The sequence below is a fragment of the Mesoplodon bidens genome, assembly GCF_964165515.1.
Source record: "Mesoplodon bidens genome assembly, contig: HAP1_SCAFFOLD_270, whole genome shotgun sequence".
NCBI lineage: Eukaryota > Metazoa > Chordata > Mammalia > Artiodactyla > Ziphiidae > Mesoplodon > Mesoplodon bidens.
In genome coordinates this window covers 478,411-550,041 of record NW_027672389.1, presented here as the reverse complement: position 1 = coordinate 550,041, position 71,631 = coordinate 478,411, and the positions used below count along the sequence as shown (strand labels likewise).

The 71,631-nt window shown below is 43.4% G+C and overlaps 3 protein-coding genes across 7 annotated transcripts; all 3 read right to left on the bottom strand.

Annotated features, from left to right (window-relative positions):
* Window positions 1-33,319: 33,319 nt before the first annotated feature.
* On the bottom strand, window positions 33,320-36,981 carry LOC308610260 (uncharacterized protein; the record flags this gene model as incomplete). The annotated part of the gene is made up of 6 exons (XM_081259459.1): window positions 33,320-33,428; window positions 33,859-33,982; window positions 35,408-35,563; window positions 35,731-35,805; window positions 36,241-36,529; window positions 36,865-36,981. 6 exons carry the CDS (start codon window positions 36,979-36,981, stop codon window positions 33,320-33,322), a joined length of 870 nt encoding a protein of 289 aa, XP_081115585.1.
* Window positions 36,982-37,546: 565 nt separating this feature from the next.
* On the bottom strand, window positions 37,547-52,524 carry LOC308610262 (BCL-6 corepressor-like). Of its 4 annotated transcripts, XR_014014491.1 has the most exons (7): window positions 51,801-52,524; window positions 51,090-51,143; window positions 50,437-50,623; window positions 44,592-44,819; window positions 43,166-43,347; window positions 42,582-42,836; window positions 37,547-37,703 (listed from the first exon to the last, which is right to left on the bottom strand). XR_014014491.1 is itself a non-coding variant. In XM_081259460.1 (6 exons), the coding sequence occupies exons 1-6, from the start codon at window positions 52,272-52,274 to the stop codon at window positions 42,816-42,818; spliced, it is 1,146 nt and encodes a 381-aa protein (XP_081115586.1). In that variant the 5' UTR covers window positions 52,275-52,524; the 3' UTR covers window positions 42,551-42,815. The 4 variants fall into 4 exon arrangements, 1 of the variants encoding a protein (XP_081115586.1); XR_014014492.1 differs by lacking the exon at window positions 51,090-51,143; XM_081259460.1 differs by lacking the exon at window positions 37,547-37,703 and having other exon boundaries at window positions 42,551-42,836.
* Window positions 52,525-54,825: 2,301 nt separating this feature from the next.
* On the bottom strand, window positions 54,826-62,277 carry LOC308610263 (U3 small nucleolar RNA-associated protein 25 homolog). Of its 2 annotated transcripts, XM_081259461.1 has the most exons (4): window positions 62,053-62,277; window positions 60,891-60,930; window positions 59,953-60,091; window positions 54,826-55,060 (listed from the first exon to the last, which is right to left on the bottom strand). In XM_081259461.1, exons 1-4 carry the CDS (start codon window positions 62,181-62,183, stop codon window positions 54,948-54,950), a joined length of 423 nt encoding a protein of 140 aa, XP_081115587.1. In that variant the 5' UTR covers window positions 62,184-62,277; the 3' UTR covers window positions 54,826-54,947. The 2 variants fall into 2 exon arrangements, 1 of the variants encoding a protein (XP_081115587.1); XR_014014494.1 differs by lacking the exon at window positions 54,826-55,060 and having other exon boundaries at window positions 60,014-60,186; window positions 60,891-62,191.
* Between the last annotated feature and the right edge of the window lie 9,354 nt (window positions 62,278-71,631).

The window sequence follows — 71,631 nt, the reverse complement described above, 5'->3', positions numbered from 1 at the left end:
TCAGCTTGTTTTATTAGTAAGCAAGTTCTGATGAGTAATACTAATTTAATAAGCCTGCATGTGAGGTTAAAGTGTCAACTATTCCTGCCGAAGGTGATGAGATATGACTGTGATGTGGTGATAGGGCACTCGCCTTCCTGAACGAACCCTGCGAGCACAGTTCTTGGGAGAAACCAGTACTGCATATAGTAGCAAATCTGATATCATTTTGCATGTCTCCTGTAGCAGTGGAATGCACACACATACAAACATGATCATGGGTGAAAAAACACACATGCGCACCTTAGAGACTTACATTAATTTCTGAATATAGTTCTCCGGAAAGAAAAAGCTTTACTGATGATTTGTATTTTTATAGTTTATTGTTTTATCCATACTAAAACACTTCATGAAATCACTTCCTGTTTTGTTGTCCATGGAATCCTTTCAATTTTGAGATGCTAAATATAAATTGAAATAATGATTATAGTCCTTGGCCATGAAAGACTAAGTTACAGAGAACCCGGTGACTGGAGGTCAGAGCTGCCACGGAATTATTCTCTGCTCCAGAGACCATCAGAATATCACTGTGTACCCACTTAAGGATAGAATGCTGCTATTGAGAAACGAGCTCTCTTTTATTTCTACTAAAAGGAGAGAACAGTAGGGGACCTTGGCTGTGCGAGTGTATGAGACTTTCTCTGTTTTGTACAATAAGCCAAAAACAATACATGAAATAGCCTCACGCCTTTTGTCTTTTGTACCCAGCTCCTTCCTGTATTGCTCCTGATCAATTACACTTAAATCAACAAGAGTTGCTTGAACATTTTGACAGTTATGTTCCCCATACCCTGAAGCATTTTTAAAGGGTTACTGAGATAAAGCTATTTCAAAAATACTCCCTCCAAATTTTTTCAGGGTGGCATCAATGAAAGTAACTTAGAGGAAAAAAACTTGAGTTCCTGGCCTACCACTCTAAGGCCAGGCAAGCATAAACCTTCATAGCAAAACCTAAGTTTGCTCCCAGTTGAGAATTTGGTTGCCACGGTCTTGTATAAAAAGTATATGGAGACTTTAATTCCCTATAAGCCCTTTCCAAAGAGTGAATACAGTTCATCATTCGTAAGAGATGATGAAAGTTACAATTTTGTTGAATAGGTGGAATATATATTACATATAATATACATATGTATTTTTAATATATATATATATAATATATATAAAGTTACTAGTCAGAGTCCTAAAACGTGGATTTTTCTTACTTACCAAGAATGAACAGTAACTTGATCTCTAAACAATAAAGCACCTGGTCATAACAGAATCATAACAAATATTTGATATCAGAATGAATTCACTGTTCAGGTGTAAAGAGGGAATAGCTTCAGTTTTCCTCTTTCATTTACCCCATTATTGCATCCTGGACAGAGGGGATTTTCTTGATTTTAATCTAAAGGAGAAAATGGTCACTTTTGTTGAGATGGAAATTGACAACCTCAGTAGGCAGAGGCACTGTTTTTATTTGGCCGAATTCATGTTTCTAGTGATAATTCAAGGTGTAATAGGGTTTTCTCAGCCACTCCAAAATCTGAAAATGATAAGCATCTCTCCAGAGTTTCAGGATGGCCCATTACCTATTCTGTGGAAAGGATATTCAAAATACCATGCTTCATCAATGTCTTCTTTGACTTATTAATGAATGGACAACTACTGAGTTAAGACAGTGTCTTATCCTTGCTTCAAAAAAATAAAAACAAAAAACCCCCACCAACACAAAAAAACTGTTAACAATGAAAACTCATTATGCCAGGCCTTAGTATGGCCTGACTTGGAAATTTAGTTTCAGAGACTTTTGTGAACATACCAAGGAAAGAGGACCTAGGTGTATCTTATTCCTACAGGCCGCCAATAAATATTTGCTTAACGGACAAAAAATTAATATACAGTATAGGAGAGAACCTGACAGATGCTTAACATTATTGAGTGATAGCAATGCCCAAACTCATCTGTGATCAAACACTATGAAAGTATCCTCCTAAGGATAAACTTATTACAAATAAGAAGTGAAAATTCAATTATGCAGATACTTTCGGTGTCAGCTCTGATATGCAAAAAGCATGGAAGTTGTCACTGTATCTTGTCCTTACAAGATAATGCTGTACAAAATGAAAATCAGTGACTTTTCTCAGACGTGATTAATAAAACATGTAACTATGAAAGAATTTTCAAACGGTAATTATGTGTCTATATGTGTCTCTGAAAAATCTGTGTCAAAGAAAACTGAGGCTATCGGTATAAACTTATTTAACTTCTATTTCTTCTTACCTTTATTTCCTCCCAAACTTACCAGTATCCATCCAGCTCGAAGGATACAAGTGATTTTTATATACTGTGCAAGTTTTTTTTTTCTTATTCATATGTCCATGTTTCCCCAATTCTCTAAATTATTGTCTACATCTTCAGGATCTCCGTTATTGGTTCCTTCATTTCAACATATAAAATAGAAGTCCTTCTCATTCTAAACAATTCTTTTTTGCTAATTATTTTCTCTTTTCATGCAAACTCCTTGAGAGCAGCCTATTCCCACTGTCCTCACTAGCCCCGCCTGGCCCCGACAGGCAGCCCTACACCCTGTTTATTGCCCTCTGGCTTTTTGTCCACTTCCCTGCAGGGCTCGAAGGTCACTGGGGACCTAACTGCCCAAATCCAATGGACACTCACTCTCTCGGAAGGACGACGCTGGCATCTCCTTCCTCCTGCTTGTAACTCTATCACCTATGTCCTTCCCAGAGTTCTCTCTCTGCTTATCACTTAAACGTTGTCAGGACTCACAATCCTCCGAAGTCTCATCCATTTTCGTGATTTCAGTGACTGCTGATATGTGCTGAGGACATTCAAATTTTTATCTTTCCATGTCTTCACGTGCATGTCCAGTTATCTACCAGTTTGTCTTCTGAATTCTACAGGTGCTTTAAAATTCTACATGTGCAGAACTAAAGTCTTTTCCCCACTTCAGTTCTTTATCCCCTATTTCCAAACTCAGTGATACCACCACCCAACCTTAGTCACACAGATGGGGGTTCAGCCTCCGCCTCCTACTTCTTCCTTGCTTCCCAAGGTCAAGTCTTGCTGGTAATTTCCTAAATACAATTAGAACTTATTTCCTCCCTTCATCTATACCTTATTTCAGACCCCTTTCTTCTTGCGATTACCTGGTCTAGAAGTTACGAAATTGCTGTTTGGTGGAACCAGTTGTTACACATTCCATTAAAAAAGGACTCTAGGGTCAAATAGCTTTGAGGATGGCTGTGACGATCCAGAATGAACATTAGCCTACAGCAGCCCCGAGAATCTGTACAGTAAAGAAACCTGGTTAACTTTACTTAAGCCAGGTTCTCCCTTCTGCCGGCCTATAAACCTTTCAGTAGGGACAGCAGAGGAGGTGGCAGCGTGAAAATCCCACTTGAAAATATAAAGCACTGCTCCTCAGAAGAGTGGGGCATAATTATCTCCAGGCTTCTTCAGATTCCTCATCCATACTGACGTCAGTGGTCTAAAATGCCACCTGAACTTGTCCTTTCCATTCTTAGCTATTTTCTGAGGAAACCAGCTCCACGCACATGGATGGTTAAGACCTGCTCTCCTCCTCCTCGCTGCCTCCTTTAGGGGCACTTGCCGCCGCCTGGGGACACTGCACTGATCCTCCAGAGCCTGTGCCTGTGGCTCTGTAACACACCCCTCGCACACTCACGGCTCTGGACTTCCGCTGTCCTCTCTGCCTTGAGTATCCTTGCCTTTCACCGGCTGACTCACCAGTTTCTCACGAGCCCTTTAAGACTTAGCTTAGGGACTGCCTCTTCCGATGACTTTTCTTTGCCTCACGGCTCCCCCTCTTCTTCCACAAACACTGACTAAACGCCCTGAATATGCCCGTCACAGCAGGTCACGTGCAGGATGAGACATCTGCTGTGCGTCTTCCCCTCTCACTCCACTGCTAAAGGGCCAACACTACATCTTGCTCATTGTTTCACTCCTCTAACACTCAACCCATGACTAATGAACTAACTAGTACTATAGTAGCCCTCTTAGTAACAATCAGGCAGGACCTTCTACAAGAAATCTGACACTCCGGCTTTCCTCTGATCTCACCTTTCACTCTGATTGAACTAAAGACTTATCTGTACATGTTTTACCAGGGAGACATAATTTAATCCAGAGATGTGTCATCACATACTCTTACATACTCTGCCATTTAAAAATTCTGCTCACGATGGGGGAAGGAGACAGGTGTGCTTTCTGACAGCCCCACTGTTTTTGCACTTCTAGTGCTCACTGGCTTCTCTCTCAGTGCCTGCCTTAAACCCTTCTTAACAAGGAAACAGGATAACAAAGTAATTAAGAGCCTGGTTACAGCCTATGTGTGAACAGAAACATAACCAAGGACATAGAGAATAGACTGGCGGTTGCCAAGGAGGAGGGGGTGGGAGAGGGTTGGATTGGGAGTTTGGGATTAGCAGATGCAAACTGGTGTATATACAGGATGGATAAACAAAAAGGTCCTACATGGGACTTCCCTGGTGGCGCAGTGGTTAAGAATATGCCTGCCAATGCAGGGGACATGGGTTCAAGCCCTGGTCCGGGAAGATCCCACATGCCAGAGAGCAATTAAGCCGGATGTCACAACTACTGAAGTCCAGGCACCTAGAGCCCGTGCTCTGCAACAAGGGAAGCCACCACAATGAGAAGCATGTGCACCTCAACTAGAGGAAGCCCGCGTGCGGCAACAAAGGCCAAACACAGCCAAAAATACATACATACATACATACATACATTTATTTTTAAAAAGTGCATGTATTTAAAAAAACCCCAAAAAGGTCCTACTGTAGAGCACAGGGAACTATATTCTATATCCTGTGATAAACCGTAATGGAAAAGAATATGAAAAAGAATGTACATAAATGTGTAACTGAGTCACTTTCCTGTACAGCAGTAATTAACACAACATTGTAATTCAAGTGTATGTCAATAAAAAATAAAATTTAAAAAATTGCCAGAAAAATAGTCACATAAGGGGAACTTCCCTGGTGGTCCAGTGGTTAAGACTTCGCCTTCCAATGGAGGGGGTGAGGGTTCAACCCCTGGTTGGGGAGCTAAGATCCCACATGCCTTGAGGCCAAAAAACCATAATATAAAACAGAAGCAATACTGTAACAAATGCAATAAACACTTTAAAAATGGTTGACATCAGAAAAAATCTTTAAAGAAAAAATTCACATAAATCAGAAACAAATGAAAGATAATAAAGTCCATACATTAAAAAAAAAAAAAAAGAGCATGGGTTCGGGTCACATTGCAACTTCCCACTTACTTATAGCTGTGTAATTCTGGGCAACTCACATAATGTCTCCTCAGACTGTTCATCTATAAAATGGGGATGGTAACAGTTCCCTACCTCAGAGCGTTGCTGTAATCCATAAACACGGTTAAGTGCCTTGGTAAGTGTTTGAGGCTCTCTGGTTATTATGAATTAAAATATGTCAATGGCTTCTGGCTGTGTGATTTATAATAGTTTGATGTTTAACCAAATGGTAAAACTATTCCATTTATTGTTCCGATCTCTTTTTAACCCTTAGCCTGCTTTGTTGTTTATGTTTTCTCCCACCACAGAGTGCTAGTTCCAGGAGAGTAAAGGCTTTATTTTGTTCACTGCTGAAAGCAACAGCACCCAGAAAAGTACTGTACATATGAAGCCCTCAGTAAACACTAGCTGAATGAATGGTGCAAAGTGTTACAAGGAAAAGTACACCACAACTTTCATTATAATAAAAAAGTATAGATAAAAAATCTTTCTCTAATGGCTTCCAGTCAAGTAACTGAAAACACCATATGCTATAATAAAAACATAAGTAATTTATTAAAAGTTGAAGGCAAAAACATAATTTTAAAAGATTTAGACCTATGTTAGGCGTGATAGAGTATGGAGGCTTTCTTGAAATTCACAATCAGATCCAAGAGTATCACTTTCAGACTGTTCTAGTAGACTGAGTTTACTTTTAGTTGTCTCTGATGAAACAGTCACTATTCTACTCTCTTTCTTAACAGAAATGTGTTTTTTCGAAGACTCACTTTTAATTGGTTTATTAACCAAAGAATTATTTTGCCCAATTCCCTTTCTTTTCTGCTTTACAGGTGAGTCAGAGCAGGAATGCAGGTCCTTCCCAGGTTGTTTCTTAGCAGAGTATTTTTTGGTATATTCACCTGCTTTGCTCATTTTCTCTGAAGAAGACCTGCTATTTCTAGATAATTCCTTTTCTTTTCTTTGACTTCCAGTTCCAGGAATGACGTCTGCTGAAGGAGAACATGTTCTAGCAATGAAATCTTCAAAAGACTCCTGCCGCTGCTCTGTGACTGGGACCCCCAGGTTGTCTTTGGAAGTTTCTAAGGCCTCCTGAGCAGACGCTGGGACACGGAAGGAGTCGAGAGGCAAAGGAATCCTAGCATCACCTGTAATTTTCTGAAAGTGGAGGGGAAGACAAAAGACAAGACAAAAATTCAGTGATGAACAAAGCCAACCATTAAAAAGTAGAGCTCAAAACTTCAATGTTACTCTGTAATCTTATCATTAACACAGTCAATTGATGAATCAGAAGATTTCAGAGCCAGTTTTTTTTGTAATTATATCTTGCCAAGTGATTCTCAGCTTAACCTATAGCTATATCCAAGGCTATGTCCGCTACGTCTTCGGACTTTGGTGGCGGGGGTGGTTATTACCCATTTCCTTTCCGTCACTAAAAATGACACCCTGTTCCGTAAGATCCCTCATTCCTCTTCTACCCTCCAGGCACACGCAAACCGTAACAGTTTGTGACCAGGCTGTGTTCTCAGGCTGTCAGGTCCCAAGACCGCCCTGAGACTGGCTGATGGGGGCTCCAAGTGAGGCCAGAGGAAAAGCTGACGGGCTCCCCCCCCATTCCCATAACCAGGTGATTCACTCTAATATGTTACCTATTAGCTACCTCTGGATTACTTATTTTAAAAATTATATCAGTATGTGTACCTTCATCAGTGTTCCTTCATTGTAAGCCGACTGCATACAAATAGAAACCTAGATAAAATATAAACAGAATAGACGTTTATACAATTTAAAATCTGCAATATTTTCTCTAATGTCTTCTTTCTTCATTAAGGATAGTTTGCTTTAACTCATAAATTTTCTAAAGAACTTCCAGTCTCCTTATTTACAAAAGTACAATATCATGAAATGGGCACACATTTACTAATCTCAGATTTGGAAAGGATTCCAGAGTCTTCTAGCTCCCGAGCATGTGAACTATTAGAGACTGATCATTATTGTTTTCTCCCTGACTCGGTCATTTCCTTTTTGCTAATCACTCTTAGAATCATTAAGTGCTGTTCTGTCCATTTACTTAGATATTTTGCATTTGTTATGGGGCACCCTGTTTTGATTCTGATTTTCCTTCTTCAAGTGCCTTCTTTTCTTCTTTAGGTGGACTACTAACAGTAGAATTCATCTGGGGACGACCTAGTAAATGAAAATCTGACTGATCTATACCAGCCATTGTGGCCAACTGCCCAAGCCTAGACGAGAGGAGGAAAGGAGAAAAGACAAAGGTTATTATAATCACAGAACAGCAGTTTAGATTTCCCCAGACCTACAATCATGAAATACTTCTAAAATCTTTTTTTTTCTTTCTTTTTTTTTTTTTCTGCGGTACACGGGCCTCTCACTCCTGTGGCCTCTCCCGTTGCGGAGCACAGGCTCCGGACGCGCAGGCTCAGCGGCCATGGCTCTCGGGCCCAGCCGCTCCGCGCCATGCGGGATCCTCCCAGACCGGGGCACGAACCCGTGTCCCCTGCATCGGCAGGCGGACTCTCAACCACTCCGCCACCAGGGAAGCCCTACTTCTAAAATCTTAAAAGCCAACATCCTACTCCAGACTACAAGCCTCTCTCTCCCCCAAATCCTCAGCCCTTTCCAGATTCATCCTCTAGGAGACATCCCACTGTCTCACTAGCAGCTTCAATATGTACCATGCACCCTGTCCACTGCCTGTCACACCTCCATTCCCACACTTCTTTACCACCTTTCCTCCAGTTTCCAAGAATGTGTTTGTTCCTTCCTTCCCAACACCAACACCAATTCATTCGCTGACAAAACACCACTCCATCAACTATCAATCTCCACTTCCCTCTTTCAGCAAAATTGCTCCCGGTTGAGAACCACTGACCTATATCTCCCCTGCAGATTAATAATCATTTTTATGTCTAAGGCAAAGATAACTTTAATTCAAACTTATCAAACAAGCAAAATAAGTGAAAGATAGGAAAATTCTTATGCATTCCCGAATATTTTCAATGAAAACTGCCTTTAATTTAGTCTTTACAAAACAACTATACCTACTAATTACTCTGTCTACAGGTTACTCTTTTATAATGGGCTCCACACTCTACCAAAGCAGGCTTCCCTATTTGCATTTCTTAAAAAATTTAATTCCTCATTTTAAAACGTCAACTATATTACCTATAATTACACTAAATTTGGCTAAATATAGCCACATAAGTGATGAAAATTGCTCCAGTTCCTCAGCAAACTACCATTATAGTCGCAAAGAATGCCATGAAGAGAAATGAACTAACCCAGCATCTTTAAGGAGAACCAGGAAAGCATGGAACTTCTGAAAAGAATTCTCAGTGCTGCCCAAAACACCTTCATCATCCAGGATCATGCTTGTCAATGAGTGGGCATGAAGGGCTTCAGACAAAGAGAAAGTTGTGTTTCTTAACTGGGCATTTTCATGTTCCAGCTATACAAGAAGACTGAAAACGTCTGACATGATTTTTTCTCATTGTCATCAAAAGTAGTCTTGCCTTGGGCTTCCCTGGTGGCACAGTGGTTGCGAGTCTGCCTGCCGATGCAGGGGACACGGGTTCGTGCCCCAGTCCAGGAAGATCCCACATGCTGCGTAGCGGCTGGGCCCGTGAGCCATGGCCGCTGAGCCTGTGCGTCCGGAGCCTGTGCTCCGCAACGGGAGAGGCCACAACAGTGAGAGGCTCACATACTGCAAAAAAAAACCCAAAAAACAAAAAACAAACAAACAAAAAGTAGTCTTGCCTAGTTTCAAGGAACAAAACTAAAACACTCAAAATGTAATTAATTTATAATTAATGTAACCCTCCGCCAGTAAAGACACAGAGACCATATCACATAATAACCAAAACCCACAGGCACCCAACAAAGTTTCCTATATAACACTTAGGTGGTATATAAATAAACCAAAGTTACCGTTTTATTAATGATCTTTCACAAAAGATCACATTTCTAACTGGTTCAATTCATAATGGAGCCTCATTCCACATTAGAAAATTACCTGCTTTAAGTTTTCCTTAAATTAGAAAGTGAATTATAGAATCTGATTTGAACAAAACATATTACAACTCTGCTGAATGTTAAGAATTAACTTTAGTGAGCAAAATATCTCATGCTTACGTTTAAAAGTCCTAAATCCTACCCAACCCGATTTATTAAATGTCCAATCACCACTGTTTTCTTTGGCTTCTTGAAAATATTCACCCCGTGCACTCCTCCCCTTCCGCTCATCATCTATGCACTTAAAACCGCCGTAAGCTCAGCTCTCGTATTTCTCAGAAAGGCCGTTAATGTTCATGATGCCCCTTTCGCCTTACATGAGCAGGTGCTCAACATTTATTGAGTGAGTGTCTGCCAATCCAATGGATGCACTTTCAAAAATTCCTCCCTACACTCACCCTGTGATAAATTATATTTAGATAGAACTTTTTAGATTATGCCCTGCTTTCATGCACATTACCTAATGTAATTCTCATAGTATATATTTTTATCTTTCATTGCATTCTTAGAACTTTTCCAATATCTTACATTTATTTAAATGATTCTCTTTCCTAATTCATTGCCAGGAGAGTCTCATCATGTCTTTTATGTTACTGTATATACAATATATGTACAGAAAGTGCCTTCTTGAATCAAAGAATCATGAACAGGAAATAAGCTAATGTCATATAAAAGCACACACACACACACACACACATACACAAAACCAGATTTTCACATCTTTAAAAACATGCTTTCTGGAATATAGATCATATGATCACTAAATACCAGTAAATGCAAAAGTCCATATGATACAACCAATTTGCAACATATTACAGTTTTAAAGCTTACAAAATATGTGTATATGGCTTAAAATCAAACCAAAATAAAACCAAAACACTCTCAAAAGCAGATGAAACGTGTTTACCTCACTGACTCGTCTATCAGCCTTCAGTCTTATTACTCTTTCCTCCTTTAACTGCTTTAGGCACTCCTCCAGGGTTTCCTAAGCAAACAGAGTCAATATTATAAGTAATTCATAGTATAATATCCAAAAGCCTTTCCAGCTATTGGTCTCATCAGGGTTTAGGGGCAGAGCCAGAAGCGAACTCAGGTTTTAGTCTGCTACTGGTAATACCACACCATGCCAGTGAAATGAATGATCAAAATCTATCAAATTGGCAAAGATTTATTTAAATTCCACTCTTTCCAACATAAATTTGTGGCAGCCCACCATAAAAGGCATATGCATATAACATAGTAAGTCAGAAATAAGAAGTTATGACCAAGAAAGAAAAATTCTATTTTTATTTGTGGGTCTCTTTATAGCAGGAAGTCCTATTAACGAACCTGCTTAGCATACCTGTATTGCATAATTGCAGATTCAAAAGCATGTTTTAAAAAAGTAATCACTTTTAAAGCAATTTACAGTCAAGCACTGTTCCTGGAGTTCCCTGGGTATTAAATAATCGAATCATCAAAACCCTAAGAGGGGGTTTCCCTACTGGCACAGTGGTTAAGAATCCGCCTGCCAGTGCAAGGGACACGGGTTCGAGCCCTAGTCCAGGAAGAACCCACATGCCGCAGAGCAACTAAGCCTGTGCGTCACGACTACTGAGCCTACGCTCTAGAACCCACGTGCCACAACTACTGAAGCCTGCGCGCCTAGAGCCTGTGCTCCGCAATAAGAGAAGCCACCGCACCGCAACGAAGAGTAGCCCCCCGCTCGACGCAACTGGAGAAAGCTGGCGAGCAGCAATGAAGACCCAATGCAGCCAAAAATAAATTTATAAAACAAAAAACCCTACGAGGAAAGAACGATCACTAACTCCATGTTATTTTACAGATGAGGGACACAGAGGCAGAGAAGTCGAGTAAGCAGAGCAGCACAGCCAAGGTCACACCACTAAACAGCAGAGCCACACTGTGGACTCAGGAAGCTGGCTGCCATTCCTGCTCACGGAGGTGGTAGTCTTCCCTTCACCAAGGTCACTGAAATAAAATGAACACTGATAAACTCTCTTAGGAGTTTTAGGAACTAGGACACTTCGGTCCTTGAAGTGGGGACACTGCTTGCAATAGGCAGAATTCTGACAAGAGCCCCCAAGATTACCACTTACTGAAGTACACAAACCTTCCACTTATCCAATCAAACTCTAAATGTAGGTGCTGTAGTGAAGGGATTTTGCACATGGAATTAAGGTTCAAAATCAGTAGATTTTTAAAGATAGGGAGATTATTTTAGGTGGATGTGGCCTACTCAGGCACCCCATGAAAAGGACCTGAACTCTTCCTGAATTGAAGTACAAAAGGGACAAGAGGGAGACTCTCCATTGCTGGCTCTGAAGAAGTCCAATGCTGCGGCAGGGAAGGCAAGCGAGAGGCCTCTAGGAGCTGAAACTCTCCCCCGACTGACAGCCAGCAAGGAAATGGGGACCTCTGTCCTGCAACTGCAGAATCTGAATTATGCCAACAAGCCGAAGAAGCCTGTAGGCATTCTTTCCCAGAGCCTCTGGACGGTAACACAGCCAGACTGACATCTTGATTTCAGCTCTGTGGCCCACACAAACTATGGTGAACATCCAACGTTTGGGGCTCAATATCTTACACTTAAATTTCACATGATTTAACACTCTCAGGAGGGAACCCACATGTTCCCGTGTGTATCTGAGCAGGAAGCCCAGTCACGCTGTGCCTGGACTTCTGACCTACAGAACTCTGAGCTAGTCAAATAGGTATTGTTTTCACTCAGTAAGAGTGTAGTAAAAGAATTAATATTCTACTCAACCTCCAGGTTCGTGAACAAAATAAATGATTGTCATTGTTTTAGGCCACTGTTTTGGGGTGGTTTCTTATGCAGTGATAAACAATCATAATACCTATACTTATGAAAACAGTAAGATATATTTATACATGTTAACTGCTTTGAACAATCACTTAAAGAATGAGGAACTCTATTACCTGCCATCATTGGGAGAGGAGCTGGTATCACTTTCTGGAGAGTAGCTTTTGGTACCTAACAACAATCCTACATCAGGAGTTTACCCTAAGGAAATCAAAGATGTGGGCAAAGATTTATCTACCAACATGATGTCATAAGATTGTTTATAACCAAACCCTAGAAGAAAGCTAAGAGCCTCCGAATTGGGACTGGTTTAAATAAAAACAGCTCATCGTCTGAAGGAATGCGCTATGAAGCCACTAAGAATGACAAGAGGTCTCAACCAGAGTTAATGAATGGGCTTCAGGAGTGCTACATTCAAAATGTATCTGTGCGTTTTTCCTGGGAGATGATGCATAAGCTTAATCAAATTCTCTGATGTAGAAGAGTAGTTAGTGACATGGCAAAATATTTCTGATACTTTTTTAAGACAAAAGAGCAGATTAGGTGTGTGTACATGCAGAGGTGGCTTTTATTTCCTTCAAGAAGTTGTTCATTGTTTTCAAACATTTGCTCAATGAACATATATTTTTATATTCAGAACATGTTTAAAAAATTGAGAGTCTAAGAACTTCAAATTCTTTAATGTTTCATTACTAAAGCCAGTCAAGTTTTCAATGGGGAAAAAGGGAAAAAAATTGCAAAATTCCTCTACTTTTAATATAATGGTTTAATCAATCTTCTAAAACTGATTTCAAAGAAATTCTAAACAAATAAACAAAAAACCCTCAGCACGGTCAGAGGAAAGTAGACTAAAATTCCTGACTGGTTCGAAATAGCACATCAAAGTGCAATTACATGCAACAGTTTCTCCCTCTAATGGAGGGAATTAGAACACAGTGTTAAATTTTTGTGAAAAAGTGTACCCTCCTCCTACAAAGTATTCAGAATTCGTGTCCCTTACGTGGGAAATATGGAACCAAAAAAGTTAGAAAGTAAAATTGCTTGATATTCTATTACTTAAGTAAGACTAATGATAAGGCTTTGGAAGAATTTTCCTTCCTGCCGTCTGCTCTCCCTTCCTCCCTTCTGTACACCGGCTAGGGTGATTTTTCTGGGACAAAGCTCCCATCATATTGGATATCAAATTTTATGTTCAACTTTTCTCCATTTAACATTGAAATCAATCATTTCTCATATAATCAGGGGATTCATAACCTTGATTTTTTTGTGTGGGCTACAAAATATTCCACTGAGTGGGTTTACTGGTTAACCATTTTACACATTTAAATTCTTTCCAACTTTTCAATATTATCAGACAAAATAACCGTTTTTATGCATGAAGGCTTTTTTCCATATTGAGAATAACATAATTACAATAAATCCATAAAAATGAGTTTGAGATCAAAGCAAATGAACATTTTTAAGGCTCTGAGGTACCTATCTCCAGACTTCTTTCCAAAAGATTTCTGAAATTTTACACTGCCATCAGCGATGTATCACTTGGTATAGAACCTCTACTATAACTGTTGGCTTACTTCCTCACTTAGAGTGCAAGTTACTTGAAGATAGGGGGTGTATTTTATTAAGTGTTTATCCCCAGCACCTGTGCCTAGCACAACGTAGACGGTCAATAAATAATTGCTTAATAAGGAAAATCCCTGCCACACACGTACATATAAGATGTATGTGTGTGAAAGAAAGACTGTGTGTTTTTCTCTAACTGGATAGATGAAAACTTGTCATCTTCTTTAATGTGCAACTTTTTTGCTTATAATTAGTAATTAAATTTCTCTTTTAGATTATATTGTAAATATTCAGATTCTCTGAGGCAAATGGGCCTGGCACTACGCATTAGCTATATAACCTTGGACAACTTCTATAACTCTAGGCCTCAACTTCCTCATCTATAAAATGGAGATAAGCTCCCATATCACAGAGCTCTTGTGAGAATTACATGAGTTAAAACACATATAAAATTAGAAGAGAGCTTGGTACATAGAATATGTGCAATTAATGCTGAATGAATGAACATGCGAATGCAAACAGTAGTGAAGGGCTTAAAATGAAACGGTCTCATCCCACTCCCACATCCAGCACTCAAGAAGCGACCGATTCTTTATGCAGTTTTTAATTGTAAAATACGATATGTGTACTGAGAAGTGCACAGAACAAAACTGTCAATGTGACAAATAAAAAGAGAATACTTACATAAGCACTACTCGAATCTGAAAGTATTCATACTTGTCAGCATCGCAAAAACCCCCCATATCCTTTTCTCATCACAAGCTCCTTCCCTCTTCCCGGTTAAACACCAACCTGACTTCTTGACAGTCATTTCCTTTAACCTGCATGCATCCCTAACAAAAGAGTTTAGTTGTGTCAACATCTAACTTTATGTACAGGATCATAGTATATGAAGTCTTTTCTATCTTATTTCTTTCTCTCAACATTGGTTTAAAAAATTCATCCACATTGCTGCCTGTAGCTCTAGTTCATTCAACTGTATTGCTGGATAGTTTTCCCACTGTACAAATACACATCATTTATTTAATTTTTGACTCTTAAGGACATTTGGTTTGTTTTCAGTTTGTGCTAATGCAAATCATGGACAGGAATCCTGCTGTACCGGTTACTCTGGTGCATTTACACAGGGCAGGGGTGAGGGCTGCAGGCTCACAGGCTCTTTATATACCTTCAGTTGATGGAGAGGCTAAATGCTTTCCAAAGTAGTTGTGTCGATTTATACTCCAGTGTAAGTAGGGTAGAAGATTCCCATAGTACTCCAGGTCTACAATACCTGATACTACCAGACTTTTTATTTATGTATTTGTCAATCTGATTGACATGTAGTTTCCTTGATTTTGACTCACTTTTCACTTATTACTTAATGAAGTCGTACACTTTTCTGTGTTTACTGGCTGTATGGATTTCCTTTTTTATGAGGTTTACGTCAAATATTGTTATTTTTTATTATTTTATTATTACTATTTACTTTTGGCTGTATTGGGTCTTCGTTGCTACGTGCAGGCTTTCTCTAGTTGCGGCGAGTGGGGGCTACTCTTCATTGCAGTGGCTTCTCTTGTTATGAAGCACAGGATCTAGGCGTGCAGGCTTCAGTAGTTGTGGCACGTGGACTCCGTAGTTGTGGTCGCAGGCTCTAGAGCACAGGCTCTGTAGTTGTGGCGCACGGGCTTCGCTGCTCCGCGGCATGTGGGATCTTCCCGGACCAGGGCTTGAACCCGTGTCCCCTGCCTTGGCAAGCAGTTTCTTAACCACTGCGCCATCAGGGAGGTCCAACTATTGTTATTTAGAATTCTTCTCCATTTCCAAGTAATACTCTTCCATGATTATTTTCTCACTAAATTGGAGGCATTATCTGTTCACTTTCTAACTTACTAATAAGTAAGGGTTTAGTTCCTTTACACTCTTTCCTATGTCCACACTGCTCAGTAAAGTTATGTCATCATGAGTTATTCCACTGCTCATGATCTCTTTGACTTGTAGTGATATACTTAAAAACCTACATTGTTGATCAACTAGAAACTCTCTCAACGTCACGCTTTGTAAAATGAGGACATTCATACCATCTTCTCTTTTTTCTACCTCCTGTCTACCTTCCAAACCTAGCTTTTACGTTGTCAAAGTTGAAATTTATATTCTGTTCTATGTGCAGTTAAGTCTTCTGTTATTTGAGAGTCAGTACGGAGTAAGGTTTAAGACAATAGGCAGAGAGCCTAAACTCAAAGCCTCGATCCAACCTTAAATTAGGTACAGCCTGGGCAAGTTCCTTCCCTGTCTTAGCTTCCTGTTCTCAAAAGTGGGAATGATATTAGCACCAACCTCATAAGGCTATTCAGAGGATTAAATGAGTTAATATATGCAAACACTTAGAACCTAATATATACTAAGTACATACTAGTACACAATACATTTCAGTACATACCAAGTTAATACTAATACATACTAAGTATAGTTTACGTTAGTTGTGATTACATGCAAGTTGACAATAAAAGCTGCAAACCAAGACAGCATTGCCATTCTTACAATGAAATTAATATTGCCCCCTGCAGATGTACTGTGTCTCTGTGTATAGACTACACCTCGTTCCATACCGTGCCAGTGTCACTGCCCTTGTGCAGGGTGACCACATACCCCAAGCCGCCTTGGGCTGTTCCAGTTTATACCTGTTGTCCTGATGTTACAGAATTAGAGTGCCTCCTTACACTATTGAAGTGGAAGGAGTTTGGACAAGTTCCGGTTTGGACAACAAATTAGGTGGTCATTACCCCTGTGTGTCACTGAGAAGGGGCACATCTATAGTGTCCAGTTTAAATGGATTCTTCCCTTCCTCACCAATAGTAGGTTAAAAATCAACCATAGTTTAGTTGGCTTCAGGTTTATGTCCGTATAGCCTTTTCTCCTCTGGAGTTCAAGTTCCTTCTCCTCTTCCTCTCCCTCCTCCCTTCCAACAGTGCCTAACACCTAGTAAGTACAATATGCCTCAAGGTGTTTCTAAGCTCTCAATCACACAATCAGTAGAAGTCTCTCCACTCTAGACTAGCTGCAATCTGCACTGAATCCCCTATTACCTTCCTTCTTGGTTTATTGCCTCATTTTGCTGGATTATTTCTATAAATAGCTTAAGGTGTAGCACAGGAGGTCAATTGTTCAAATTTCTTTGGGTACAAAATATCTTCTTCAGCCTCCACTTATGACTCATAGTTTGGCTGGATACAAACCCCTAGGGTGAAAATTATGTGCCTGAAAAACTTTGGAGGTATCTTTCTAATGCCTTCCAGGATCCATGGTGCTGATGACAAGTATGATAAAGTCAGATTTTAACCTTTTTATTAGGTGACCAGTAGTTTTCTCTCTGGAATGGATGTATCCTCTCAGTATTTTATTCTATTTTAATTTATTTTTTCAGTATTTTAAAGTTTCACAATGAAGGGTGCCTAGGTATGAGGCTATTCTTGCTCATCTTGCATAACTATTTTCAATCTGAGGCCTGATGTCTACTTTCAGCTGTGGGGAATTTTGTTGCCCTTTGACAGCTTCCCTCCATTTTTTTTCTGGGTCTGGACTTTCTAATAGTAACATGCGGGATCTCCCAGATGCAGCCTCTCTAACATATTTCTATCACATTTTCCATTGTGTCTTTCTTTTTTATATACTGAGAAAGTTTTTAAATTCCTACTGAATTTATTTCAGCAACCATATTTTCATTTCCAGGAGACCTCTCTTGCTTTCTGACCATCCTCCTTTTCATTAATACCCTAGTCTTATTTTATAGTTGCTAGCTCTTTTTTAACCTCTCTCAGGATACTAATTAGGGTTTTTTCTTAAATTATTCTGTTCCCTAAATTGTCCCTGGTCCTACTAGGATATGTTTGCACTCTTTCCCCCTCTCTCATGTTGTAAGCTTTACTCAACTAACAGGCAAATGACAGTTATTTTCTATTTAAGAATGAGTGCAGAAAGCTCCCTGAAGTCAACGATTGATTGGCTTCTTATGCAGGAAGAAGTGGGGAGTAATTGTAACAGGATCTCCCCCAAACACAATTTTCTAGGGTATAAAAACTCACACAAGCTGCCCCAGTTCTCGCCAGTTTCACTGTTTTCAAAATGAAATAATCTTATTTCAGGAGCGTGAGGGCAGGGCTGGGAGTCCACTCCTCCAAACACAACCCTTCAATGAGCTCCCCTATCTCAGTCACACTTTTAACTAACTCCACCCTCTCTCCTACATGCGCACCTGAGCATGGGGCTACTTTTTCAGGTGGGGTCAGAATCCTCCTCAGTTGCAGGTGGTCCCTGTGCATATTCTAGGTGATGCTTTTCCTCTGTCCTACTGCTTCGGTTTCACACTCTTCCACCTGTCTTCTGTCTTTGAAAACTATGTTGAAATCTCTTGATTGTTGTGGGCTTATATACTGAAACACTTTGATACCATCATTGTAGTGTCTTGTCAAAACAGAGAAGAGCTAAAAGGGTTCTCAGTGCATTCTGAATCTGCTATTCTGTGGTCCCAGTGTTTAAACTTCTTGGACTTCCCCAGTGTCTATTACTGCTTTTAGAAATACAATCTCGTGGTCTATTCGTGAAGGAAATGAATACACCACATCTAAAATAACAAGGAATGTGGGTTAGATGCTCTAGGGTCTTCTCATACTCTGCCATTTAGTAATAAACCACTTACATTCTACAAATTGTAGGTGCTCATTTATAAAACGAAAAGGAGTAAATCTACATGAACTATAGATTTCTCCTACTCTAACATTTCATAATTTTCTAAGTTCTTTTCTTAAAATTTCTCTATATTATCATTAATTTTAATTAAAAAATAAAAATCTAACTTTCTCTTTTGAAAATCAAAGAGTAATTCCCGTAGTCCTACAATAATGGGATAATTAGTTCTGAAACCTGTCAAGTGTCATGTTTCATATGAAGAGAAAGTCATATTAAATAATTTTTAAAAATTAAACATGGACTTTGTAGCACAAAGACAAGGTCCCCCCCAAATGGTGTTCCTTTATTTACTAGAAATGTTCAGCTCTGCATTAAAGTTGAAATAAAATAAATATACTCATTTTGAGGTGCAAAAATTTCTTATAAAAATCAATTTTTCTTTTCTGTCCATACGAACAAAAGTATGGAATGACATTAGAGGTCAGGTTTATTTGGTAATAGAATGTAGCTTCTTGATATTTTTGATTTTAGGAACGGAGAATATCAACATCAAAACTTTTTTCAACTTTACTTTTATTTAAAATGAGGCCATATTTTCCTCTTATAAAAAGAGAGTTCAACTACAACTGTCAATTTTCTCATCTGTAAAACAAGATCACTGAATCAGCTGACTGTATTCATTCAGAACTCAATTTCCTTATCTTATGATCACTGAGGTTCTCCCTAAATCTAATATACTAAGGTTCTAAGGAAAGGAAAATATATTACTAACGACATGTTTTGATTTTAGTGTCTTAGAGTTCAAATGTCCACCATTCACCTTGGTCTAAGCTTAAGGAATCATTCAAGGGGATACAATGCAGATGGGAGGAGAAAACAGAACCCTCACACAAGCTGTGCAGTGTTGCAATCAGGCTTCCATTTGAAAAATAATCTTCTCTATGGCTTTAAAGTGATAACTTTGTACCTGCAATGCTTCTTGTTTCAAACGGATTTTCTCTGGCTCTTCCTGAACACGTTCTGAGGAATCATCAGCCTCTTCCACTTCTGAGGAGGAAGGACTCTCTACAGTCACAGTCACAGGAAATTCTGATGGACCTGAGTGTCTGAGGAAGAAGATAAGAAATCACAGAGTTGTTAAACTAAAGTGCAAAGAAAGAAGACAAGATTGTATAAAAGACAACACAAGCCAGATACCAAGTATCCAAATATTAGAGGACATTTAACAAAAGTGATCTGAGGTATCATTCTTTATAAATGTCTCTCACTGCTCCTTAGTCTGAAACAGGCAATGACTAAGTAAAATTACAGGAACTTACTTTTGCTATGTTACTGTACAGACCTCTGTTGTACGTGCTTAGGATTAGTAATGGGAATTGTCCATATTATTTTATTAAGTTTCTTTCACAGAAGCCAAGTGAAGATCCAAGGTAAACATTTTTTCTCAGATCAACTTTATACTGCAAATGAAAAATTTATTCTTCACCATCAGACAAAAACAGTCTGGAAGAAAATGTAGTTTTCAGAGGAAAATACATCAGTAAAGGGACTGATGAATAATCAGAAAGTCAACATATCTAAGCTGTGAATAACAGACATTAGAATTTAAAAAAATAAATCACATACACATACACAACTAAAACTGACCCATCAAAAATTTCATCTTCTCACCACCCTTAAGCCAAAACTAGGGCAACAATTCTCCCAGCAAGCTTCACTGCCACTGCAATGTTGTTCAATAGGACATTTCCAAACATTTAAAAACTGACCGTGCCACAACTCCATAAAAGTCTACAGATCATAAAGAACTGTGCTGGGATTATATAACCACGCAGAAGACAAGTCACTAGGACATCATTTTGACAACAAGCAGCAAACCCTGCAGCATAGGAAAACCCTAACAGGAGAACGAGGTGCACACCCCTCTCTCTGGGAATGCAAGGCCAGGACTGACACCCAAGATGCTCTTCTCTCAACCTCAGCAGTGGTGCCTTTCACAGACCAACTACGCAGTCTCCCAAGACCACTGGGAAGGAGAATCTGATACTGACAGTATTAGCTTGACATGAGGCCATAAGCGAGGGAATGTGTGTGGCCTTGGTGAGAGAGCAGAGGTTTGGGAGATGCTGCTTTATACTGGCTTTCAGATCAGGACTTTGTACATATAGCCCGCAAACAACGTTTCTTGAAAACGTGTGAACATTCTTGAGTATAACAGCTCCGTGTGAGGGGTCAGAAATGGCAGTCAAGTTCGTTTCACTGTGTAACAGCTGATTTGCGGACTGGAAAACAGGCTTCCTTGTTTACAGACATAACCACAAGGCTGCCTGCTGTGTGCCAAATCCACACAACTACACAGTTGCATTGAGAGAGCGACCAAACATGTTTTACATGGATTTATTTCAGAGAGGGAAATGCTTCTTGTAAGGCTCTGTCAGTTTAAAAAGCAAGAAGAATGACCATCCACCTTTCCCAATTCAGGCCCTATATATCATAAATATGATAGCTACACACCGGCAACTGATTACATACATCACAAGCTTTGATGAATGGAAAGCTCCTAAAAAGATATCAACAAAACGAAGTTAGATCTTCATGTAAATACATCACCAGTTAAACCCAGTTAATACAACTATTTAGTAGTATGAACAGTATCCATACAGAATTGTGTATAAAAATAAATAAGCTCAAAACAAGGACCTGGAGGCCTCTGCTACGGAGAAAACAGAACAGAATTCAGCCGACTGGCTTGGTAATAACTCTCTGAACTGCTGAGTGGCCCCTTCAGCGCCTATGCTCAGGATGGTTGAGATTTCAGTCTCACTTTTTTTTTTTTTGCGGTACATGGGCCTCTCACTGTTGTGGCCTCTCCCATTGTGGAGCACAGACTCCCGACACGCAGGCTCAGTGGCCATGGCTCACGGGCCCAGCCGCTCCACGGCATGTGGGATCTTCCCGGACCTGGGCACGAACCCGTGTCCCCTGCATCGGCAGGCGGACTCTCAACCACTGCGCCACCAGGGAAGCCCCAGTCTCACTTTTTTAAATGGTGATATTAATCGTTCTCTAATTTACCACCCTGTGTGACGAGGATGGACCTGCGATTAAGTGTCTCAGGAAGAAGATAGGAAACCACAGAGCTGTGAAACTCAAGTGCAAACACTGGGGATTCAACACTATAGTTTATGCAACAGCAATTCACATTACCATTTGCAAAAAAGTAGTCGGTTGTCCAGTGGGGATTAGAAACATCCATTTAACATGAGCAACTGAACAGATATTTTACACAGTAACTACTTCAAGTACTATTCAAAATCAATTCTCTTTGTTTTCTTAAGCAATTGTTAATCCCCAATTTCGTGATTACTACCAAGTAAGTCACCTGAAGATCATCTAGAGCCATCTATTTCACTTACCAAGCCTAAAGCTATAATTCAACCATTTTATTTACTGTTCTGTGACAAAAATTACTATGAACAGCTATCCCCTGGATAAGAAATCAGGTAATGCTAGTTTGACTCACTAAATCTGATTTACTGAGTTAATAAGCCAGTTGATTTAGAATAGGTCTAATGCATATTTTTCATCCATTCTGCATTAAACTATTTCCCGTTCCTAAAATGTCTTTTTTCCCATTTGTACGTATCCAAATTCCTACTTCTGTGCTGTAGGGCTTCGCTCAACTACACCTGCCTTTAATGAAACTTTTCTCACATGCACAATTGGTGATAATTTTAGTCTCCTCAAGACTCCCACGGAGTTACCTTTGTTGTGACACTTGAGAAACAACTTGAAACTCCCCATTACTTTTAATTTTTCTTCCTTAGAGGGCTCATTAGGCAGAAGCCATGTGTGAGTTACCTTTTTTCCTCTACAGAAAGCACCAGAGACCACCCACATAATAGAAGTCCCAAAATAAAGAACTCTAAATGACTGAAAAAGACAGGGAATGCAAACAGGTTACCTGTTGCTTTTTGCACTTTCTGCAGGACACAATGGCCGGAAACCAGACACTCCAGGTGGTAGCGGTTCAGGAGGGTAACATTCTTTACCAGCAGAGTGTTTCCTTCCATTACTTACAGGCTTCTTTGCGGCCACGACTACGTTTGACAAAGCATGAAAAGAAGGAATCAAGATGCACCAAAGGTCTACAGAGCAACTGTCACACGTGCACACGTCGAAAGGAATCAAAAAGGCACTTGACAATGATGCCAAGCCCATTAAAAAGAGGATCGGTTTTGTACAAAGGTTTTACATAAGCCAGCATTTTTAAAAAATATAAGTTCTCTACAGTAACAAGTTATTTTAACTAAAACAAAAGTATTGAGATGTGCAGAAATACAAAAATAAAGTTTAAAAAAAATCCCAAAGTATGATACATTTTATGTATCATGCAGAAACACTCAAGTTTCCTGAATCTTAGAACACCTTTGGCATTTCTGAATCTCAAGGACACAGAAACACAGATACACCCATGACTTCTGCCAAACAGAATCTTCAGAAGTAGACCAAAAGTTAAATTTAAGATGAATTTTTCTATGTAAAAACAATACAAGTTATAAGGCTGCAAGTTGCTGGGGGGTAGGTGAGTCAATTTTACCCTCCTATAAGCCTGTCAACCTTCACTGCTCCTTTGATTTCATATAGAAAACACACACAAAAACAAATGAAACCCACTGGATGAAAGAGTGAAATGTGGAGACTTACCCTATATTTCAGTAGTAAAGAGGCAAGTATCTTCATATGAAACATTTGGTTGCAAAAACCAGACCTACGTGTTAATATTTTACTTAGAACAAGCCATATATTAAAATTCACATTTAAATATTTAATTTAAATTTACTGAAAACAAACATCATAGGTTAAAATGGTTATATTTATCCTTCAAAGCTACTATATTTTATGTTATTTTATTTATTTATTTTAATAGATCTTGATTGGAGTATAACTGCTTCACAATTCTGTGTTAGTTTCTGTTACACAACAAAGCGAATCAGCCATATGCATACACATGTCCCCATATCCCACCCTCTTGAGCCTCCCTCCCACCCTCCCTATCCCACCCCTCTAGGTCATCGCAAAGCACCAAGCTGATCTCCCTGTGCTATGCTGCTGCTTTCTACTATATTTTAGCAGCATTAGGATGCAGGGTAAAATGGAGTGTATGCGGTAATATAGGACAAATATTTCATAGAGTGTAGCTTATTGATAATCACCACACGATCCTGTGTGATTTACATGCCTCTTAAAAATATATAGGAGCTCAGTTCATTTTGTGCTATTTTATTGTTTTTTAACTTAATTGCCATCAAAAAAAATGTTTGTATGCATATGGTTTTTATGTGTATACCCTTCCTTTACTTTCAGAAACTAATGCAAATACATTTGTATTAAACTTTTTTTAAATTACACTTTTCTTGTTAGAAGATTAAAAAATTTCTAATAAAAGTTCCCATCTTTTATTAGGCATACATAAGTACAATATAAATGTGACACAATTCACACCATTATTTCACCCCTATACTCACCTGGATCTAGGTATATACCCAGATACTGATTTGGCTTACCTCTAAATAACCTCCGTTATTTGCTCCAAATAACGGAGGCAAATACAAAAAAAAGCCCAAGAAATAAAATTACTCTTAAAAGAGCTCAATGAGCTTGTATACTTCAGTTACATTTCCACTTTGTTTAATCATGCTAACTAAAAAAAAATGTTTAACTGTTCTCATTCCATGATGCCCTATTATTCTGTACTAATTTTACAGAATTCCTAATATGTTTTACATATACATGTTTTATTTATATATATTTCCATTTCTAATATCATAGCAAAAGTCAATGTAGCTATTTTAAGAATGCTTTACATATGATATAAATTTTTAATAATAATATCTAATTAGTGTGATATCACAAATCTTAACTTCTTTGAATGTACTATTTGATTATTAAAATATCACTCTCTTGAAATAACAATTGGCAGACGATCATAAGCTTTTTTTTGACTTCATAAACACTCTTAACAACTTATTTAATACACTATTGTCCAAGCAAGTTGATTAATAGAGAATCAAAAACATACAACTTTAAGTAGAAAAAAAAAGCTGTATTTATGAAGATGTTTACAATAGTTTATTTTAGGTTATTTCCAATTTTTCACCAATTTAAAAAATTGACCTACTCAATGAAACCTTGTGAATGCAATGTTAAAAAGTATTAACTATGAATCACAGAATTTAAATTTAGTATGAAAAGATAAGAATGGCAAATTATATTGAAGCTATGTGGAATTATGTTTATAGACAGCAGGAAGAGAAAATAAAAATGTAAATATTGCTTGATAGGATAATGGGATTAGAGGTGGTCTTTTAAATTTTTCATTTTTATGCTAATACAATACCTTTATAAAACCCAAAAATCTTCAAACAACACATTTTTTTAAAAATTGTGGTAAACTACACAAAAAAGAAAATTTATAATTTTAACCATTTTAAAGTGGACCGTTCGTTCAGTGATATGAAGTCAACAAATTTTTAAAACTTTCAGAGGGCACCTGAATAAAAGATGTGTTGTCCACTGGTGATTTTAATGTATCTGGTATATAACTAAAGTCACCACAAAACTCTTTCTGGGAAATTGGCAGATCATAAACATAAAAAATTTATTTTCCTTTTTATTAAACCTTATTGTTTTGCTGTTTCAAAATTCAAATTTACTCACAAGAAAGAGTCAGTTTCATATATTAGATTTGGTTTCACAAATGCTGCTCCTGCTATTCATTCTTATCACCAAAAAAAAAAAAGACTATTTGTGACTAACGATAATGTTACAGAAAGTAAAAAGTTAAAAGGTTTTCAATCTGCATATCTGGGAACCTAAATTAAAGCATCACACAACATTTTCAAAAACAGAAAAGCCATTTGATTTGACTAAAATCTTAGTTTTAAGATGGCAGAAAGTACCTTGATAATTTTCTTTTAAGAAAGAAAGAAAACCAAGCCATTAAAGAGAAATTCTTCCGAGAGAACTGAAACATGTTATATACCTCTGACTTGGCACTCCTTCCATCTGGAGAACTTTTTTGGTAACTGTTTTCATCACAGAATGATCTAAAGTAAAACGAATTGAAATTAGAGTAATTATTTTCCAATGAGTGGCTATTTCCATTTAAAACCAAAAGCCAACTAATTATTGCTTTTCCCATAAATTTAAATATGAAATCTACATTATATAATTAGACACTTATTTCCCCCTTTGTGTATTCTAATTTCTTCCTCAGAAACCTAAGATGCCATCTTGCAGACTGCCCACAGTGGCTACTATTTTGGCAGCAGCAAAGGTCAACTTTAAACATTTTGCATCTAAAGTGGCTTTGGATACCTTTGGATACAAAGTACAGTCTGAGCACCGTCCAGACGCTTAGATACCTAAAGAGCATCTAAGATATCAAACCAGGGCATCCAAGATAACAAACCAAGTCCTGATATTCCCTCAAAAGCTGCTCCTCCCATCAGCCCCCTTCTTCTAAGTGATACTACCCAGTTGCACACATAATCATCAACGACTTGTCTCCTTGTTACTATTTCCTTCATACCTCACAACTATCTGCAGGTCTTGATAGCTACACCCTCAAAACACAACCTGAATTCAACCACTTTTCACTTGCTGCAAACTTCCAACCTAACCTAGGCCATAAACATCTCTTATTTGGAGCACTGTGATAATCTCTTATTTGGAGCACTGTGATAGTCTCCTAACTGGTCTCCCTGTTCCTCTTTTTTTTTTTTTTTTGCGGTACACGGGCCTCTCACTGTTGTGGCCTCTCCCGTTGCGGAGCACAGGCTCCGGATGCGCAGGCTCAGCGGCCATGGCTCACGGGCCCAGCCGCTCCGTGGCATGTGGGATCTTCCCGGACCAGGGCACGAACCCGCGTCCCCTGCATCGGCAGGCGGATTCTCAACCACTGCGCCACCAGGGAAGCCCCCTGTTCCTCTTTTTTATCCTCCCAAGTGCCTTCTCTATACCAGGTCACCTTATTCAGATACGATTTGGATCATGCCTTTTTCCAGTTCAAACCCCTCTACTCATTTAGAATAATCCACATCTTTACTCTGGCCTTCAAGACTTTACAAGAGCAGACCCCTGGCTAGCTCCTTGACCTCATGTCATACCACACTCTTCTTCACTCAGTACTCTGCCCAGATTGGCCTCCTTGCTTTTCCTTAAATACTCCACCCACCTACATGCCTACATACTCATTGCCTCCTTGTCCTGGAATGTGCTTACTCCAGATCTTCCATAGCTTGCTCCTCTCTTCATTCAGGGCTCCGTTCAAATGCCACTTCTCCAGTGAAGCTGTCCCCTAACAAACCTATCCAATGGAGTCCTACCTGCTCTCCCTCTCTCCTTACATTAAGATATTTTTGCACTTCCTACTCTCTAAAATTATATTACTTATCTGTTTACTCATTTCTACCTGATCTCCTTCACTAGAATGTAAGCTCCATGAGGGCAAGACTTTTGTCTGTCTGGTTCACTGCTTTATCCCTAGTCCCTAAACTCGTATCTGGCACACAGAAGATATTTAAAAAATTACTTGTGAATCTGACAAATGAATAAAGTACTCCTGGCAAGAATTCAGAGGTTGCACAGGAAAGAAATAATGCTCTTGGTGGAAGCAGACTTAGTATCTAGGTTCACCTCTATTCAGAGTAGAGATAAGAAAAATTTACAAGTATAATTCACTTTAATTAGTACATTATCTGCTAAAAACATAAGGGAAATGCAACACTAGAAAAGTACAGTTGAAGATTGAACAACATGGGTTTGAACCTCGCAGGTCCACTGACACACGCATATTTTTCAATACATATGTACTATCGTCCTACATGATCCAAAGTTGGTTGAATCCACAGATGTGGAACCACTGACTATAAACTTATACCCAGATCTTCAACTGCGTAGGGGTCGACACCCCTAAGCCCACGTTGTTCAAGGGCCAACTGTATATGAAGAGGAAAGTTAAACACATTAAGTTTTAAAAAACTGTCAATACCTGAACAAATTCTTTTTGTTTTGCTATGTGTTTATCAATTTAAAAAAAGTGACCACATACCAACAAGCAGATTTTTTCTTATATCCAGAACGAGCAGAGTTCTGTTGGTTTCAAGGGCCTTTAGTAAAGCCTTTGCTCCTTCACTGGTGAGGCCGCACTGCTGCAGGTCAAGTGCTTTCGATGAAAGACAAAAGGTCACTTGCTAACTCTACAGATTTAACATATAGACAACTCTCATTTTCTCACGTGTGGAAGAGTCCTGCACAAGACAAGTCATGGCAGGTTTGTAATTTTGGGTATGGAAAAAAACAGAAACATATACGCACACACATAATGCATAATCCAATTTAAAAACCTCTTCTTGGATGTGCAATGATAACCCTGGCTTTAGTACCAATAAATCATACAACATATTTTACAATTACAGAACTGAAGAATAACTGTATATAACCTATGAGCAAAAAGCATCACAAAATGAATCTCAGTTCATAATTAGCAAGGGCGGCAGGGGCATGTAAACCTCACAAGCAAAACCTGGTGGAGCTCAGAAATGCACTGCATTCTTTTGATCATGATCTTCAGCTCCAAATCACACTTGAAACTAGTTCAAAGGGGAAAACAAAATAGAAGAAAGGTAATAACTGTTAGTTTTAGAGGAAAAAAAGACAAGTCTAAGAGGATACAAATAATAAAAACTTTAAACAATGTGTGAATAGAGAATACATACTAAAAACCTATCATGAAAGTATGATGGTCAAGAACCCTCGCAGTAAAAGGTCAGACAAAACCCAGAAAAACTGATCATGAATTCTAGTACTTCTGGGGCTGAACAACCTACTCATTTAAACCAAAGGGATCATCACTAAAGCACAGGTATTAAAAAATATTACATGAAAGGAAACTATCATGAGTCCTTTTTTTTAAGTGTTGTGTGGACCATCACATTAAAATAACTGGAGTCTTTCAACACCCCCATGACACACAGAAATAGCAAGTCAGACATACGGATCTGGCAGGATATGATACAACCCTCACAAACTCTCACTACGGAAGAACGGACAAAGGGTATAATTAACCAAATAGCCAAATTAATACAAACAGCCAGTAAACCTCACCAGTCAATCAAATGAATACAAATCAAACAAAATGGGGTTATTCTCCTATCAGATGAAGCCAAGATTCTGTAAGAAACGCCTTTAAATAATGTCTATACACTTCGGATCCAACAACTCTCTTTCTAAGAATTTAACCAAAAGAAATAGTCAGAGATATAGGTAAGGATATATATCAGAGTGCTATTTGTAACTGAAAAACTGGACAAAGCTTATATACAAGAATGGATAAGCTATGTGCACTGTGGCATATTCATATAATGGAATACCGAACAATCACAAAAAATGATGTAGGAGATGCAAATTTACTGACTTGCTAAAATGCTCATACTAAATTAATTGAAAAAAGTTATAAAATTTGGAGTAATCCCACTTGCATAGAAAATGGAGAGGTACTCATTTTTGTAGTTTCACATTTTTTTACAAGTGCTACAGGCCAGTGTTTGTGAGAGGCAGGCTTCACATCTACTGTTGGGGTGGACTACAAATTGGCATAGCCTTTCTGGGTGGTAATTTGGCCATGTGTATCAAATGTCTTAAAAATATGTCGCACTTAGTCATTCCACTTGTAGTACCTTATTCTACAGAAGTAATCCCGATGGACACAGAGATGTATATACAACATATTCACATTGTTTCTGACAGGGAAAAGCAAACTGTCTAAATAGAATTGCAAAGAATTGATTAAACTATGGGACATCAATACGACACAATACTACATGATACATCATTAAGTGAAAAAAGCAGGAATATGAAATAGCAAGTATACTACAATTCTATTTTTGTAATCCCTAAGTGTACATATATATTTGTAGACAAAAAAAAGACTGAAAGTATATACACCAAAATGAACAGTGATTATATCTGGGTATTAAAATTATAGGTAATTGTTCTCTTGTTACTCTGTATTTTCTATAAGGGATATATGCAACTCTTAGAGAAAGTTTAAAAGCAAAATAAAAGCTATCAGTAAAATGAGGCTTTAAAAAATCCTATCACAATAGTATCATGCCAAAAGCTAAGCATGTTTCATATTAAAAATTCAATATTTTCGATTTTAGAATTTACCTCTAAGCCATAAATCCTAAGAGATTCTGCCAAAGCACTTGCACCCAGGTCACCAATGAGCGTGTTGCAGTTCAGAGTGATGCGCCTCAAACCAGCCATGCAGTCAAGATCAGGCCTCCTGGAATGAAGACTCTCAGCCCAGGTTTCTTCATGCCTTCTGGTAGTCTGATACTTCAAAGATTTAATGGGATGAAATTAAGATGCTTGAATAAGGAAACAGGGTGTGCCTGAGTATGGCTTATTATGTCAGAGATTTACACACACACATATCAAGCATATATGCTAGGAGCATCAACCTGAGAAATTCAACAGTCACTTCTGGTTTACGAGTCCAGTGACCCAGACTCTGCTCGGTCAGTGATTAGATTCTAGCCACTGGATTTCCTGTTGCTGAACACTTATGTAAAGTTGGACAACTCAATTACAGTCTATGAATTATTTTCCTTATCTTCTAAGTCAGGGAATTGGTTCTAAAGTCTATCTTTGCTGAGGCCCTATATTTCATCATCCTGTCCTCCAATGGCCTCCAAACACCTGACTGGGCAAACCATAAGAAAACTTTTTAATATGCATCTTATTTATTAACAAATTATATACACAAAGTTCCATACATATAATTTATGTACATGATAAACTACACAGATTTTTTAAAATAATACAAAGGTAAAAATGTTCTAATATTTTCTTTTCCTAACTCCTAAGGCATTATTTTAGTTTACTTATTTTTTATAAAGATTTATTTATTTATTTGTTTGTTTGTTTGGCTGTGCCGGGTCTTTAGGTGCAGCATGCCTGATCTTTTAGTTGTGGCATGTGGGCTCTTAGTTATGGCAGGCACGTGGGATCTAGTTCCTTGAGCAGGGATCGAACCCAAGCCCCCTACATTGGGAGCACATAGTGTTAACTGCTGGACCGCCAGGGAAGTCTCAAGCATTATTTAAAAAACTATATTTACAAAATGTATCTCACATGCTACCTAAGGTATGCACACAAGCTTTAGAGGCCTGGACTATGCAGAGCCAGTTTGATGTGCCTTGGGAAAATAATGGTTTGACATTTAAGCAAAAGTACTGTCTTGAAGACATTCAATTCTTTATATTCATAAAGTAAACTTTGGTAACAGGGAACACTGACTGTAAATGAAAAAAGTCTTATTACATTCCTAAAAAAGTAAAAGACTCAAAGTGCCTTTGTTACTCTAAAAGGAAAATCATTAGTGTCATTTTTCTATTAACAATAACTTATTAAAGCTCCAAGCAGAAACAACAGCAATCACTTACACAGTGCTTAGTATGTGCCAGGCACTATTTATACAAATAAGTGCATTTAAACCTCATAATGAGGCATAGAGGTTAAGTGATTTGCCCATGGTCACTAGCTATGAAATGGGAGAAAGGGAATTTGAACCTAGGCCATTTGGCTTCCGCACCCAAGTTCCTGACTGTTTTCTACTTCAGGGGTCAATGGACTTGCCCTGTATAGGCTCAAAGAATTTTTCAATTTTTAAAATCGAAATTTAAACATTTCCAGATTTGTGGGCTATACAGTTTCTGTTGCAACTACCCTGCCCCACTGGTGTAGGGTGAAAGTAGCCATAACTACCATGGAAACAATGGGTGCGACTATGTTCCAGAAAAACTTCCTTTACAAAGCCAGGCGACGGGCTGGATCTGGCCCACCAGCCAGGGTTTACCTATCCCTGATCTGCACCATCAAACTATTAAAAAGCCTTCATGTCAAATTATTAACTAACTTTAGGCCTAAATACAGTCATTATAACCACTGTAAAGTTGTTAAGGCATTATTTTAAAAACTGTATTTACAAATTGCTGATGTACTGACTTTTATTAGTTTAAAAACTACAACAGCTAATAAACACTTGATTCATTTAAGTCTTGAAGACTAGAATGGCATAGTTTCTTCACAGTATTACAATAAATGTTTTCAGTAAAAAAACATACATAAAAGTATTATTAGGTATTATATATTAAGTCTCTTATTTCTAAAATTAAGTGGACTATCTTTACTAAATGGTAGAATCCCAAACTGAAAACTGGTCATATTCTTTCAGCAAAATGAAAGCTGCGCTCACATGTATCAAAAGACAAAAATTAGGGCTTCCCTGGTGGCGCAGTGCTTGAGAGTCCGCCTGCCAATGCAGGGGACATGGGTTCGTGCCCCGGTCCGGGAAGATCCCACATGCCGCGGAGCGGCTAGGACCGTGAGCCATGGCCGCTGAGCCTGTGCGTCCAGAGCCTGTGCTCCGCAACGGGAGAGGCCACAACAGTACCACACACACACACACACAAAAAGACAAAAATTAACTGCCCTCTGTATCAATATATTAATGTATTTCAATCACATATGTTTTCATGAAAGTTTAAACATAAAATCACCTTTAAGATCTAGGCCATGTGATTTGCTCCATGCCATGTCAGAATACACCCCGTGAAGTTTACTTAACTTGTCTTAAGTGTGATAGAATTCTTTATACCCTGACAAGTAACTAAAAGGAAAAAAAAAAAAAAAACCCACACACAATAAGATGAAGAGCCTATACATTTGTCAATCTTGACTTATTTGCTTTTCTTGAGTCAATTGGAGGTTTATAGCCACATTCTCAAAATCATTAACTACAATCTTCCCAAACAGGTAATTGACGAACAGATGCATTCTAAAACTTGTCAGTAACAAAGTGCTATTCCAGTTTACAGCAACAGTTTAATTCTATTTAGGTACTAAAACTGAATACACTGAATACTGCAAACTTCATCCCCAACCACTCAGCAAAGTAGTACATACCTTTTCAGATATAGGAAAAAAAAGAAAAAAAAGAAAAAGCATACGATTCTTCCTATTTTCATTTCCAAAGATACATCCCAATCTTAATGATCAATCAGCGATTCAAATGTCAACTATAAACCCGGTATTTTATTAGCTGCTCTGCAGTGTACTAGAGCAATAGAAGAGAGAGGACCTCAAACCCTCTGTTCCCTCAAAGTGAAAGGCAGGCTTCCTGACCCCTCCAGACCACTACTGGACACAGAGAGGGCACACTAATCTTTCAGGACCCTAATCAAGAGTCACCTGCTTTGTGATTACTTCCATGACACACCCTCACCAACACCACTGAGTTTGCAGCTCCTATGGGACGTTACATGTATTTACTATTTTAACACATACCACAGTGCAGCATAATTATGATTGCAGATAGATGTTCTAACAATTGAAAGAGAATGATGACTTCTTTGCTCATCTTGCTATTTCCCTTCCTATTTCTTGAAGAGAAACCATAAAAATATAAACAAACAGAGAAAACAGAAAATATACAAAACATGTGGTTTGTGGCTTAACACAAACTTAAGTAAGATTAATTCTGACAGTATCCAGCATGACAAACTTCCATGGCACAAATGAGAATGGACCAAGGTTTGAGCAGGTACAGGAGACAATCCAGGCCTGAACAACACCAACAAAAGGTAGACAGGAAAAGGTAGACAGTCATGGTGTGTAGGAAATCACGAGACCAGTCTGATGGGAAGAGACTTAAACAAGACTGAAACTCACTTTCTAAACCTCCATCTCCAATTGGACAATTTGCAGGTCACAGGTGCACCAAAGTGGCCAATTTACTCAATCCCTTTAATATGGAGGAAGAGTTTAAAATTTTACTGATTTAATTTGCCCCAAAAGCAACTCTCAACAGTTATGGCCTCTGTCGTCGGAGCTTTGTATGAAATTAAGTCAAAGTGTGGAGCTCCTTTTCCTTTTTTTTTTCTCCTTAAAAAAGAAAAGAAACAATTGTTCCGAGTAAAAACAAACATATTCCAAAGCACGTGTACATTGAAAAGTAAAGAAACTTTATTAACAACTTCATAAAAACTGACTTAAAATTTTAAAAAGAAAAAAACATGTTTCAAGTCCTTCCGACTGGAGTCGTGTCTCATAGTGTCCTTTCTTTACAGAAATAGTCGTATGATGACACATATGCACGAGGATTAACACCATGACACACTGTACACGGCGGGCCCCGGCGAGCTCACCAGTCGTCGTCTGAGTCCAGGTCTCTGGGGAGGATCCACTCCACGGATGAGCCCAGCAGAGTCTGAAGCTCGTTCGTGAACTCCACCAGATCTAAGAGCTCCTTACTTTCCGCATTAAAGGACTCCAGGTCTTTGGGGCAAGAGAATAAGAGACTTGCTGATACTTGCCGGTAGAACTCGGCCTCCGCGATGGTGACAATTTCCACATTTGGGAAATTGCAGCGGAATATGCAGGAGGACATTTGCAGTTTCTTGAGCAGGTCTGAGAGCAACAGCCAGTTACGAGGCCTACACCAGAGAAAGGACAGTGGTTTGAGTTTCCGGCAAAATTAGAGGCGCTCCCAACTATGAACTACCCGTCTCCTGGCGGTGACAGGGCCTGCTACTTCCCCTTTGATTACCCCACCCCCACCCCACTTCTCACTGTCCTTAGAAGATCTACTTCTTCTTTTTCTTTTTAAATTTTATTTATTTATTTATTTTTGGCTGCGTTGGGCCTGTTGCTGCGCACGGGCTTTCTCTAGTTGTGGCTCGCGGGCTCTAGAGCGCAGGCTCAGTAGCTGTGGCGCACGGGCTTAGTTGCTCCGTGGCATGTGGGATCTTCCCGGACAAGGGCTCGAACCTGTGTCCCCTGAACTGGCAGGCGCATTCTTAACCACTGTGCCACCAGGGAAGCCCGGAAGATCTACTTCTAGCGCAGGAACTCTGGACTCATGTGCATGTGTTAAGAGACCACCTAGGGCGGATCAGCCTACTTAGACAAAAGCAGGAGCAGCGCCCCTGAACGAGCCTCGTTGCAGGCCACCCCAGTGCTGCCTTGGCTCTGGCCACAACTCAGGTCACCCCTCTCCAAGTAAGTGCACCCCGTTCTAGTCACTGGGGAAAACCAGTCTGTATGCCAACCCAAGGGAGATGGCAAACACCTCTTTGACCTCTCCTCTCCTCCAGCCCTCACAGAGAGAGCATGAGAAACACTCGAGGTCACCTGGCTTTCCTTTCCTTTCCCACACCTCCAACCCGCCCTTCAATGCTGCCGGGAGTGAGGCTTTTTCGAGAAGGGAGGTGGTACAATCCTTCCTGATACCCTGCCACGCTTTATCATCTCTATCCCGAATAGAATGTCACCACAAAGGCAGACACGTTCCCAGCCTCAGAGTCCAAGGAGGATGCTTCTCCTTAAGCACCGGGGTCAACACACAGCAGAGCAAGGTCTCCTGATGTGTTCACTCCGAAGGGTTGGTCGTGGGGCACAGTGGCCCGACCGCGGGGACAAGACTCGATCTAAGCAAATCTGAAGACACATAAGATCCCAGGTGCCACATACGGCTTTCTCTAATCTTATACGAGAAGAGGGTACACATAAGTATCGTCCCATGGACCTCACGCGCCTTGGAAGGCCCCTATGGTAGCCGTTTGGGGAGGATCCCTTCCCCAAGAGTTTAGTGACTGAAACTGTGCAATTGCAGTCACTGACTCCCGTGTCCTTTGGGCTCTAGGGGTGTGTTCCAATGAGGGCAGTTGGCTGGGGAGCCCTCCCACCCCCAAAACTTTTCTGGAAAAGTTCCACTGCATTATGTGAGGTCGGTGGACACTTGGTGAGGAATTCACTCACCCCCCAACCCATCCACCCTCATCTGCTGAAGGGGATTTCTAACTCCTGCCACCCCACAGAGCAGCTGGGCTGGCTCTCGACCACACGCTGGCCACGCTCACCCCTGAGCGACGGACACCTGGACGTTATAACACGGCAAATGGGGCCTTCGAAAAATTCAAATTCCAATAGGTCACCATAGGCCTCGTTGCTGTCATCCTGGTCCTCCGGTCCTGGGGGATTTGCTAAAACACCGTAACCACTTTCATCATCTGGTTCTAACCGGTGGGGGGCGCAAACAAGAGAGAGGTCAGTAAGCTGGAGCAAGATTCCAGCTGTTCTCCAAAAGGACCCTGGAAAAATTCTTTCCCAAGCAAGCCCTGCTCACAGCACCACCCCCACCCCCACCCCCACAAGCCCAACTGAAACGAACAAGGCTGCTCACCACACACAGCTGCCAGAGAACTCCGAAGAGCAACCGGGGTTACGTTGTCAGGAGCCTGCAGGTTATTTAAACAGTCTGGAGAGAGAGGGGGACAGAGAGAGAGAGAGAGAAACAAGGTAACGCCTGCTGGTAAGAGGCAAATGCCGCTGGAGTTCGGGAACATCTCACGCTGGGGCTGGTGTCACCTCCTGACAAGTCCCACTGCACACGCCTCCAGGTATCTGACTGAAACCTCCCCACGCGTCCACCCGCCCTCCTGAGGGACTGCCCGCCTCACCGCCCCAGCCTGCCAAACAAAAGCTAGCCTGGCTAGCTAAGAGTTTTCCAGCCCCCCACCTTGCAAAACTCAAACTATGGATCTCTTCTTTGACAGACTAACGTTGGGCCGCTTTTCCCAGTAAAGGGTCACTTAGAGTAAACGGGGGGTGGGGGTAGGGGGAACCCAGGTGAAAGGCTGTGAAGTCACCGTCTAGATGCTTGAACAAGACCGTGTCTTAACCTCTGCCGTACCTGTTAAGAACTTCTCCAGACGTTCGCTGTGGTTCACTTTCTTGATGGTTCTACCTGAGTACGTAGCCAGGGTAGGATCAGCACCGTAGGAGAGGAGCAAGCGGACAATTTCGAGATGATCATTCTTGACAGCATCGTGGAGAGGCCTAGGAGAGGTGCGGGGGGTTACACCTGTGCACGCGACGCTTGCTTCTAAGGACACGGGGCAACATCGAGCGTGTGCGGCCAAGCCTCGTAGGCGCGCTATTTCACCGAGGAGGTGAGCGTACGGTCGCTGCGACAAATTACTCTGTTATTTCAACACATAACCCTTTACGGGGCAGGTGAAGGGACCATCTCAGGCCTAATTCTTCAATGCAAATCTCTCTTAATGCATGGCCCAAGGAGGAACTCAGGCCACGATGAAAACGTTTCCAATGAACTTAAATAGTGACAGACTGTAAGAAGGTAACGTACGGCGGGGTGGGGGGAAGAACCCCAGCATCACAGAAGCAGATACGAGAAGCCATTGTTACACCATTACAAACAAAACCCCAAAAGTGCAGTTTGTAGAAGAAACTAGGGGCAAAGTGGAACCTCTCCTGAAACCAACGTGGAGATGAGTGATCAACCCTCTCGCCCAGCAGCAGTCGACAGGCAGGGCGAGTCCTCAGGAGGGCACAGAGTCCTCCTGCCCGTGTCCGCTGGGGTCGGGAACACTGGCCGCAGCCCCATCCAGAAAGGATGCTCTGTGGACGCCATGAACCACCAAACACCTCACGGTTCTGCTGATTTCATGACCGTCAGGAAAGCCCCGGTGCCCTGCCTCGTGGTGGCGTCCCAGGTACAACCGGGAAGACGCTTGGGCTGACGCAGACCTGGGCCTCTGGCCAGTAAACCGAGGTCAAGGACAGGGTGGGGGCCAGGCCCGGGGATGTGGGTGGACACGGCAGGTCCTATCAAGCCAGGTGCCACCGGACCTGTCTGAACTCCTGGAACTTTCAACTCACATATACGTTCAAGATTGTGATTCAACAGACGCTGGTGAAGAGTCCAGGGTCTTAAAAGAGAACACCCCTGATTATTCATGCAGGCTCAATGTTTTCAGGGACTTCTGTCCATAAGAGCGTCACAGAGTTTTAAAGTTCTATGTAAATTTGCCAGAAAGATCTGTCCGATTCCATTCTAGAGGACTCCGCCATCAGTGTGCTTACATGACACTCACTCTCCACCTTTCCTTCTGGGGTTCCCCGCACACCCTGAGAACCACTGCCTATGCCCCAGCAGGGCCAGGCCAAGAGCAAGACCGCCACTGACCCGGTTCCATCCTGGGCACTGCAGTTGACATCGGCGCCATATTCAAGGAGGTGTCGTACGATGTTGAGCCAACCTCTTGCACAAGCCTCGTGCAGGGCACAGTAACCCGTGTTGTCGCGGTGGTTCACATCACAAATCTTGTTCTCCAGGCAGTACAAGACCCCTTCCTACAGAGAGAGGAGAGGAGAGGAGAGGAAATACCATCAGACCACCATACAGTGAACCTTGTAAGGGTGACCTCCCCATAGCTTGGCGGTGCCCACTTTCAAAGGCATACATCCTTGGGACCAAAAGCCCACCATGGCGCGGGCAGGCGGCAGGCAGCCTGGTGGGGGGCGAGAGTGCGTGAGAAGGGCTTGGAGATACAGACAGTGTTGTCTAAGGCTCTGCTGCACCAGTGGCCTGGCCATGGGCAAGTTACCCTTGAACTTCCAAGCTTCCACAGGGCTGCTGAGAGGATGCATTCGGATAGCGATGAAAGCCCTCAGCCCAGGGGCCGACGTGACCAGTACAGAGGTGTCACGGCTGCTAACATCTTAGATGACACATTGCCAAGCACAGACCATTCTCACTTGATGGGTCTGTTCAGTCGGTGGCAGTGAACGATAACACAAGTTTAGATAAAAGTATGGATGACCAACACTTAAAGAGAGCTTAAATCAGCCGGAGAACATTCCCCAGCTTAGAGAAGCAGGGACACCCAGGTCAGCTACATCCTCGCGCCCCCTGTTAAGACCCCAAATCAGAACCTGGGCCTCAGATGCTCTTGTCTGTATGGTAAGTAGAGTTAAAGAGAAGCTCTCTCCCTCCATCCTCGAGGAATGACACAAAATGCCTCCAATAACCCCACCCTCTATTTTGCCTCACTCCACCCTCTCGGGGCAGAATCAGTCTAATATTTTCATATTTACTCAAGTTAATGACAGGGACCTGATACACCACAGGCTTCAACCTCCACATTTCAAGAATCAAATAAAACGTTCACCGCCCCCCACCCGCCCGGAGATGTTCTGTGTCAACACTGTGCATTAGAATCACTGTTATTAACCTTATTTCTTTGGCTTGTTAAAATATTAATATGAACCACTCCCAGTAAGCAGAGCAGGAATTTATTCCATGTTTTATTACCTTAAGAAAGTTTTCAGACACATCGAAAGCATTTGCCACCAGAAAACACGTTATACTGTTTATACTGGGTAAGTCGTGCCCAGCAGAGAGCTGTCAGGTTCTGAGAGCTGGGAGTAGGCAGAACGTGCATGTGGCCCAGCACATGGTCTGCTGGGTAAGGGGGGATGGGATGGGGTCAGAACAGGCCTCCTTGTGACATCTCTCAGGTAACTCATCTGTTAAACCTAAAACGGGGGTCATTCTAGCCGCCCATAAGTGCGAGATGGGTTCTGTAAAACCTTTTATGCCCTTTGGAGGACACGCCAATCAAAGGTGACCGCTCACTTGGGAGCGAACTAGAATGTTCCATTTGCTTACCACGTGAACCTAATGGGGCATGCTGGTAAACCTGGCCATCGGTGCCCCGTTACTTCAGGTCACTGCAGCAGCTCCCTTCCAAAACAAGAGGAGGAAGAGAAAAGGCACGCCCACGAATGCGTTTCTCCGTTTACATCCCAACCTGCCAGAAAGCCCACAATCCTCTGGGCTCCCAGGCCACCTGCCCCGAGCCCTAGTATCCAGGACACCGCATGAAGCTGCTGCTCTTTTAGCAGGCCCTCACTAGCCAGACTTGAGTGGACGGCTGCAAGCTAATGAGTTGTGTGCCCCAGCCAGGGAGAGGCCCTGTCACGTGGCTCTGGGATCAGTTCTGAACGCCACCAACTGCTGTGCACAGATCAATTTACTCAACCCAGGGTTTATTTGCTGTGACAATCATGGCCTTCACCTGGAAACCTTCGTCATTACTAGGGCGGATTCAAGGGTACCTAGAAATGAAAGGCCGTCCAAGCCGATGGGTAAGTCAACTCTCTTCTCCTGGAAGATGGCAGCAAAGGCAGCAGTAGCCCCAGGGCCAGGTCAGACTTTTTGCCACGGACTGTCCTAACTCAACCACGTTGATCCCACTATTTACACGGTGCGTCTCATTTCCCCAGATGAGGACGTCTTCTGTCACCCACAGGAACCCAGGAGATAGCAGGAAAGGAAGGTAGTACTATCCTCATTCAACACTTGGAAACTGAGGCCCAGAGATATTAAACCCCAAGTTCAATTAACATGAAGTACTAGACCTATAACTCAGGTCTTTGGTACCTGGTCAGCTGGGAAGATTCAAAAGGCCCAAGAGGGCCCCAGTTAGAGGGATGCAATCCAGCTGTGACGAGCATCCCACAGGCCTTCTCCGTTGGGGGTCAAGTGGGCTAACTACACTCTCCTAGCTACGAGGGTGATGGCCTCTAAATGGATGGCAACCGTCGCCACCAACACTTTCTCTAACTGAAAGGTGAAGAGGCGGGGCGAGTCTGTCGACGCAACACATTCCTTGGTTTATTTTCTCCGCTAGAAATAAACGGGAGTGTCTGAAGGGCAGCCCAGCCATTCCCAAGCAAAGTCAAACTGCTTTTGTCGGACAGCTCTCTGTCCAGCGGCTATAAGCCGAATGCCATTACCCGCAAAATGTAACCATAAAGGCCATAAGCCCAACGTTGCTAGTTAATTAAATGCCTCATTAACTTTTTAAAAAGCATGACTTATTCAATTCATAGAAAATTTAACCATCACCGCTAAAGGCACAAGCATGTGGTTGCACACTGGCGTTTTAGCCTAAGAAATAGAAGCCTTTTTCCCAGGAGGGAAAGGTTTGAGGTCTTTGGCCACGCAAGTGATCTGTTTAACGCGGATCTGAAGCCAGAGTGTGTTGTTTCTAAACTTCCAGAACCAGATTATCATGACATAAAGCTCAGACAGCCTTTATACTGCACATGGTATCTTTGGCTAAGCAGAAGAAAATAACCAAGAATGCTGAAGACAAAACTTCAGGAAAACCCTCCCAAACCACACCCTTCTCTGGTTAAGCAAACTCTCCTTCCATTTTAAAAGGTTTAAGCTGACACATCTCCCAACTGGGCCATCATCCCAACATTTAAAATTCTGCCCAGAGAAGTCCCAGAAAGTTGGGTTCAACGTTGAAAGCGTTCATCTACTTGTCACAATGTTCAGCATCAACACTGGTGATCTGTGTAATCTACATATTGAAATTTACATTTGAAGAAAAAAACAAATCCGAGTGTAAACATTCCCAAGGCTTCCTGTGCAATCAAAGGCCAGGTAGCCTAAAACAGTATGGATCAAGTGCCCCTTGGTCCAGGCCTCAGAGCCACCAAACCAAAATGGAAACTGTCTTAGAGGACCAACGAGGGTCTTTTGACGTCTCTGGTCCCAAAGGGAGGCTGCTGGAAATGATGCCGAGTTCACAGGTGGGGCTCGGAGCCCCGCCCTCCAGGGCCGGTGCAGCAGCACCCCGCCCCCCATCTCCAGCACTTGCTGGAAGCGGGAGTCTACTTTCTCAACCCTAACCCAAAAGTTGGGGTGAGGGGTCTCCCCCCCACCTCCAGCGTTTGCTGGAAGCAAGGAGACGATCTTCTCAACCACGGGGGGTCTAGCTCAGCACTTTGTGCAACATCTGCTCTGTCCTCCTAGGCGCCCGCTCTCAGCTCCTGGGAAACCAACTGGGTGCTCCTTGGACTTCACCTGCAAGTAACTGCACCAACTACCAGAAAGTGCTCTCTAGCTAATGGAGAGGTCTCCAAGAGACGCGGAGATATAAACAACAGCACATTCAACCCACAACAACAACAAAAAACACCCCCAAACTAAGCAGAGCCCTAGTGCTTCCAACTTCCCACCCCCAGTCATGCCTTAGGGCCAAGGCAGGCACACTTCGAAGGGCTCACGGCGCTATGGACCGGGGTGGGGGGACACGACGGGGGACGGGGGCACAGAGCTGGCTGAGGGTGTGGGCGCCAGGGCTGCGGGCCAGCCTGGGTCCTGCCACCCCAGTGCTCAGCCACACCTCCACGCTCAGCCTGCTGAACCGCCTTTTACTGTCACCGTTCAACTCCCAGAGGGCTGATGCCAGCACAGAAAAATGCCTTTGCCCTGTGGGCTATTACATCCCGATTGCTCCTGACAAGTATGGTGGGGGAACTGCACAGGGCAGAGACAGTCATGTGTCTCACAGAGGTTTTGAACTGTAAAAAGGGCAATTCCAGTGTGAGCCCGTCTTGCTGAGGAACGTGGTGGGCTGTGGAGCACTGCTGGATTGCTACCTGTACAGGTATCAGCCAACCCCTCTGAGGCTCCGTTTCCTCATCCGAGAGTGGGCTAGTACTCGTTACTCCCAAGTGAAGATGTTAAAAGGGTGAAAGGAGTTACTACAGATCACACGGGCTTAGGCAGACATCAGCTATCTTTCTATGTTGCTCTAGCAATAGAGGCTATCACTGTCAACAGCCGTGCTGGGTTGGGATACAGCAGTGTGGACAGGGAGTTTTGTGCAAGGCTCAACCCCTGCTCCCCGCCCAGCAGCCCTCGGCTCCCGTGCCCTCTCAGAAAGAGACGGCTCAGGTCTGCCCCACTCCCACCCCTACTCTGCACAGACACTTCCCACCCGCTACCCCACAGGGGCATCACTCTGCCCCAGACAGCACAAGTTATTAGAGCTAATAACTACTCTCCTTCTTGCTATTCAAAATCCAAAAGGGCTCATTAAAATTCCCCTGGTCGCCAAGCCCTGGGTTAGGTCAGATTTTATATCAGAGATAAGTGAGCCGGACTGGCCGAAGCAGCCTACCTGCCTGAACGGGAACGGAACATCAGAGAGGCCTGCCTTTCTTTTCACACCACGACTGAACAAGCCACCAAAGAGCCCGCAGTGTGAGCGGGGCCAACACAAACACCCTGCTGGAACACCCAGCCCAGCCCGCCACGTGGAGGGGCCTGGGCTCTGAGACCCGCCCCCCATCCCCAGCCAGTGTGTCCCCCACCCAAGGAGCAGCAGCCGGCGGATCCTGATCCGGGGCACCCACAAGCATGCTCACCTCGTAGCCAAGCCGGGAGGCCTGCTGTAGGAGGGTTTCGCCCACGTTCTTATTGACAATAAGTCTCCGCGCTTCCGGGGGCATCGGGCGGGACTGGGTGGTCTCTGGAGGGGAGCTTGAGCACGTCAGCTGCGAGGCCTGGGAAGTTGGTAACAATTGCTGCAAACGGTCCAAGGGCTTCTGGTCCTGCTTGGCCGGCGAAAGATCATAGTCGGAACTGGGCTCAGGCTGCTTTCAAAATCTCCGGACGGTCACCTATCACGAAACCAGGCAGCGCACACATTTCAGGCTGTCCTTCCACCGCCCGCCTGGTTCGCCTCCTCCCTGAGGTACAAACCTGAGTGGAGGAAAGCACTTTTCCTCCTCTCTGTCTGGGGGAGGCGGGGCGGGGGGCAGGGGGTGCATTTTTACTGGCTGGAAACCTCACCACCACCCAGGAGACAGGTCCCCTAGGAAGGGGCAGTGACGTTCTGGGGGGAGGGGTTCAGGGAAAGGAAAGCTTTGTCCCCAGAAGCAGAGAAGTAGGCAGGCGGGACGTGCCTGCGCAGGCCCGGGGGCGGGGGAGAGCCAGGGGCAAGAGGTACCTTGCCGTCCGCGTTGTCCACGTAGGAGTCCCCTGGCAGCGGCAAGCCCCGCCTGGGCTCCTGAGGGATCAAATGCTTGGTTTTGCACGGTCGCTTCCCGGATGGTTTCTCGCTGTTGTCGGTGTATTTCTGCGGCGGGGGCGAAGGCTGCCAATCCATTTCTTCGTCCACGCACAGCACATCTGTCAGGGGGAGAAGAAGCGGGCGTCACACAGTTGTAGCCGGTGAGGAAACAAAAGCCCATTGTGAGCACGGATCGTTGGAGCAGCTTCAGTTTTTAAAGATATACCGATTATGTTTTCAAAGCACTAATATTTTAATTATCCCACATTCAACCGGCAATTAGGCTAACCCACGACACGCCAAATGGCAAGTCGCTTCAAAGGGCCGCAAGAGAGGGCAGAAGCCAGCCCTTCGTGCGCTCCCGTCCCCACCCGTGGGGGGCCTGGGGGCTCGGGACAGGGCGACTGGGGACAGCCTGAGGCTGGAATGAGGGCACTGACAAGCGCCCGGGCTCACCCAAGACTTCCCTTCCTGCCCAGCCGCGGGCTGGGTGATGAGGAGCAGCCCAGGAAGTCGCGCTCCCGTCTCACTGTCCATTCCATAAGGAAGTGTGCAGGCTGAAAGGACCTCATGAAGAAAACTCCCGCTCGCCACACGCTACTCTTGTCAACTTGGATGGCGCTCAGGTCCCCTCCAGGGCCGTTTCCCACAGAGGGCGGGTGATCCACCCTCCAGGAGCGCCCCCCGCCCCGTGCGTACCCTGTTCATTGTCACTGCATTTAAGGGACTCCTCCAACCAGCTTCTGTTGCTTTTGGCCTCTGCCCTTTTCCTGCCAGGTTTCTCTTCGGAGATGCTATTGCCCTGGGGGGTGACCGCAGGCTGAACCGCCTGGGTCACTTCCTTCCTGCCCTACCGGCCAGGTTTGCTCTCTGCTCCCGCCGTTCTCTAAGGTGCAGCAAGCGGCGCTGCTTTCTGGGATGGAGCCCTGTTAATTCAATGCACACCTCAGGTTGCTCAGCTCACTATAATGTGGCTCTTCTAAGTGGTTAGAGGAACTGTTTGTCATTTCCCTCTCAGACCAGTCCGCTAATGGAGAAACAACTACAAATTAATGAAGAAGCCCCCCGGGGCGGGCCGGGGGGGAAACAAACTGTCTTACACATCACTAACGGGTGGGGGAGGGGAGGGGTGTGGTCACTGTGTTGGCTGGAACTTGTCACCAAGTCTCGGGAGGGGGCCTATTTGCCTTTGGCCACCTTTGGGCTCCAGCCCCGGCACCTGGCTTTGGGGGGGTGGGGGGTGGGGGGTGGGGAGGTGTGAGTGGCTCCCCCCAGGGCTCCAGGGTGGGACTGGAACTTTCCACTGCTCCGCCCCAGGACTTCCGTAGGGTGCCCTGCGGGCCCGAAGCGAAACCGAGCTCACCTTTGGAGACCCGTCTCCGCTTGGCTTTCAGCAGAGAGTCCTCTGGGAGCACAGTGGTCTCAGTGTGGTTCCTATCGCCAGACACCTTGCGCTTTCTGTTCAGCCGGAGGGTGGGGCTGCGTGACGCGTCCGGGGACTCTCTGGGGGGCTCCGTGTCCATGTCCTCAGGAAGATCACTGTCTTCTGGGGCTTTGAAGGGGTCAGGTTTGCTTCCATCATAACACTCCCCTAGGGGAGGGGAGACAACCCGGAAAGGAGGGAACAAAGGTCACCAGGAGCAGGCAGGACCCCCATGCCCAAGGCAATCTGCTACCAACAGACCACCCCCCCCACCTTTGGAGACCAGGGGCCTCACACGCTGGAAGCACAAAACCCTCAGAAAGACGTCCCAAAGGAAGGACAGCTGAACACAACCAGCAAAGAAAGCAGAAAATGAGGCGCGTAGCCCACTCACAATCCATCCTTCAAGGGTCAAGGTGAGGCATCTACACCAGCCCTCTGTAGGCATGTGAGATAACTCCCTGACTGCTTAACTCTCCAAGGTGGCTTACTCTTCAAGGGGGGTGAGTGACCTCACAGTAAGATCCAACCCATCAGGGCGGAGCTACAAATTACTATGGAAACAGCTGCTAGTAAACAAAAAAGGCTGATGTCATCAAGAGACCAAATAGCCCCCAACTGCCATCTACACAGACATAGCACCAATGTTCACTTGGGTCAGCAGGGGCGAGGGGGAAGAAAAAGGATAGGGAAAGAATGGTGGGAGGCTGGGCAGCTGGGGAGACCAAGGGAAGAGGAGCCTGGCCAAGGGAAAGGAAAGGCTTCCCGGTGCACACACAAGGGTCAAGGGCAATTTCAAAGAACTCAACCAGATTGCTACAAGTCCGTCTGTCCTCTTTCCACACCCGTGGGGGGAAAAGCATTTCACTGCCATCGAGGGGCTGCTCCTATTTCCTGTCTAGGAAGAAGGCCCTCAGTGACACCAGTCACCCACCTGGCAGGTCTCCAGGCCTTCCTTCCCAGGCAACAAGCATCTAAGGACATTTCAAAGACAAGACTCCAACCCCCTTCATGGGGGGTGGGGGGCGGCGGGCAGGGCTGAACGGCTCACACCCCAGCTCCGCCTGTGCTGCTCCTGCCCCCTCTGCTCAATCTAGCATCCACTTGGGGCTTTTCCTCCAATCACTCCAGCCTAACATCACTCCTCACTTTTGCTCTAGCCAAAGAAACAGTTCAACTGCTTTGCCAGTCACATTGTTTCTAACACACAAATAATTCCATAATGATCACTGTGCTGTTAAAGAGTTCCCCGAAGATGACCCTGTGTCCATCACCGGCCGGGGGTGGGGGTGGGTGTATGAGTTTGGTATTTCGTTAACACCTGAGCTAAGCTCCCACAGCCCGTTTTTCTAGATGAAATCATGGACACAACCCTCACATGCTGCTTGCATTCCTCCTCCTCTCCCTAGACCACTTCAAGTATCACTCCCACTTCTGCCCAGCCGGCTGGTCCCCTGATCAGCCTCTCTTGGGGGGCATTCCCAGCATTTAATGGCAGTCAGTTGTGGGGATGAACCTCACCCTGGCCTGGGCTAGCCTGACCTGTGTTCTCAATGGTGGAACACACTTAGCTTTTCTCCGAGGGTATCCCAAGGTGGGACAGGTCCCCATCTACTCTTGCCGGAATGGTGGAATCACCCCAAACGCGAGGGTCTCCTGTCATGGCAGCAGGAGAAACCCCAAACTCCTGGCCTGTGCTTACGGGTGATGCAGCCCAGACTACCGCAGGCCTGGTGAAGACGGCGTGCTGCAACTCTCACTCCAGCTGCTCTGTGACCCTCTTAAACACTCGGGCAGGAATGGCGCCGCTTTTCAACTCGGCCCCCTTCACTTGTAAAGTGGGAATGTTACCGCTAGCCTCCCTCCAGGGTGGGCTTCATCATCACGGGCCGGGCTCAGCACAGAGAAAGGCTGGAAAATCCCTTTAACCAAAAGATGCCAAGACTTTCAGACCAGCCTGAACCTCAGGCCTGAAATGTAGGAAATTTTAAGAGGTGAGCCCTGCTGGTCACACCACCGGACTTCTCTGGTCCAATCAGCCTTCCCTAAAAGCTCCGTGGGAGGGGATCCACGGAGGAATGGAAGGGCTACCTTAAGAACCCCCATGTCCAATTTGAAAGTTTCTTCTTCCAAACTAGGTCCATCCACCCTTCCCCCAACCCCGGAGCCTTTTAGGGCAAAGATCTCAATTCCCCTCAGATAAGGCCCCCCAAGACCTTACGCTCGTGTGACCTTACCCAGGCCAGTAATAACCCTGAAGGACACCCACCCCGACTGCCCAAGAGACCCATGGCCACCAGCTATAGGATAGAGGCTCCGTGTCACTTGGAGCTTCTCAAAGACTGTTCTAACCACGACCCACAGGAGGACTACCCTCGAGGGCAAAGGAGATGGGGAGATAAATAGACACACGGGGATCCTAACCATCAGGCTTTGCCATCATTGCTACTTTTGGCCCTTCTAAAAGTGGGAAGCCATGTGCCCTTGGTCACCCAGTCTAAGCAAGATGTGAACGTGGTCCCTGCAGCATGGTCCTATGACTCACAGCACATATATCCCAAATTCATTATGGTTGTACCATAGCATCACCTCACAGAAGCAATCACCACAGCAACATTTACAAGTCACTGTGGCAGCAAAGCACCCTCACCACGGTTGAGCCATGCCCAGTGAGGCCTAAACAAGGTGAGAGGGTTCTGAGTTGCTGGAAGGCTCCCCAGGATTAAAATCCCCTTCTCTGTAGCTTAACTATAATAGCACCTCCAGTCAGGGCTAACCTTGTTAAAAGTTACACCCGCTACAGAAGGAGTGCAGGGGATCTCTGTTCCAAAGTAGTTGACAAACGTGCAGGTGCTCAGCTGGAAGAGAAGTTCCCTGAACAAAGAAGTTTCATGAAGCCCCTTGACTGAGGCTTCCTCCAGCTCCTGGCCAGGCACTGCCACTGAGCAGGTCCTAGGCCTGTCCCAGCCAAGTGGTTGGCAAGGGAGATGGTTACTCCAAGTTTGAGAAGGAAGGGACCAATGCCTCCTGGCCCCGCCCCATCTTCAAATGCCACTGAGGGTTCCTAGTGATGAACTTCCAAGTCTGAGGAACCTCCAAACTCATTTGGTGAACTTCCAAAATAAAAATGTCACTCAGCCACCCATGTGATCATAAAGAATAAATGAGTATCTCGGCCACTGTGTTTTCAAGTTAATTCCTTTTTTATTTTTTTTTTTTTTTTTTTTTTTTTTTTTTTTTTTTTTTCTGTACGCGGGCCTCTCATTGCTGTGGCCTCTCCCGTTGCGGAGCACAGGCTCCGGACACACAGGCTCCGCGGCATGGCTCGCGGGCCCAGCCGCTGCGCGGCATGTGGGATCTTCCGGGATAGGGGCACGAACCCGTGTCCCCTGCATCGGCAGGCGGACTCTCAACCACTGCGCCACCAGGGAAGCCCAATTCCTTTTTTAAACAAGCCCCTAGCAACAAGATGCACCCACACCAGGACAACCAGGTCCACGCAAACAGCACCCACCACCTTGGAAGCTCCTGGTCCCTCCATGGGTAGGGGCTGCCTCAGAAGGGGGAAGGCATCTTGAAGGCGTCCTGGACCCTCTTTGTGACCCCTGCCCGCCCCAAATCCCCGCCCCAGCTCCCATGTGCTCACAGCTCGGCTCTCGGCCACACCGACACCCATGAGCAGGACCTGAGCCCATATCAGTTCAAGACATGATGGCCCAAGAACAAGAAGGCCCATTCATTTCCAGCTGAATGGAATGAACACCTGCTGTGCCTTGGATGTGGAGGCCGCAATAAGAACAGTGGCCCCTTCAGGTGACCTTTCCTGACCAGCTATTTACAAACCCCACGTCTCTACAAGACAGAGGGTGGATGGGGAACCCACCTCCGTTGCCCCAACCTTTCAAACGGAGCCCCTCACCTTCCCCAACCCTTCTCCTGCCCTCCCATGGTGGCGATTCATGGCTCACTGGGCCATGTCCCGGGTGCTCCAGGAAGAGACCCGTCGGTCGGTCTGAGATTGGAGGCAGGCGGTGGGGGGAGGGGGCTTTCAGAATCATCTGGGGCTCAGGCCCTGCTCCCCATCAGCCACACCGAGTTCTCGTCTCCACGCTCAGCAGGAACGACTGGGAAGGACGCACACAAACGTCTCTGGGAAGAAGGGCGGGTGAGGCCACTGAGACGTGAAGGGCAGCGGCCACCCTGGGTTTGGCCACGTTGCTGGAGAGAAGGGCGAGAAGACGCGAGGCCGGTTAACTGCCCGCTCCCTTCCTCCAGCCTCCCTCACCGTCCACCCAGAACAGGCAGATCCCCTCCTCAGAAAAGCGCATCCCCGTGAACTTGGCCTTGCCCACTTTTATCACCTCTCTCTGAGAAACTTCCCCAGGGGCTGAGTCATGAGGCCACTCAGGAGGGTAAGGGCTGCGTGTCAGCTGTGAGCACAGGCAAGGAGGGAGGCCTTCTTGCTGCTTTACTCCGGGGTGGCCTGGACCCTCCGTGTTTCATTCCAGTCCCGAGGGGGAGGAGCTCGGAACCGTCTACTCCAGGCACATCAAGAGCCCCATCCCTCGGGTAAGGCCGCCACTGACTAGCCACAGAAATCCCCGTCTACGGGAGCCACGTAGGACAAACCGGTCCCGGTGTGGCTTACCCAGACCCCTGGCCACAGGCCTTTGTCTGACCCCAAAGAGGAGCTGGGGGAGGGCAGTGCTCCAAGCAGCAGAGAGAAGCACACGCTGTTGCTGACCACAATTTTCCCGAACTGCATCAGGCACCCACGACCTAAGCGTGCAGGTGAACGCCGACCCTACGACTGGGTCCAAGGGCCTGGACCTCCCAAACGTGCCCACCACCCCCGACTGTCCCGTCTCAGGAGGATGTCACGCCCACCCTGTCCTCGACGTTCACCTAGGTGCCCTCACTCAGCATCACCGGTGAGGTTTCCGGGGTCCGGAGCAGGCTGCAGGCCACAAGCACGCACACTGAAGAAAGCGGGAGAAAGACCTCCACTGGCTGCCAACACATCTCATTAGCCCAGGGAGTCTCGAGGGCAAAGCCCGAAGTCAACCCCAGTGGGGGAGCAGCTGATGGGACCGCAGAGTGCGACTCGAGGCCAACACGAGCTTTCTCTCCATTTTGCCTCCAAAACAGAATACACCCCGTCGGGTAGGAAGAACGCCCTCGTCTACCCCACGCCCTTGGAGCGCGTTGTCAACGCCTAATGACTGCAGAGCCTGCCTCAGAAAACAATTATGCTCATCCTTCTGGTGCCTTCGTCAGCCCTCATCGCATTTTAACGAAACCTCTGCCTTTGGAGGGAGAATCCGAGTAGTCTCCACTCCCTCCCACAGGAGACTGTCACCCTGGAGGGTCTGGCTCTGGCTGCAAGTGTCATTCCACTGCTACCCAAAACCCGGATCCGTACCTGCTACAAAACAGAACGCGTACCTGCGACGCTGGAGGTCTTGCACTGCCATTCCTCTGCTCTGCTCTATCAGACTATTACTAACTACAGGACGAGCATTTCTCCGGACAAAGGAGATGCGTGCCAGGAAACAACACTTCATAGGTGCTTCACTCCTGGATGCCGCAACGCTCAGAAGGACACCCAGCCTTGCAATCCACAGCTGGGAAGGGTGGCCAGAGCAGCCCGTTCTCGAACAGCCAGCACCCCGACGCTGGGCCGTCGGAAGCGTATTGTTTCCTCTCACCTCCCTCGGCACTGGGAGCGGAACCGCCCCGTTCCCACCGACGTGGTACCACACGCGAGCCGCCTGGGTTCACTTACATCTCTCACTGTCGTTCTGGTTGGCAATGGCCTCCTCCAGGGCGACCGACTTTGGCTTTTTGTCCTGACTTCCTTTCAGCCTTTCCCAGTCAGCGGGGCTGAATTTGCGCACCTCGGAGTCTTTGGTCGTGGGGTGGCCACCTTCTCGCTCTTTCATCTCCAACTCTGAGAAGCGCATCACTGCACGCTACAAAGAGAACGGAGATGGAAAAAAGACACACCTTACCACCAAAGCTATTTCACTGCCCTTACCTTAAAGGAAAGTATCTTCAAACAAAAGTTTGCCCAAAACCAACCACAATTTATGATACAACTGAGATATTTTAAAATTGAACGATAAAAATGTAAGAGTGTCTATGTGTAACTAGTCACACACTCTTTATTCGTAAAGCCGTATGTATGTAGAGATATATGTGGTGTGTATGTATAGCCATACATACACTGTGGCATAGAGACAGACATTCTCTTTCGAAGGTAAATAAAACAAAACAAAAACACAACGCAAAGAAAGCAAAACAAAAGCACAAAAGAAAACAAATGCACAATGAATAAAGACGACCATGGCCCACAAACTTCCCTTTGTATATTTGGAAATGAAATTTAACTCAAAAGGTTTATGTAAGATTCTAGTAATAAAAATTTGAAGAACTGACCTCACAGTAAGCAGCAGGTAGACATAAAATACTGTCCTCTTGTAATCCTTCCATCTATGTAATTAAAATGGGCACTCAATGGATCATTTAGATAACTTCATCCATTTTTATAAGCATAAACCAATTTTTTTCTTAACATTGCAAAACAATTTGGCTTTATTTGTCTTTTAATTAAAAGTAAAACATCTTAAGGAAATTCCTATACAACATCTATCATTCACTAGCAAGTTAAATACATACTCTATCCCTTTAAGCAAGGTTTTTTTTGGGGTTTTTTTGTTTGTTTTTTTGGTGGAAAAAAAAAATTGCACGAATCTCAGAGACATGCGGCCGCTACACACCTCCACCAAGTATCACGTAAGGCATTCTAAGCAGCGCTTTTAGGTATATTTGTTAACGTACAGTAACGGCAGAGAAATCAAAGTGATTGATAGGTCAATGTCATGCAGTCTTTTAGACATCCTTCGCAATAATTAAAACTTCCGTTATCGGCATTCGAGTGGAGTTCGCTTAAAATCTACAAAATAACTTAAAGTATCCACTTACGTCCCCTTACTGGACACATTTCAAACATTTAAATTATCCTAAGCTTCATTAACCAAATCAGCCCAGTGTCCTGCCCTATCATACCCCCGGCCCCCTCCTCTTCACACATTAAAAAAACCTGACAACTGGTCAGGCTCCTGAAATTCGGGTGGCGGGGGGGCTCACCTGCAATGCCCGCTGCTCCTGGCTGAGCTGACTGGAGTCTGCGTACAGTCCGGTAGCGACACACTTGAACTGGTCGCCCACGTAACCAGCGGAGTTTGCGATTCTCTTTGCCAGCTTAGATGGCTTCGGTTTCAGAACTTTGCCATCGGTTGATCCTGCCTCGTCAGCTCCGTCTTTGGTGTAGGTGGGGGTGACGTCCACACTCGGTGGGGCACTGCCCAGGCAAAATGATTGGGGATCCTCTTGGGTTTTCCCGAAAGTGACCGCAGAGCCGTCGCTCCCCAGGGTTGGCTCCAGGAATGGAGTCGAGACCGGCGTCGCCAGGTTCTCCTTGTTGGTTACCACTGGAACATTCTCCTTGCTTAAGCCGGAAACTGGCTGGCCCGGAGCCTGTTTGAAAGTATAGGCTTTGTGGAAGTCACTGATGCGCCCCAACTCCTCTCTCAGGGCAATGAAATCCCGGTGTGGCCACATTTTACTTTTTTATTTTTAATATATGTTCACATGTTTCCATAAAGGATCCAAGGTGGCCCATAATGTAAGGACACACAATATTAGCTTTAAAAAAACATGAAAAAAAAAAAAAAAGGGAAATCATGATCCTGGAAATGGGTTGCATCCTTTTAAGGGGTGAGAATAACAGAATGAGTGAGCCAAAGATTTGGGAAAGGATCTCACATTTCCAAATGTCCAAATCTTAACATTGCACCAAGTGGGAATGTAGCCGTGGCAATATTAACCTGAGAGAGCTCTATGATCGTTGTCTTTACTCATCACTTGGTTGCAAGGTTATACATGACAGGGTAAGTGAAGGAGGGCAAGTAGACAGGTAAGAGTCACGTCCTGATTCTCAACAGAAGGGGCATCACCTCGGGAAGGGACTCCAGAATCCTACAGGAATCCTCTTGATACACTAAATCTTCTAGGTGGCCAAAGGATCTCATGGGACCCTAGCAGCCAGATGGAACTTAGAGAAGTAGCGAAAAGCTACTCAACTGAATGCAAGATATAAGACTAGGAGCAGGTCAGTGACAAGTTCAAGTGCAGATGCTGTGGAGGAGCAGTTCCCCTTGTGCTCGAGCCTCCTCAGAATGTGCAGTGGGAGGTGCAGTACCTGCTGTGTCTCACAGTGACCCTCCAGCCTCTAAACTCATCTCTCCTGGGAAGCTGAATTCAAAAAGTAAATTTAAAAAAAAGATAGGGCTTCCCTGGTGGCGCAGAGGTGGAGAGTCCGCCTGCCGATGCAGGGGACACGGGTGCGTGCCCCGGTCCGGGAAGATCCCACATGCCGCGGAGCGGCTGGGCCCGTGAGCCACGGCCGCCGAGCCTGCGCGTCCGGAGCCTGTGCTCCGCAATGGGAGAGGCCACAACAGTGAGAGGCCCGCGTACCACAAAAAATAAATAAATAAATAAATAAATTTTTAAAAAGATAAAAGTCTCTAGTAGAGAAATTTTATCAGAGCCTCGTATTAAGAGCTGTAGAGCCACAAGTTTCCCACGATACAGCCTTAGCAGAGGCTGTTAAGGCAGTGACAGAAAACTTGTACCGAGGGAAATAGCACAAGAGTTTGCCTACAATTCACAAAAATGATCCCTGCACTTGGCCTGAAGGAAATCAGCAAACTTTATAACAGCTTGTGTATTTGTATGCGGGATTGAGAATGAATTTAATTTTTTAATTTCTCTGAATTATCACATAAGATTCAGAAGATGCTCTCTCTGCCTAGAAGCCACCCCACTGGGATAACTATGCCTACGGAGTTCCTTTGCCTAGGACTCCGACTTGCTAACAGACTGGCAGCCTGGCCCCAGGGCCTGGTCGCTACTCCCAGTGCAATGGTGGATATGGTGTCAACGGTTGCAAAATCAAAGCCCCTTACATCCTCTCCATGCCTCTGTCCCGCCCCCCACCCCACTCACCATGGAAGGTTCAGGAAGCGGAAGGTGTCCTGGATGGGAACGTGGTGCTGGGACTGGTCCAGCTCATCTTCCTCATCTTCTTCATCCACATCATTATCTTTCTCATCCCAAGGAGCAGATCCAGTGGATCCTACCCGAGAAACACACACACACACACGAAGGTCAGAAGTGAGGCGCTCACGTTGCACTGTCATCCCTGCAGCTGACCCACTGTTCAAGCTAGGCACTGCCAGCACAGAGGTTCCTCGGGTTCAGTGTGCACCCTCAATGCCAAAGAGTGGGAACCAAGCGTGTTCACCCCACTCCCAGCTCCTCCTACGGAGCCCCAGTGCAAGCTCTCATCCCCTCCCCTATCCAGGAGCTGCAGACCCTACTCCCTTCTCCTAGAAATCTTTTAATTCCTACTCTAAACCGCTTTCTACACATTAGCATCCCTTCTAAGGACCCAAGGAGCACAGCTTCTCTCCTTTATAAGCTTACTGGGAAGACAGACCCTTCCCTCATGGCAGAGCCTCACTAGATTCACTGGAGGTCAAGTCTAAATTATCTGGCTCTTAGTCGGAACTTGCTAAACATTGAGTAAATATAGGGATCAGGTGGTATTCTCCTAGGAAAAATACCATACAAATTAAATGATCACTTACCCATCATTTATAAAGAGAACTTAATAGCCTTCATAATGTCATGTCAATTGATTCTTAGAACAGCCTTTGAAATACGCAGGAAAGATGAGAACCCAGATTTTATAGTGGAAGAAGCTGAGGCTCAAAAGGTTGAATGACTTGATTCAATGTCCCACAAGTAGCGGAATGGAAAGACCGAGGTTTGCAACTCAGACCTTCTAAGTTTTAATCCCTCCTTCTAAACTACCTGGCCTCTCTTCTCAGTGTTGAGTCCCAAGAGAAGTTATTTTTTATAGGACTCAATACCCCCTTTTCTTTCTAATGCTTTACTGTTCCACTGGGTGGGCAGGAAGACTGTGCTGAGTTTATATCTTTTGTTCTCTGGGTTCTTTCTAGGGACAGGATTTCTTGCTTTATTTACCAGTCTTCAACTTCGTAAGCGAGGCGACTTTCAAGTCGACTATCGCTTTCAGGGTCCAGCCCGGAACCTGGCACACTGTCCACCTTCTCCCCAGCAGCTGGGGCCTCACCTGAGGCTGGGGGATGTCACACACTTGATATATCTTCACTGGGTTCATGGGCACCTCCTTGGTGCCGTCGTACATCAGGTTGAATTCCCTGCTCTTGTTGAGCGCACAGCGGAGCTGGGCCTTCCATTTAGCTGGGTCGGGGTCGTCCACCCCTTCCTGGTACTTCCCCTGTCTGCACAGCCCAGGCCTGAGGGACAGGAAACTGCAGTGAGTGCCTGCTTGTTGCCCAGAAACACTGGAAAGTGTGCCCGCCCTCCCTCATACAGACACAGATACACACAGCCCTGCCTGACCGCCCCATCACCCCAACTCCAATTTACAGAGACTGCAGCAGAAAACACCACGCTGGGGACCAGGCAAGGCAGGGCCTGGGAGAAATTAAGCCAAATGCAAATACAGTCTTTTAAAAAGAGGAGCCTCATCTCAAGTGCTTGTGCCAGCGTCATCTGTCAAGACTACAATGGCCTTCATGAAGGGTTGGAAATAAAGAAAAGTCTGGAACAAGTATACACCAAAATACTCATGGTAACTTTTGGATAGCAAGATTTCAGGTAATTTTGTTTTGTTTTGTTGGCCTTATTTGTTTTTCACATGAATTGCTTATATAATAAGAGAAAGGGAGGTGGCGTGTGATATGAAGAATTTAGGCTTGCTGTTCCCTCTCCCTTCAGTCTTTAATCTGATGCACAAATAACTGTTGAAACCAAGTACCCTTAGGAGGAGCAGCCCATAGGAGGGCAGGAAGCACGCTCTGGGGGTTCAGCTGGCCTCAGTGCGAGGCTGAGGGCCTCAAGTCCTAATAAACTCACACCACCTGCCTTTCCCTGCTTCCTCAAACTCCCACATTGGGAACATTTTGCTGGGAACACCAGTGGCTGGTGGTCTGGGCCAAAACCAGTGTGGCCCTGCCTCTCTGGTTTTCAATTTCCAGGTCTAACAGGCATTTATGTGTCTGTTCACGGGATATCAGCCCTCCCCCACTGTTAACATATCTCAGATGTCTACACGTTCTTCAGGGCTGTGACGTATGTGCTGGTGCAGAAAAGGGGGATGTCTTTCGCAGAGGACTCAAGATCAAGAGAACGAGATGGACCGGCCAGACTGCTCCCACTTGACGTTAGGAAGATAAGGTGGCCACGTAGTTAGAATTCTGCAGGGGAACACAGTCTATATAGTCTATGGGTTTGCGGATCCACAACTTTTATTTTTTCAGTAATGCCAACCAAGCTCATAAGAGACTGACATATCATCCAGAATGCCAGTCTACTCGTTTTCAATGGGGGATAAAGCTGGTCAGTGACCAGCATGGTTAAGTCCAATAACCTGGACATAACCATGTATGATCTCAACCAGTAACTCCTGTATCTGGTTTCTAATGACAATTCCAAGAACGTAACACCCACTCAACATTTAAATCCAAATTTTCAGATGACTCCAAAGCTAAATGGAAATGATTTGATATTGAACTCTAAATTTGCATTACCTAGACTATCTCTTACCCAGGTGGGTAACCCAGAATCGACACTAAAAGGCTCCTGCTTTCCCAAAAATCACAGGGCATAAAAATGAAAAGCACTGGAAAGGCAAGACCCCCAGTGAATTTGCAAAGCTGCTCTTGTGTCTTTTTCTTTTTGACCCTGAAGCCAGGAGAAATTCTAAAAATACAAATGTATTCATTTTTAAAACTTGACTTTACTGAATAGTGTTCAGATCCCCAAGCCTACAAAAATAATTTTATTTTTTAAAAAATGCTCCCTGCCCCAAAGGAGTTTACAATCCCTTAAAGGAGACGGATGAGTCAATAGATTAGAAGTATAGATACTATGTGAACACCAGTAAAACTGCCTAATCCATAAAGAGTCGGGGGGGAGGTAGGGTTGGCCAAGTTGATCAGAATTTATGATTCTAGGGCTGAATCTTGAACATGGGTAGAAGTTAACCAGGTGAGAAGCGTGGGTCACGATACTCTAAGCAGAAGAAGCTTTATGGGCAAAGGCAGAGGCTGAAAAGCACAGTGCTTAGGGGACCTACAAGCAGTTCAGCTTGCGTGGAGGCAGCATGAGATGAAAGTCTGGGCTTGTAAGCAGGAACCATGCCAAGGAGTTTGGACCTGATTCTTAGAACACTGAGAACCACTGAGAGATTTAAGCAGGTTGTGATGGAATCAGATTTAAGTTTTAGAAAGAACCCTCTAGCTGCAGGACTGAAGAGGGTTTGAAGGGAGGCAAGGCATGAAGATACTTCATAGTCTCTACATAACCCCTAGAATAGTGTCACTAGGGTCTGGACTAAGGAGGAGGCAGTAGGGATAGAGGACACAGGTGATGAGCCGTTAGAGACGCTGACTTGACAAAGCTTGAGGACGAACTGAGTCCTTGAAGAAGGCGAGAGAGAAATCAAGGAGGATTCCCTGGTGTAGGGTTTGGGAGACTGGGTGGGTGGTGATGCTGGCCACTGAGATAGGAGCAGGTTTGGAAAGATGATTTCCCTTTGGAAATGTCGGATTTCAAGTGCCTGTGGAAGGCCTAGGGGAGAAGGCCCAGCATGCCCAGGGCAGTTGTTTATCCCCACTCACCTCTCACATCACCTGAGGGGCTCTCCCTGCCTGCCTCCAGCCTGGAAGAAGGTCCACCAGATTACTGACATCTCTGCCCTGTGGGCAAGGACCATTTCTTTTCATTTCTGTATCCCTGCTCAGGCTTTAGCACACAGTAGGTCAATGTGTATTTGTTGAATTGCCTCAAATTTACAGAAATACACTTCTTGGGGAATGAATAAGTTGCTATTACAGATGGAAGACCAGAAAAACAGCTATGAGCAGAAGGCCAAGGAGACACTGCAGAAAGTGCCGGAGGAGAAAATGCGTGCAGAACAGCAACTGCAGAGCAAACAGGTGTGGGGATGCTCCATAATCCTTGGGGCTGGGACCCCTGGGGCAGTCTGGGTGGCAAGGGAGCCAGCTGCACCACCCCCTGGAACCCCCAAGGCACCACCCCCTCCTCTGATCTCCCTCAGCGGTCCCTGGCTCTGGCCGAGCACAAGTGTGAAGAGTGGAAGAGCCAGTATGAGAGCCACCCCCAGCAGGCAACTGTCCCCTACCCTGCCAGCCCAGTAATCATGAATGCCGTCTTCCTTCTCTTTTTCACAATGTGCTACATATGGATTTTTTAAAAATGAGATTTAACCAGCTTTTAAACCTTTCTTCTTTCTAACAATATTAGTACTCTCTGACTCTCCAAATGCGCCTTTTAAAGTTGATTTAATTCATGGAAAAATCACCCTTCATACTTTCCCTTTCTTTTTTAAACCTCCCCATGGTAGTGTAATGTAGTAGAAGGAGATTTGGCCTGGGAGTTTGGACACCAGGGTTCTAGCTGCAGTAACCCACAGTTACACACGTTATATTATTAAAGAAAAAGTAACTTACAGAAATGTATGAGGCCATTATGCACATATACACAAATACATATTCACTCATACATCCATAAAAAAGTAGTCTGGAAGGTTCTATAAAATGTTAAAGGTGTTCATCCCAGGGTGGAGGAGATATACGTTAACTATATTACCCTCTTAAATTTTTACAGTAAATATATATTACTTTTATAATTTAAAAAACCAAACTTTTCATTTTTAAAAACCTAAAACATGAAAGAAAACTGGAAAACCAACAAAATTTTAAAAATCCCTAAGTCTGAGGCAACGATTTTTTTTATCCGAGTACAAGTGATGAATGAAAATACTAAGAATGGTGTGTGACACCTTAAAGTACAGAAAAAAATACAGTAAGGCAAATAGGCATTAAGATAATAGAATATAAAAAGTTACCCAGATATATTCAGACAATGGACTACTATTCCAGTAATAAAAAGAAATGAATGACTAATATGAACTACACGGATGAGTCACAACAACATGAGGAGCCAAAGAAGCCACGTGCAAAAGGGTACTTATTGTATGCTTCCATTCATATGAATTTCTAGACTAGGAAACACTAATACATAGTGAAAGCAAGCATGTCAGTGGTTGCCTGATGCCAGGCCTGGGAAACGGACTGTAAAAGGACAAGAAGGAACTTTTTGCAGGTATTGGAAGTGTTCTGTATCTTGACTTTGGCGATGACAATATAGATATACACATTTGTCAAAACTTATCAGATTACATGCTTAAAATGGGTACACCTTGTTGAATGTAATTCATACTTCAATAAAGTTGATTTTAAAGTTACATTAAAAAGTCACCGATGGGGACTTCCCTGGTGGCACAGTGGTTAAGAATTCGCCTGCGAATGCAGGGGACATGGCTTCAAGCCCTAGTCTGGGAAGATCCCACGTGCCACCGAGCCGCTAAGCCCGTGCGCCACAACTACAGAGCCTGTGCTCTAGAGCCCGTGAGCCACAACTACTGAGCCCGTGTGCCACAACTATGGAAGCCCACGTGCCTAGAGCCCATGCTCCACAACAAGAGAAGCCACCACAGTGAGAAGCCGGCGCACTGCAACAAAGACACAATGCAGCCAAAAATAAATAAATTAATAATAATTTTAAAAAAAATAGTCCCCTAGATGTCTGAGTGAGACGGAGTTCCTTTAAGCTTTCAGTCCCAGCTCTTCTCTGAAGCCTCCCCTCATGCACCCTGGCAGCATGGGACCACACTGCATCTCTTTAACACCTTGTATTTATCGGTTCCATTCAGATTTGATGCTTGAAAAGTTTTGTATATTTTATGTCTATCTTCCATTAAACTTGGTTCCTCTAAGGCAGGAACAATCATCTCTTTCATAAATTGAGACCATTACAAAAACAGAATTATGTTCCCTTTCCTCTCAATCAGGGGAATTTGAAGTAGGATTGATGAAATCCTGGAAATCATAAGCAAAAATGTCATTTCTGCATTTTTATGGCCAGAGGGTCCTGTGTTTTCATCAGATTCTTGAAGATATCACAGGGCCCAACCATGTTAAGGCTCTCTGCTTTGAATCCATGTGCTTTCACCCAGCTCTATGGTACAAGGCACCCTGCCCCTGGGGCAATCTGTCTGTGGTCCCTGCAAAGATGATAAACCCACATCAAAGACACTTACTCTTCTGCATGTCAGTAGACTCTACCGCCATCTCTTCCTCCACAACGATGTCACTGTCGCCATCTTCAAGATTCATTTCTGTCTCATCTAGAACACTGTTTTCTTCCTCTTCCTCCTCCTCATCTTCCTTGGAAACATCCTTTAATGTGGCAAGTAGTCTGTTGTAACCAGAAACTTGTTCTGGTTCACTCTGTGCTTCACTTTCAGAACTTGAAGTATCTATAAACTCTCTGACTAAAAGGAAAATGGGGATTTTGAAAACAAAAATTATATTGTTCTTGTTGCTACCCCACGACTATCATCAGGCCCACAGTGGAACCAAGTTCAGACTTTTCTAAATAAAAACTAGCTTTTCTGCAAATATGCAACCCTATCTATTCAACCAAACCTAGCACCAAATTTGTTTAAAACAGCGAATCTAGCTATGATTCTAGAAGCGCTTCCTCTTCTTTGAACTGCTAATGTTCCACATGGGAAGACAGCAAACTAAACACATGGAGCTTTAGGTTATAAGGCGATCTAACCTATGTGTCAGACATCTGGCACCTTTAAAGGAGCAACAGGAAAACTTACAACAAAAAAGTGTACTTTATTTCTGAGTCTGTGGTAATGAAATAAGACCTTTGATGATTTTGCACTCTATTTTATGTTAAGCAAACATGACATTCCCTCTTAGGATTCACCAAGAGCCCTCTGGTAAGCCTCCTTACCAGGTTCTAACAGGCTAATCTCTCAGGACAGTTTCATACTCTATACTATATTACTTATCACAATGGCATTTTAACAGACATCTGCACTTAAAACTAAGCAATATTACTAAAATATAGCTTACATCTAAAATCAAAAAGAGTGGAAACGTAGCCAAATTTTATTACCATATATAATCTTAAAAGTAACAGTCCAGAATCTACTATCATAAAGAAGGTATAAAGCATTACCAGTTGACAAGTCTGTGCTTTTGCTTCCTTTCTGGAAACCCTGAGAAGAAACAGGCAATGTTAAACTTTAACTACTAGTATGTAGCAATTAGGAAAAGTCTAATGATACAACTTTAAATGAACATGGCAGACTATACCGTTATAAATACATTATATCTATTGTCAAGTAAAAACTCCATATGCATTTGGACAGGTTTTGGAAGGATATGCCAAATAGATAATAAGAGACGAATGAAAAAGTCTAACAAGACCACATGACAAATACTACAGTCACACAGTAACAGGCTCGCATCCAAAAGATGGGAAATTTGGGCAAATAAAAGCCCTCGGGGTCCACCTTTTCTAGCAAATTTCTTAAGTAGACTATCCCTCTAACTGTTGCTAAAGCACCCCAAAGGGGTGAGATGAGCACTAAGATCATAACTGAGAGTCTGGACACTTCTAGAGGAACCCACAACTACCCAAACATTAGTTTCCTCATGCTCATTGAATAGACAGGTGATGTCGAGGGTCCTAAGCAATTCTTTTTTTTTTTTTTTTAAACTTATTTAATTTATTTATTTTTGCCTGCTATGGGTCTTCGTTGCTGCGCCCGGGCTTTCTCTAGTTGCGGCGAGAGGTAGCTTCTCTTGTTGCGGAGCAGGGGCTCTAGGCTCGCGGGCATCAGTAGTTGCACCACCCTGGCTCAGTAGTTGTGGCTCGCGGGCTCTAGAGTGCAGGCTCAATAGTTGTGGCGCACGGGCTTACTTGCACCGCGGCATGTGGGATCTTCCCGGACCAGGGCTCGAACCCCTGTCCCCTCCGTTGCCAGGCGGATTCTTAACCACTGCGCCACCAGGGAAGCCCCCAAGCAATTCTTTAAAAACATATCAAACGAAAACAAGCTTATAAAATCTCTGCCCAGTCGCCACACAGGAGGCGTGCCGTCTAGCATAAAACCACAGGCTCAACAAAGGGTAGGAAGACCGGTGAAGAACCCCATCTCAGGCGGGAAGCCGCCAGGATCCCCGGGCGAGCTAGGCCGGCGCCGGGGCAGCGTGGGACGCGGCGGGAGCTGCCCTGTCACTACCCCCGGGGCACCGGCGGACCAAACGCGGGGACACGCGGGCTCCCACCGGGAAAGGACGCCGGCAGCGCCGGGCCCAGCCTTGCCTCTCCATACCTGTCATAGAAAGGATGCTCCTCGCCGAAATCCCTTAGATGCTTCTTCTGCTTTTTAGTTAGGGAGTTGAGCAGCTGGCTCTGGCTCCGGCTCCGGCTCCGGCTCCGGCTCCGGCTCCCGCGTTTGCCCATGGGGAAGACGTCAAGTCAGCCAACCTCCAAGAATCGCGTTTTTCACCTGGAAGTAGTCTCGTCAACCCACTCACGCGGGATTGCCAACGGCGCTTTACGGCGGAAGCAGGGTGCCATAAAGCAGACCCGCTTTACGTCGCGCTTGTACGACAGGCGTTAGAACTTCCTGCTTCCCATTCCGCCCCCTAGCGAGGCTCTTTGGAAGCACGTGCACGCATGCGCAGCTTTTCTCTGAGCCCCGTCAGGCAGGCAGGCAGGGAGGCTTCGGGCTTCCCCAGGTGGGTAAATGGGTGGGTGTACTTCGTGCGTCTGTTTTGGCTGTGAGAATCAGCCTGCATAAACGTGTAGTAACTGAGATGGTTGAATGCAGTGCCTTTATATTATGCCATAATACAAATACCAACTAACATTTAAGGCTGCCGGTGCATCTCCATTCATCCTCGCAACAGTAAACAAATAGGCCTTGTTAATAAGCCTGATATTGGAGATGAGAAAGCTGATGCTTACAAAAGGTTACATACACACTAGCAAGAGAGGAGATGGAAACCTAATTCTCTCTGATGCGACCACAGGCTCTTTCCACTAGGATCTGCCACATGCGTGTGCTACGTGAAGAATGAGGACGCAAGGCTGAGATTCCCGCCCTTACCCTAACCCCCTCATTGCCTGAAAGTATCGCAAGGGCCCTTGGTAACACATCTGTCCTGGCATTTTTCATGTTATAAAAGCAAAAACACATCCAGAGAGGTAAAGTGACTTTCCTAAATCACCCGGAGAGTCGATGTTAGAGAAAGCAGTAAAACTCAATAAAGTGTCTCAAAACTGAATTGGGGCAAATTGGGATGGAAAACTTTTAAAGGGTAAGTAACTTTTCTGTATCTGGGTCGTGGTGGTGGTTACACCTGGTATACAATTACCAAAATTAATCAAACTGTACCTTTAAAATTGGTACATTTTAATGCAAGTAAATAATAATCTCAATAAACAAAGAGGTAAAAACAGCGCAACTGGACTTAATACTCTAGAGACAGGCAGAGTGTGCAGGGATACTTAAAAACCACAGGATAGGGCTTCCCTGGTGGCGCAGTGGTTGAGAGTCTGCCTGCCGATGCAGGGGACACGGGTTCGTGCCCCAGGTCTGGGAAGATCCCACATGCCGCGGAGTGACTAAGCCCGTGAGCCATGGCCGCTGAGCCTGTGCGTCCGGAGCCTGGGCTGCGCAACGGGAGAGGCCACAACAGTGAGAGGCCTGCGTACCGCAAAAACAAAAAAAAAAAGAAGACGAAGAAAAGGAGAGCTTAGAAGCTTTCCTTCAAATGGGCCCCTGCTATGATACCCTGAGCCATTTGATACAAAACCTCAAGGTACACAGAAGACTTTGGGGGCCAGTCTGATTCTTCCTTCTCCTATTACAGAGAAAGAGGAAAACATCCTTTTCTTTCCAAACATCCATCATCTCTCCCCCTCTCTACCTCCTGAAAGAGCTCAATTCCACATACACTGTTTATTCTAGGCAGTAGGCTGGGAATACGGAACAAAACTCTTTGCATGCTATATTCTATGTCCTGACTCCTAGAAAGCTGTAGCTTCTGTTGTCTTTAAGTTGGTCCATTGGATATCAGAGGTGAATTTATAAAACTATACTTCCCTTTCCACTTACTTTGTTTTGTTTTGTTTTGTTTTTTTTACTTGAAGTATAGTTGATTGACAATGTTGTGTTTCAGGTGTACAGCCAAGTGATTCAGATATATATATTTCTTTTTCAGATCCTTTTCCATTATAGGTTATTACAAGGCATTGAATATAGTTGCCTGTGCTATACAGTAGGACCTTGTAGTTTATCTACTTTATATATAGTATACACTTACTTTGTGTGATCCAGGCTGGTCAGACCACATGATTATTTTCACTTTTGATATAATTTTTTCAGGTCCAACCTCAAATCTTTGATAAGAAGATATTTTAAAATAAGTTTAGCATCTGCATGCTCCAAATCCAACAGTAGTTATTAGAGATATGGTTTTGCACTAGGTATTCCTCTCTTTTTTGTTCTTGGCCAACCAATTGAAAATTAGCTTTTATTTTCTGGTTGGTTTGCTACATGTTTATGACTATAATAAAAGTCTTAAATTTTGTCTCATATCTTAAAACACAATCTGAATTAGCAATGGATATTGTGCTATACATAGGGGCTGTGATAGAAATATAGTTTCTTACTTCAAAGACATATAACCTAGCAGGGAACACAGACACATATGCAGCAATTATGGCAACTGCATTTGTTTACTAAGTGAAATAGTACTGAGATGGATAGAGTGCTAGCAAGCCTTGAACAGCCAAATCAGCTTCAAAAATAGATGTGCAGTTCTTTAAAAATATTTTTAACATTTTTCCAGCTACATGTAGAATATAACAGCATAAAAACGGTATGGGTTTTATTTTAAGTAATTAAGCATTTTGACATCGTCATAATGAAATGAAATCCAGAAGGAGGTTTCTCTCCATGATCTCTTGAAATGGTCCTTGATCATCCACAGTATTTCCCATCATCACAAAGGTGATACCAAGGGCAGGGAACTCCAACATTATTAAAGTTTCATAAAGCAAAGTCAATTTTAAGAATATAATGTCCCCAAACTGATAAAGGTCTTGACAGATAATTTCAAGGGAAGCATAAATTATTTTCTGTTTGTCAGAGGGCAAAAATATTTAGATTGAGTTAATGAATGGTAGAGTTTTTGAGTGGAGAGTGTCCTTAAAATATTATGTAGATCTGTACTGTCAACAGATGCTAGCTATGTGGCATTATTTATATGTAAACAGATTTAAAAATAAGATTCAAAATTCAGTTCCTCAGTTGCATTTGCCATATTTCAAAGATGTTTATTAGCTCCATGTAGCTATTGAATACTGCTTTGCATAGTACAGATATAGAATATTTTCATTATCACCAAAAATTCTATTGAGCAATACTAAAATTATACCCAGATATTCACAGAGAAGGCAACCAAGTCTCAAGGAAATAATATAACTTCGCCAAGGTCACACAGCTATGTTTTTAAAGAAAAACAAAATGACACAAAGGAAATAGTAACAGAGGCATTAAAGAAACCCAGTAAATTTCTGGAGCAGTCAAAGTAGGGTTTAAAAGTGCATACTTAGCTGTTAGCAGGGTTGAAGCTCTTGATGGTTGGTAAGATCTACCTGCCTGAATTTGGACATTAGCATTTTATGCAGTGAATTAAAAGCAAAAAATCCTTTCAACGTGTGGCTGCCAGCTCCATATTTTTAGCCCCTGCCATGCTTCCAGATTATGTTTATCACTTTCATATACAGGGCACCACTGTGAAATGTGATGGTTTATCTGACCCCAGAGAAATCAAGAAATCTTGTGGGGGCTATGGCTATATTTGAAAAGGTTAATTTTTAAATGCATCATGCAGACTGGCCCTGTTTTAAAAGGGATTCCTGCCATCAATAATCAAAATGTAAACTCTCTTCTCACCTTGCAAAAGTCAAAGATAGTCCCTGCATCTTTATTATTTCCTTGAAATCCAAATATTATTTTTCCATTCTCTAACTTGTTTTCCTCACAGTGTGATCAACTATTGCCAAGGAAAGAAAGGTTAGATTTATCAATCAAAGTTTGCTAAAGGCCCCCTAGGTAATTGAACGCTCAGGAGAAACAATCCTCATGTATTCTTTTTCTATTGTTTCAGTAGCTTTGTTTCAGTATGTTTTGTTCTGTAGCAGAGGTTCTGTGACGTGCTTATCTTCCTCAGAGGTCCAGACAGCCTGCGAGTCTGTGGGTAAAGAAGGGTAAGGAGAGAGAGGGAAGGAGGATAGAGAGCGGCTCAGGGCTGAGATAAGGACAGTGGTCTACAGCCCCCTGGGGGTGAGGCTGGGGTGCACAGACACCCACGACTAATCTAGACAGAAACTGAGGAATCAAGGGCATGACCACTGTGAAGTCATGTGGTCACCTCTCCCTCTAGAAATAACCATTGCCCTCAGTAAGTCTCCTCCCACCCCAGAAGAGCATTAGGAAGGTCTGGAGAGGGGGATTATTGGCAGAAATGGAAAAATCAGGTTGAAGGGATTAGCCTGGAGCAGAGAGACCAAGAAACCCAAGCCAGTAGGTGGAAGGCAGACTTTTCATGGAAGTCTTCAAGCCCAAGTCAAGTTCTGGGACCACCAAGTACAAGTCAAAGAGTGCTCATTTAGCCCCTTTGGGCCCCCATGGGAGTGGAGGAAGACTGGAAAGAGAGGGAGAATTGAAGGTACAGTATTTACTATGGGATTTAACTCCTGAAAGGCCTCCCAGTAGCTTCAGATCTGCTCAAGAATCCTTCATGTCCTGCTGGTTTGCAGTGAGTGGCTCACAGCTTCAAGGCCTCCTCTGCCAGATGGAGAACTAGTTCAAACATCCTGCCTCTATTTTGTACTGTAGCAATGCAGACAGGAAACCTGACCCCATTTTCAGGTTCTAAAGAGAAATTCTAAGTACCTGAAGGACTGAGGAACATGGTGGCTTTTATTTAAGATGGGGAGCTAGAGAGCACACACCTGGACTTGGGCCTGCAGCAGCACCAAATTGCACCAAGAGTTCCCTTCAGTTTCTCTCGCGTCTCTGTTTCTCCTTTTCTCTCTGCTGGATTAGCCACGGGGACTCCAAGTTCTTCATTGTGTGGTCCTGGTACCAGGATTCTCCTGGGAATTATAAAGCTATTCACCTTCTACACTGAGCACTTATTTTTTCCCCAGCAACGTTAAGTCATCCTTAAGAGGAGTCAGGTGCTAGCTCTTAAATATATTTTAGTCATCCCTTTGTACATTAAGTGCCCTTTCTTGGAGACTGCTCCTGACGTGGCGTTCACCGTGCTCTCAGCTGGCCTCCTGAAGTTCTGCCCTGCCTTCCCCACCAGGTACAGTCCAGGAGCTGCCTACCTCAGGGTGATAGGTGATCTTCTAGTTAGTTGCTTTATTCCTTTCCCTTTTACATTTAGAGAATATAATTTGAAGACATAAACTTCTCTGTGACCACAGCTTTATTTGCAACCCACAGGTTTTGTTATGGCATATTTTCATTATCATTCAATTAATAAAATTCTAATTCCCATTGTGACTTTATCTTTGACCTACATAATGATCAGAAGTATGTTTTTAATATCCAACTATTTGGTAAAATATTGGTTATATATTTTTAAATTTCTTGCTTATTCGGAGTCTTGTTTTATAACTGGAATATAGTCAATTTATAAATGTGCCATGTGCACCTAAAAATTTCTTCGTAATGTATATATTCCATCATTGTTGGTGCAGTGTTTTATGTAAACTTAGGCCAAAGTTATTAATGATGTTATTCAGATCTTCTCTAATCTGCTGATTTGTTGCTGTGGTTCTATGTTACTGATCTAGGTAATTTAGATTTTTCTATTTCTACTTAGTTTTTTGGAATTTCCTTTCATCTATTGCATTAAAGTGTAGATTTATAATATATTGCTTGTAAAGTAACAGTGGGTTTTATTATCCTGCCTTATCACCAGTGATACTTTTTGCTTTCAAATCTATGTGAACATTAAAAAATCTTCTTCAATTTTACTTATTGTTGTTACGACATCATTTTTGAATCCTTTAATTTTCAATCTGACTCTTGTCTCTTGTAGGTGGCATAGAATTAGGTTTTTTATTTCAATAATCCTTGTCCTTTAATTTGAGTATTTACAGTTAATGTATTTTCTTATAGACCGTTTACTCCTCGTTTACTATTTGTCTCACCTTGTTATGTTCCTTCTGCTCTTCCTTCTTCCTTTTAGATTTCTTCAAATTCCATTTTCCCTTGTATTAGCTTGTTATTTTTACATAAGTAGCAGTTACACATGTACCATGACTTATTAGCTCTTTTACTGCTTCTCAAGCAATGCTGAGATCTTAAATTTCTTTTACTACTTTTTCCTCTTCCATTTGTTTGAATGCATTCTAATTTTTGATATACTTTTATTACTCTTTTGTGCAGTTAGATTTTATTTAGGTTTATCCACTTATTTATCCTTGCTGTTATACATAATTCTTTATAAAGTCCTTATTTTCGTCTGTGATAATCTTCCTTCTGCCTGCAGGTATCCCTTTATAATTTAATTCAGTCAGTTCTGATGAGAACATATTTTCTAAATTTTGTTTGTCTGCCTTATTTCATCTTTCCTTCCAAACAACATTTTCTCTGCCTCTAGAATTCCCAATGGGCAGTTCTTTTCTTTAGCACTTAAAAATGTTATTCCATTATTTTCTAGTATGCAGTCAGTTTCATTGAGAAGAAAGCTGTAATCTTAATCCTATTATTCCTTTGAAAGTAATCTCTCTCTTTTTCCTCAGGCTTCTTTTAAGATGTCATGATTTTCTTTACTATTCATGAATTGTACTGTGGTGATCTTAGGTGTGGTTTTCTTTGTATTTGTTCTTGTTGCATTTTTTAGTGCTTACTGAATTTATGGCTCCATATATTCTTTTTAGTTTTAGAGAACTCTCAGCTGTTAATATTTCTGAAATATTGTTTTCATCCCAATCTCTCTCTCCTTTTTTCTTTGGACTCCAGTTTACACATATGATAAAAATGTTTACTGTGGCCCATGTGTCTCAAATGCGCTTTTGTGTACTTTTTATTCTTTTCGTTTCCCATGCTTTAGTCTTAATATTGTTACTATTCTATCTTCAGTTCACTTACCTCTCTTTACCTGTGTCCAATCCACTACCGAGTTTTAAATTTCATATAATTTTTAATTCCATCAGTTCAGCTTCAATCAGTTTATAGTTTCTAGTTGTCAAGTTAAGTTCTCCACCTTGTCATCTATTTTCTTGAACTTGATAATATTTACCAAAATATGTATGAACTTTAATGTTTAGGTCATCTATGATTCTGATTCTGTTTTGTTTTTTATTCTAATTCTCCTTTTCTTGGTAGTCTTGGTGGTTCTTCAGTGAATACCAGACTTGGGATATGACAAGTTGTAGAGAATCTGAATGACATTACAGTTGCCCTTTGAACAACCTGGATTTGAACTGCACAGGTCCACTTATACATGGATTTTTTTTCAATAAGTAATACAGTACTACATGATCTGTGGTTGGCTGAATCCTCACATTCGGAACCACAGATAAGAAAGGCCGACCGTAAAGTTATATGTGGATTTTTGACTGTACAGGGAGTCAGCGTCTCTAACCCCTACCTTGTTCAAGGGTCAACTGTATTTTCCTGAGTAGAGAATTTCCTATTCTTAGGTAGGGAGCAGAAGGAAAGATCACCTCAGTCACTGGACCAAATTCATACTCATTTTCCTTCTTTATAAGGTTCAGTGTAGATGTTGCACCAACCTTCCTAACACACAGACACACACACACACACAAACACAGACACACATACACACACACACATATGTAGAGACTTTCAATGTCCTAATTCATTAGCTTTCCATTGGGCCACAAATCTTTCATAGGTTCTGAACCCCAATTTTGTCTCTTCAGCGTTATGAGCCAACTAAGTCTTTGCTTTGACTTCAGTTAGCTTTTGTTTGACTTCTTAGCATCTTGCCTTCTCTACCTATTATGCATGGAAAATACTGCAAGGGAACACTGTTGCTGAATCCAGCTCCGTTCTCTGAATCTTTACTCTCTTTGTGATTTTGGTCCTTAAAATTCTAGCTGCCTTGTTATTTCTCAATTCCAACTCTGGTTTCCTTAGTCCTATGACGTTGTCCTAAGATCTACTGGCTTTTCTATCTCTTAGGAGCCACATTTGGTTTCTCAGACTTTTGCTCTTCATCAGTAGTTTCTAAATGACTGGGCTAGAAAAAGCATGTGCAGAATATTGTTCTCACTTCAGTGAGTTTCTTTCTCTATTTTACCTTTCTAGGTAATGGCTACCTCAGTAGCTTTCTAACGCTCACAGTCCAATGTTGCTTATGATTTATCTGGCCTAAGGTAAACTGATATAGTTGGAAACAGAAGTTCATACCCACCATTTTAACAATTCTGTTTTGTCTTTCTATGAATTCTTTTTGTCCCATCTTCTGTCACTTTTTCCTACCCAAACTTCCCATTCTCACAGATAGATTATTTTAAGATTAAAAATTATTATTAAGCTAATATGTTAATTTTGAAAGGAATTAACTTTGCTTTCAACAAGAACACAGATTGGTGAATGGAAGATTCCTTAAGAACTTTTTCATCACTAAGAGTAGTATCCAACCGTCGGTACCATCATAAGTTTGTCAACTATGGAAGAAAGCAGTCTTTATAAAATCAGCATTATTCAATAATCTCAAAAACTGCTTCACTTTCCTGCTCATGCCACCAATTTCCAAATGTTTGATAGGAGCAGAGAATCACAGGATGGGTCATGGAGAAATGGTCTGTCATAGTAACTATAAATGTTGGAAGAATGGAATTATAAATAAAGAGGGTTTTCTATGAATATATTTGAAGTGTTTGTTCCTAAAGAACTTTTAGAATAAGACTCAAAAGTTTAACCTAGAAACACCTCTTGATAAGTATGAAACTCAGTAAAATTTATCATAATAGTTTTTTCTCTTGTGTTATGTGATTGTCAGAGTCACACAAAACTATGTTTTTCTGGACTTCACAGATCTTCTTATTTTTACTATGGGATCAGTGGCCCTACATTTTTGAAACGTGGCAAAATAGTTAAAATTGGAACATTTCCCCAAAATCCAGGGCATATGACTTAATTTCTGTAGAAGGCAATATTATATTTCTGTCTAGTTCTGGGGTCAACATTTTCATATCTGCCAATCCAATTTGACTAATGTATCATTTTTCCAGTGCATTAGTGTAAATTACATGGTAAATTCAGTCAAACAGGTATTTCATACATCAAAAAGGAAAATCAGTCAACACAACTCTCTGACTGAAATGAATGAAGAAAACAATTCAAGGCAAACAACTGTCCCAGTAGACTTGTATAAATACAGTAGTGGTGTCATGTGCAGAATTAATCTTCCCTCACCCTTAACTGGAGAACACTCTGCCAGCCAATTCAGTCACTCAAATGATACTGAATTATAATATTCCAGTTTCATTTACTCTCACTTACTGGTGACTGCCCTTCCTTCTCCTTCATCTGTCCATCAGTGGAGAATGTCAGAGCAGGAGAATAGTAATGTTGGCCTATTGTAATGTACTGTCTTGAATTCTACAGCTTCAAAATTCTTAGGCTAGCCCAATGATCTTAAAGAGTCTGGTGCAGAAAGGCTATGTGAATTAAATCGCAGACCACTGGCTGACCCTTCCAGCACTAACACCCCTTATTCCTGGTTCTAATATATCACAGAATACTCAGGAGGAAGGTTTTGAGTGGTCTGCAGAAATATGGCTCCAAAGCAGGCACGTGGAAAAGAAATGTTGTCATCTCTGATCCACTTTCAAGTTGACTTGT

Coding starts and splice junctions, on each gene's coding strand:
- LOC308610262 (XM_081259460.1), bottom strand. CDS start 52,274: ATGTGGCCACACCGGGATTTCATTGCCCTGAGAGAGGAGTTGGGGCGC. Junction 50,624..51,089: donor TACCTGCTGCTTACTGTGAG/GTCAGTTCTTCA, acceptor TTCTCTTTGTAG/CGTGCAGTGATGCGCTTCTC. Junction 44,820..50,436: donor CCAGAACGACAGTGAGAGAT/GTAAGTGAACCC, acceptor CCCCTCCCCTAG/GGGAGTGTTATGATGGAAGC.
- LOC308610263 (XM_081259461.1), bottom strand. CDS start 62,183: ATGGGCAAACGCGGGAGCCGGAGCCGGAGCCGGAGCCGGAGCCGGAGC. Junction 60,931..62,052: donor GAGCATCCTTTCTATGACAG/GTATGGAGAGGC, acceptor GTTTCTTCTCAG/GGTTTCCAGAAAGGAAGCAA. Junction 60,092..60,890: donor AAGCACAGACTTGTCAACTG/GTAATGCTTTAT, acceptor GCCACATTAAAG/GATGTTTCCAAGGAAGATGA.